The 56,778-nt window shown below is 42.8% G+C and overlaps 2 protein-coding genes across 2 annotated transcripts; one reads left to right on the top strand and one right to left on the bottom strand.

Annotated features, from left to right (window-relative positions):
- The first annotated feature begins 539 nt into the window (after positions 1-539).
- On the top strand, positions 540-35,867 carry ZDHHC15 (zinc finger DHHC-type palmitoyltransferase 15). The gene is made up of 12 exons (XM_035113548.2): positions 540-701; positions 15,852-15,878; positions 16,194-16,288; positions 17,750-17,870; positions 19,243-19,312; positions 20,006-20,038; positions 21,115-21,235; positions 22,045-22,177; positions 23,347-23,473; positions 23,749-23,858; positions 27,737-27,820; positions 30,173-35,867. The coding sequence occupies exons 1-11, from the start codon at positions 584-586 to the stop codon at positions 27,778-27,780; spliced, it is 999 nt and encodes a 332-aa protein (XP_034969439.1). The 5' UTR covers positions 540-583; the 3' UTR covers positions 27,781-27,820; positions 30,173-35,867.
- On the bottom strand, positions 32,611-53,416 carry UPRT (uracil phosphoribosyltransferase homolog). Its single transcript, XM_035113547.2, has 7 exons — positions 52,967-53,416; positions 43,604-43,646; positions 42,379-42,448; positions 41,451-41,513; positions 40,774-40,935; positions 39,716-39,814; positions 32,611-39,081 (listed from the first exon to the last, which is right to left on the bottom strand). The coding sequence occupies exons 1-7, from the start codon at positions 53,326-53,328 to the stop codon at positions 38,975-38,977; spliced, it is 906 nt and encodes a 301-aa protein (XP_034969438.1). The 5' UTR covers positions 53,329-53,416; the 3' UTR covers positions 32,611-38,974.
- Between the last annotated feature and the right edge of the window lie 3,362 nt (positions 53,417-56,778).

The raw sequence follows: 56,778 nt of genomic DNA on the forward strand, positions 1-56,778 counted from the left end.
CTAGACAGCTGCAGTGCAAGCCCAGCCTCGCTCTTCACCCTTACCGCTGTCTCTGCCACCAAAGAGATAGAGAACTTAGAATGCTACAAGCAGCCCTTTGCTTCAGGTTTCCATTTCACCTCCAATTTAGGTGGGGGGGGACTGATCGACTCTATCCCTTATGTTCTTTGCGTTGGTGCCCCCTCTCCACAGGCCTGGCTTCAGGCTGAGGATGCCAAGGGCCCACATGGGCTTATTTGGCTGCAGCGTTTGGCTGCAGCGTCAGCATTAAGTGACAATCCCATTGACCTCTCGGCAGCTTTAATACCGCCGAGGGCCCCAAAGCCTCGCGAGGCCAGCCTACATGCTCGAGGCAGCCCCGCGAATGGCGCCTGGTGAGCAATAGGCGGCTTCGACGGGGAACCCCGAAGTGTGGCTCCGAAGTGTCGCCTCCTTCTTCTCCTGGACCCGCCCCACCCAGGCACTGCAGTCGAGTTCCGAGCGGGCTCCTTGCCCACCCCGCCCACCCCTGCCATCCAGCCTCGCTCAATGGACCGCCGATGTGCCTCCGCCGCCTCGCCAGGCCGGGGCAGGCGGGGAGAAGATGGCGCTGTCCAGGGGGCTGCGGTGCTGCCAGCGGGTCTTCGGCTGGGTTCCTGTCGCCATCATCACCCTGGTGGTGCTCTGGTCCTACTACGCCTACGTCTTCGAGCTCTGCTTGGGTGAGGCCGGGCGAGGAGCACAAGGGGCACGGATTCTCCCTGGGCGTCAAGCCCCTCTGGAAACAGGCGGGCTTCCTCATGAGTTGTAACCGGGAGGGAAAGGCAAGGGGAGATTGCGCAGATCCGGAGCGCACTTTGCCCCCGCCCACAGGGAGGCAGGTGGACTTCCTCATGGGTAAACGCCTTACCTGGGAGTGAGCCCCTCTGAACGCACCGGGGTTTCCCTCTGAGCAAAGGCAGGAAGGGGGCTGCGCGGATCCTGGGCGCACTTTGTCCCCCAGGGAGTAAGCCCCCTGGGGCACAGGTGGGCTTCCTCCCGGGTAAATGCGACCCCGCCGAGCTCTGCATCGCCTTCTGAAGGGGTGGCTGAAAACCTCCCTTCCCCCCACTTCCCATGTTCCTGGTGTGGGTTTTTCCCGATCTCCTTCTTCCCTGATGGGGAAAGGGAAACCACAATTTTTGGGTCCTCAGGTGCCGAAATGTCTTGGGCTGGCCCTGAGTCCTTATACTGCACTGTAAACCCTAACACAGGTTTCGTAGTCCAGCGTTGCCCCCTCAAGACAATGAGAGGGTTGTGAGCTCTCAGCAGGAGAGGTTGGGACAAGGGACTTCCTGGTTCTCAGTCTTCAGTGGGGAGAATTCAAACCTAACGCTTCTGTCTCTCTAGCCTGGCCTCTTGCTGCGATCCTGCCACCCTCTTGAGCCAGCCTTGATTGTGTTGCACAAAAACCTGGGGCAGTTGTAGCAGGGGGGATAGAGCCTGGTGTGAGGCAGGAGAACAAAGCAGCCTAGCTCTGCTAGAGAAGCTGTGGTGTTTCTGTATAAAAATAACAATGGACTTTCTATAGACATGATAATCATGACTTTTTTAAAAAAGAAACATTACCTTGGTTTGAAATGGTTGACATTATAATTATGATAATATGATGGGGATAATAATAAATCAGATTTGGAAATGGTTTGTCATTGGGAATGGGGTTAGCGGGGAGGGGAAACCAGCCTGCTTAGAGAGAGGCTTGTGTTGGAATTGGGTGAAAGCAAAGCTAGTGATTTGGTGCTAAATGGAGGAGAAATAACCGGTAAGCTTCAAGGCCAAGAATTTGACTCCAGGTCTCCCTGGGCAAAGTCCAGCACTGTGGCGCCTGGTGCATGTCTGCCTGCCACACCAGTTTAAAGTACAGAGCTAGTAGTCAGCAAGACTCCGGAGTGAGAGAAGGGAGAAGATATTGATGCTCATTCCCTCTCCTACCAACATGGTCTAATACAGCAGGGTTTTTTTACATTCTTAGGGTGGAAAGGATGATGTTTGGGAGGGTTGGTGCTCTTTTTGTGGTGAGGAGGGAAGGGGAAATTTATATATTTCCTCCCAAGATTATGCATATAGGATAGGAAGTAACATACAGAAATGATAGGAATGCACTGTAACGCAAAGCCTCCACCAGGGCTTTCTTGGTTGTGGGCATTCCCCTGTGGAAGAGCCTTCACAGAGAAGCCCACCAATGCCTCTTACCGTGTTCTTTTGGTTGGGTAAATTGGCACGATTGCTGTACTCTGATTTTACTGAATCTCATTATGATTTTATCACATTTTTGTCAGCCAGACAGGGGAGACATCAGATACATTTCAAAATAAATAAAACACAAGCCTTTTAAAGCAGGAGTAGTTTCACATGACCAGTCAAGGCAGCTTCTTAAGGCCCAAACTACTGCCAGTCACCTGTAGTTCTTTCCTGCACCAGCCCTTTTCCAAAAGCATTCAGACCAAATGCTGTCTTGAGCAAGGAGATGTGGGAGGCGGCTTTCACTTCTGGAGATCATGCTGCTTGGTATTACCCCCCCCCCCAAGCATACATGTTTACTTGTAGAAGAAACTGTTTTTCCCCAGTCTAGTCCTCACAGCTCACACAGCTGCATGTGTTATTTTGTTGTTTATGTTGCTTTTCTAAGGAAGATAAAATTTGAGTAAATATATGTGCAACTGAGCATCAGGTATAGGTTGAGCCTCCCATCTTATTGAATCAGCTCACATTCCCTCCACTTGTGAATTATTGTTTAAGAATAAACAGATCAGCATTTTTTTTAGCACAGATTGTCCTTTAGTCTGTGTCAATTCATAAAATCAGTATATACATCACTGAGGACTTCTCCATGATGAAGCTGGCACATGCAGAGGGGAAATTCACATCTTTTTTCCCCTCTGGAGGCTAATAAAGCAGGCGGAAGTAAAAATTTAAATCATGATACTGTAGCTGATTTATCAAGAACAATACTGCTCTTTGATCTGCCTTGCTGGTAATACTTCCCACTGAAGTGTCTTCTTGGATACTTTTCTGAAGTGGGTGAGAAATAGGTGTGGCACATACCTTTCCAGAGCATTGTTGACTTGGTGAAGGTATGTGGATTTTGCAGGAGGGTGTGTGTGTGTGTGAGAGAGAGAGAGAGAGAGAGAGAGAGAGAGAGAGAGAGAGAGAGAGAGAGAGAAACATCTCAAAGTGAGATGTTCCAGGTGCTTGCTTACCCAGGTTCTGTTTCCTTGGAATGAAGGTCAGCAAAGACTGTGGTGTCTTTCAGATACGTTTATTTACAGATGTATACAACCTGAGTATAGGACAGAGGGCCTCACAGCATCAACACCACAACAGATCTTGCTTCTCCACTAGTCGCAGCTTTGGACCCATGTCTCTGTGTCTCCTTCATAGCTGTCAAGTTCTCTCTTTTTTAAAGGGAAATTCCCTTATGCTGAATAGGCTTCCTCGGGAGAAAAGGGAAAACATGACAGCTATGGTCTCCTTCCAGCTCTGCCCTCAACACAATACTCTGGCTATTGTTCTCCTATCTAACTGTTAGGAGAGGAGGGTGGAGGAAAGGCCCCACCCATTACATTATTGTCTTACAGAGAAAGTTGTCTGGCCAACCTCCTCCATTAGATTCTAACCCTCACTGGATATTGTACCCCACAAATTGGAAGAGACTCGGTGCATCATCCAGACTGAGCTCCCCAAACCCACAACATAATTAAGAAGAGGTAAGCATACCAGTAGGTAATTATGGAAATTTTCTGAGCCTCTAGCAGAGTCTGCTTAGACATTGTCAAGATTTTCTCCACAGCTGTAAGAGCTAGCTAGCAGTCTTCTTTAACAGAGCATAGGGTTTTCTGAACTGGGGTGCATGCACAGATTTGGAACCATTTGGTCTGCTGTGAATCAAGACTTGGGCCAGTTAACCCTTGCGGGAACTAGTGATTACCGAGGATGTATAGCTGCAGCCCAAATCACCTGCCTGGCTTGTGAATAAAAAATGTGTGTGCTGTGATATTGTGCTGCTGTGAGTGTCCCCAACCCACCCCAGCTTCAGTTCTTAGGCTGCCATTTGCAAGGCTTAGAAACTAGAAGCACAGTAATGACTCTTGCCAGGGAGGGGAGGGGAGGGGTGGCAGCTTTTGGCAGCAGGCATACATCCTATTTGTTTACTAGTAATAATTTTCATTTGTGGTGTCGTGGAAATTTAGGGCTGCCTATAGGATAGCCTCCTTCAACCTGGTGCCCTCTAGATGCTTTGGATTACAAAACATAATACATAGCATGGTGTGCTTGCTGACTCTGTTGATGGAATCTTATTTCATGCAGTGCATAGTTAAACTATGGAACTCACTCTAATGTGTGTGTATGTGTGCGGCTACATGTCTGTTACTTTTGAGTGGATTTGATACCATGGATGGTATCGCGTAGAACCTAATGTCACAATTACCATGTGATAGCCTTTAAGTTACCTCAGGGCTCCCTGATTTTTTAAAAACATAAATGATTAAAATTTACAGTGAGACCTGCTTGGCGCTGACATTATTGTTTCTGCTGCTGCGTTAAAATGTTTCTGTGCACTCAGGCATTTTACAGTATGTGATGGGCTGTTTTTACTGATCCTTAGCTCTTGTTGTGTTTGGTTAATAGCATATTCTGCCAGTTTTGATCTTGTAATTTTTGAGGGAAGGGGTTGTTTTTAGTAAAATATGTGTTCATTCTTTGGCTTAAAGCTTTGTATATTGTATATGTTTTGTATTTCTGTGAGTTGCCTTGGGTTTTTTGTTTTTGTTTTTTTGAGAAAGGTAACTAAGAAATTTAAATGATCGTGACAATAAAACATTTGTGGAATTTGTCTCACGGAAGCGGAAGATCAGACGCTTTGCATTTTGGATGTGCCATCTACTTCTGTGCTATAGAGAGGCATTCTTCATTGTGAGATGGGGATATGGAAGTTACAGATAATTCACTCCTAGCAATGCTTTGTGGTTTTGCTTCACAGTTACTTAACACCTCCAGTAGACCTACACCTTCAACAATGTCTGTAGCTCTGATGCCATTGAAATTCCGATCCACATTAGTAAATTGCTGCTTACATTCTGCAGCCACCCCTTCCATCTGGGTGCCTTGCAGTTTGTAACTCTATCAAAGCAGGTCACTTTCAATCCCTGTAGCATGTCATCAGGCAGGGCTCCCATCTCCCATAGTCACACTTGTCTCACTCACTTTGCTTGCAGCTGCTTCATTTCATTAAATCAGTAATTAGAATAATAGATTCATAGAATTGTAGAGTTGGAAGGGACACTGAGGGGCATCTAGTCCAACCCCCTGCAATGCAGGAATCTCAACTAGATCATACATGAGAGATGGCCATCCAACCTCTGCTTAAAAACCTCAAAGGATGGAGAGTCCACCACCACCTCTCCTGGGAACCAATTCCACTGTCAAACAGCTCTTCCTTTCAGAAAGTTCCTTCTGGTGTTTAGTCAGAATCTCCTTTCTTGTCACTTGAAGCCATTGGTTCAGGTCCTACCCTCTGGAGCAAGAAAAAACAAGCTTGTGACAGCCCTTTAAATATTTGAAGATTGCTATTCTATCTTCTTCATTCTCTTTTCCAGGCTAAACATACCCATTTCCCTCAAATGCTCCTCATAAGGCTTCATTTCCAGACCCTTGATCATCCAGGTCACCCTGCTCTGCACACATTTCATCTTGCCAATATCCTTAAATGGTGGTGCCCAGAACTGGACCCAGGACCCCAGGTGTGGTCTGACCAAGACATAATACAGTGGTACCTCGACTTACGAAGGCGATCCGTTCCACGGCGCTCTTCGTAAGTCAAAACCTTCAAATGCCGAAGCGTCCATTTTGCGCATGTGCGAAGCGCGATTTTGCGCTTTGTGCATGCGCAGACCGCGTGCACCGCTTCTGTGCAGGTGCAGAACGCGCGCAGGGCGAAAATACTTCCAGGTTTGCCAACTTCATAAGTCAAAACCTTCGGAAGTCGAGGCATTCGGAGACAGGTACCCCGGATACAGTACCACTGTAGAGTGGTACTATTACTTTTCTTGATCAGGACACTATACTTCTGTTGATGCAGCCTAGAATAGCATTAAGTTTTTTTGCTGCTGCATCACACTGTTGACTCATAGAATCACAGAATCATAGAATTGTAGAGTTGGAAGGGACCCAGAGGATCATCTAGTCCAACCCCCTGCAATGCAGTAATATGCAGCTGTCCCATACATTAAGCTTCGGGTCTACTAAGACCCGAAGACGCTTTCACATATACTACTGGCAAGCCAGGTGTCACACATTTTATATTTGTGTAACTGCTTCTTCCTGCCTATGTGTAGAATCTGACATAAGTTCCTATTTAAATTCATAATGATATTTTGGACCCAGTTCTCCAATCTGTCACAGTCATATGGAATCCCGATTCTGTGTTCTGCATCATTAGCTGCATCTCCCAGTTTGGTGTCATCTGCAGATTTGATTAGCATTCTCTCAATACCTTCATCCAAGTCATTTATAAAGATGTTGACCAACAATGGGCCCAGGACAGAACCCAGCAGCACCCCACTTGTCGCTTTTTCCCAGGATGAGAAGGAACCACTAGTGAGCACTCTTTGGGTTTGGTCAGTTAACCAGCTACAAATCCACCTATGTTATCTCATTCAGTTCACATTTTGCCAGCTTTTCTGGAAGAATATCATGGGGGACTTTTAAAAAGCCTTACAGAAATCAGGATACACTGTGTTCACAGCATTTCCCTGATCCACCAGGCTTGTAACTCTGTCAAAAGAAAAAAGAGATGAGATTGGTCTGCCATGACTTGTTTATAAGAAACCCATTATTGAGCTTAGTAATCACAGCATCCTTTTCTAAATGCTTACAGACCAATTGTTTAATTATCTATACTAGGAGCTTTACTGGTATCAATCTTAAGATGACCAGTTGATAGTCACCTGCGTCTTTTTTCCTTTTTGAAGATGTAGGCAATATTTGCAGGGAGCTCACTTTTTCGCCATGAATTCTCAAAAATTATAGACAGAGGCTCTGAGATTACATCTGCAGACACCTTTAGTACCCTTAGGTGCAGCTCATCAGGTTATGCTGCTCCATCTGTTACTGGCATTGCTACTGGAGTATATTGTCAAAGAGCTGACCTTGCTGCTTCAGTAGCTGCTGCTGCTGCTGGTACTGGAGCATCAACCTGAACTGCTGCAGGAATGTTGCTGTTCCTCCATTTCCACTTAGGCAGACCTTGCTCACAGGACCTCTTCCAGGAAACATGAATCCCACTATTGACAGCAGTGTTGCATGCCACTCCGATCTCTAAGTGGTGCGAGATTTCAGGGGTTCCAAGCACTTACCCAGAATTCATGTTTCCTTTTGGAAATAAGACACAGTGAAGATTATGGTGTCTTTATGATATGTGGTTTATTTACACATACATACAACTTGAGCCTACAATGGAAGAGTTTGCAGCATTAACACCCCAAGAAGATACTGCTTCTCCCATAGCCACAGCCTTGGGATTCCAACAGAAATCAGACTTGGCACTTTTTCTCTGCCTTTCCAGCCTGCAGCTTTTGCATCAAGCTTCTACCTCACATTACTCAACTCTCAACTGTGGCCTATATCTTTCTAACTAACAGGCAGTTGAAGGTGGGAGGCCCACCCAGTGCCATTGGAAGCTGCTCGGGCACCCGGAGTGGCAAACATGACGCGCCCCTGGGGACGGGGCATTGCTATGTAGCGTGCATGCACAGCGTTGCTATGTACAACACATGCGTCACTACGTAGCGACGCTGCGCATGCGCGCTACATAGCAGGGTGCTGGTGCTGCCGCTGGTGCTGTCCCCCAAAACATGGAGCTGGGAGCAGCCTGCTCCCCCTGCTCCCACCTTGCTATGCCCCTGGGCCCACCCATTTGTACTCTGGCACAGAGCCACTCCCTTTGTTCCTTTAATGACCCATGCTTAGTGGGTCTCACATGCAGCCTACTTCCTCCCCTCCAAAAAAACATAAATGAATCTAAGTAGAAGATGAGAACGTGAAATTTCCTGTGGAGAAAAACACACGCAACTGATTAAAACCAGGATTTGGTTATTTTCTACTTGCAGATGGGTGCAGAATACAGCTTCTTCTGTAGTACAGGGTTGATTATTCGGCCAGTGAGGTGAGGTTATTCAGAGAGTTCATTTGTACTGTAAGTAAATAAATAAATCCTGAGTAGCTACACCCAATGTGAAAAGCAAACAAGGTGCATGCAGAGGCCTGACAGGTGTTTAAAGACACATCTTAAAATGTATACATCTGTACAAAGTAAAGTATTTATAGCAATTGATTCCTCTGCCTCCCACATCCCCAGTTTTTGTACAATTTAGTTTGCTCTGAATGTCACACATTTCTCTAGATTAGGGTAAATTATTTTAATTAAATTCCCTGAATTAATGGAACAGACCAGGATGATCTTGGCTCTTCTCCTGCCGCAGCAGTGTGTGATCTGTTTCAGACATGTCAACAGTGTGGGGTCCTCTCTGACTCATCCCCCTTTGTCTTCTGCTCCCTAGTAGACAGACAGGAGCTGGAAATCAATGTGGCGTCAATGTTCTCTATTCCAGGGGAAATATAGTATCACATTAATATTGCAACCCCTGCTGGAGAATTTGGATAAGAATCCAGGCTCCAGAGGGGCTTTGTTCGAGCGGCCAGCTTGCGGATGCTGCCACAGCATGAGAATGAGAGCGGGCGGATGTGTTGCCGGCTGGAGTATTATGCCATGTCAGGAAGGAGGGGAAAGAACAAGCATTCTCACTCAAGCCGACTTTTGGGGTTGATGGCGCCAAGGGACGTCGTGCTGGGAGAGTCAGCATGAGGCTCAGGAAGACTCTAATCAGCCCTCTAGTAAGGCAGGAGCTGCCTCAGCTGCCCAGATTTCTCAAAGGAAGGACAAAGCTTTCCTACGGCACACCCTGAGAGTGACCAAAATTAAAACGGCTTGGAAACATAGTTCTGCATCTGTTCTTGTTTTTGTTTTTTTAAGAAAACGAGGAAACTGTGTGAACTAAAACAGGTTTTTGATCATAGGAACACTGCACTTCCTCCTCACACCCACTTTATGGCAGGGCTCAGGCTTACACAGAAATAATTTAGGTTTGCCTGGAGACAGGAGCACCCATTTAATCTAGCTGCCAGCAATGTTTATACAGAGATAATGTAGAAGAGTGATGTTTTCCATATGGAGCAAGAGACATGTGCTGCAAGTACCTGAGCATAAGGACATCAGAAGAGCCCTCCTGGATCAGACCAAAGGCCCATCTAGTCCAGGATGCTGTTCTTGTGGTGGCCAATCAGGTTACCTGAGAATCTTGTAAGAGGGACCTTAGCACAACTCTCTCCACTTGCAGTTCCCAGGAACTGATATTCAGAGGCATATTACCTCCAATACTAAGGACATTACACGGCCATCACAACTATCAGCCACTGATAGCCTCAATCCCCATTGACCTGTCCAACCCCCTCTTAAAGTCATCTAAGTTGCTGTCCATCACTATGCCCTGTGGCAGTGAGTTCCACAGTTTAAGTATACACTATGTGAAGAAGCCCTTCCTTTTAGTCTCTCTGTAATCTTCTCAAATTCAGCTTTGTTGAATGACCCTTTATTCTAGTGTAATGCAAGAGGGACAAAAGCTTTTTCCTCTCTACTTTCTCCATACCATGCACCATTTTCTGTTCCTCCCCCCCCCAATTAGTTGCCTTTTCTGAACTGAGCCGCCAAATCCCTCTCCTCCAGCAGTTCAACAGGGTGCAAAAAAAGCCCTCTCCGCCAGGAACCCCATTTGACAACATAAGCTTGAAAAGCCATCAGGAATGGCATTTTAAAATGACATATAACCTGCTTGGACTTCCTGCCTGACCCTTGTAGCATCTTTTATTGAATCCTGCCATCTTTCATTAAGAGCTTTTGAGAAGTGCAACTCTGACCAACAGGGCCTAGAATTATTTCAGGGAAAGAATGAGTGTGCTTTAACGGTAAAGTTCATACGCAGTACTGTGTACTGTGCTTCAGTTATGAAAGCAACCCTAGGAGCAAAAGATGTGTGCAGCTATAACCTGAAAAGAAGGATCTGCACACTTCCAGTTGTGATTGCTGCTGTGTAAAGAGTGTGTTAAGAACTCATTCAGACATTTTTATGCATATATTCTAACATGGCATGAGAACATCCTTAAAGCACAGTATAACATCCATGCCAGATTCCGTGTTGGTTCCAAATTCTTTATCTGTGTGTTTGTGTAATCACAGAAAAGTACCTCCCTTGCTGACAGCGAAGTCTTAAGAGTATAAGTTTAAAACTAGAAGTCACAGACATCCAGTGAAGCTGAAGGTTTGGAGATTCAGGACAGATAAAATGAAGAACTTCTTCACACAACACATAGTTAAACTATAGAACTCGCTTCCACAGGAAGCAGTTTCCCACAGGCATTTTGGTTGGTTACTGTGAAACTGGACTAGGCTAGATGGGCTATTGGCTTGATCCAGCAGGCTTTTTTACGCTCTTAAGTTGACTGTGGTGGATGAATATTGCCTCTTTGTTCACAGTTCAGGGCAGTTATGGAAGGAAAACAAAACCAGCAGTTGTGTGTATGGCTCTGAGGGCAAGAATACATGTTGGTCTGGGACTGTATATGGGATCCTCATTCCCTGGTGAGTTGTTATAGTGGTAGCAGGTGTATGTGATTTGAATGGGAGAAGACACACATAAGGACAGGAGGCTCAGCAAAGAATCTTGTGACACCTAAAAGAATTGTGGTGGCATAAGTGTTAGTGAGCTTCAGTCCACCTCATCATATGCATGAAGTATTATCCTGAATTGCAGTTATGTATTTTTGCATGAACCCAGACTTCCAAGTGGTGAGAGACTCATGGGATTCCAGCACTAACCCAGAGATTGGTTTCCTTGGAATGAGTCAATGGAGACGGTGTTGTCTTTAGAATATATGGTTTTATTTACCCATATATGCCACCTGCACATAGGATGGAAGGGCTCACAGCATTAACAGCCCAACAGATCTTGCTTCCCCATTCTGGTCCCAGGGAGATTCTCAAGCTCATAATTTGAATCCAGCACAAAGCAGATATGTCTCTCTGTGTCCAGCTTGTTAGAATCAGCCAGATCTTACCCCCAAAACCTCTTGTTCTTCCACCTTACAAAGTGATGCTGCTTCCAACTAGGTGAGGGGGGTTAGCCTCATTTGTATCTGTGACAATGTGGCAGCCTCTTTCTAATGTAAATGCCAATACATAACTGGCTGAAAGGTTTGGCTGGTTTCCACTCATACAGCAGTACCTCGGTTTTTGAACATCTTGGAAGTCGAACGTTTCAGTTTCCCAACCCCGAAAACCTGGAAGTAAATGCTTCCATTTTCAAATGCGCCTCGGAAGTCAAGCGGCTTCTGCTGAGCTTTTTTCGATTTTCTCCATTGGCTTTGCAGCCAGCCCTTTGCACCTCGGTTTTTGAATGTTTCGGAAGTCAAACGGTCTTCCGGAATGGATTATGTACGAAAACCGAGATACCACTGTAGATTCTGCCATCACCTACACAGAAAACAGTCATCAAAAGCATATATATTCTGACACATATATTCTGGCATTTGTAAGCCAATTTGAGAGCAACCATTTCATCCTCTTTCCCAATTAACATATGTAGCATGATTTTTTTTAAAAAAATGTCCTTTCCAAAATGTATAATTTATTGCTGGAATGGCATACGAAAGATGAACAAGTGAAATCAGTAATGATAGATTGGGCTAAAGATGTAGGGCACAATATGATGGTGGATTGGGAGAGGTTGTAGAAGAAGGGAATTAAGTTTACAGCATGTAATGCATTGAAAGAAAATATGATGAAAATGATGTACAAATGGTATTTAATGCCTGTTAAGTTAGTTAAAATTTATCATACATGATAACATGATAACAAGTGCTCGAAATGTAAAGAGGTGGAAAGAACCTTTAACCGTATGTGTAAAAATCTTCTGGGAAAAGATTTATAATGGATTGAAAAAAGTGTTGAAAAACACATTTATTAAGAAACCAGAAGCCTTTTTACTTGGTATGGTTGGGGAAGAAATTCCCAAAAAGGATGTTACTTTCTTTTTGTATGCCACAACAGCAGTGAGAATATTAATAGCAAAATATTGGAAGAAACAAGAATTACCAACTATAGTAGAATGGCAAATGAAGATGATGGACTTTATGGAACTTGCTGAACTGACTGGGAGACTCTGGGAGGGAGGAAGAGACTGTGGAAGAAGATTGGAAGAAGTTTAAAGTTTATTTAGAAAATTTTTGTAGTTTTAAATATAAGGATCTCTTTGGAAGAAAAATTTAGGCTGTAGGATTAGAAATTGATGTTAGTATAAGAGGTAAGATGAACATATGTAAGTGTTAAGATGTTACAAAGTTATAGTAATGTTTAAGTTTTAGGAAATGTTTAATATTATGATCAATGAAACTGCTAAAGATGAATAGAAATGAAAATCAGATAGGGGGGACTTGGGGAAGCCCACATAACAATGGTTAATGAAATAGATGGAAAGACAGGATGTATTGTTTTTGTTTTGTTGTTGTGTTAGTATCTTCTGTTGTATTGTTTTACTGTTGTTTTTGTTGTTGTTGATATAAAATGAATAAAAATATTTTGGGTAGAATAAACATTGGGGGTGCTGGTACTGTGTACCCTTGAGTACCCACAGAAAAGCCACTGTAAAGGGTTTAATTCACATCCTTATTTGCAACGCTCCAATTCAGAAAGAAGCAAGAACCATCACTAGTTCACCTGTCACAGTAAATCCCCTCTCAGTTCAAGCATTATTTTTGCAAGAATGGAATTATAAAGGCAGGTTTTACTGGAGTGTTTTTTGTGGTGCAGCACCTAAAACTTGATAAACTGGATGGGGTGCAATTTCACCGTTCTACGTAAGGTGCCTTTCCTGACGTACTTACTTGGAAATAAGTACTCTTGAAACAAATCAAATGTGCTTGTCTTAACAGCTGTTGTTGTCTTTGCTTTCACCTCTGTGTGGACCAATATCATCTAGATAAATGTGAGTGTGATTTGGCTGGGTAGTGAATCTTTCCATCACCAGCAAGCTTTTGAGAGCAGTATTGGCAACCATTTGGTCATTTAGTTGTTGTTTTTATTTTGAGTTTGTGTGATATTTGTATGCTGCTTTGCCAACAGCAGTGTTGAGTGCAAAATAATAAAGCGTTAAAATGAGCAAATAACATTTCCATTAGTATAATCAGCAATACACAATAGCATATAAGTAAAGTAAAAGTAAACAATTCACTAAGCAATTAATGCTTGTATTGACTCCAATACAAACTCACAAAATTCAAAAAGAATTAATCGGAAGAGGTTGCTGAGCAGCAGCCCCCTCCCAGTTGGCAGCATCCTCAAGAACATAAAAGAGCCTGCTAGATCCGGCCATTGAACCATCTAGTGTAGCATCTTGTTCTTACAGTGGCCAACCAGATGCCTGTAGGAAAGCAGCAAGCAGAATATGAGTACTGTACAAGAGAACTCTCTCCTCCTGTGGTTTCCAGCAACTGGCATTCAGAAGCATTGCAGACTCCAACTGTGGAGGCAGAGCAGGGCCATCATGACTGGTAGCCATTGATAGCCTAGTCCTCCATGAATTTGTCTAATCTTCTCTTAAATCCATCCAAGTTTATGACCATCACTGACTCCTATGTGCGCAAGTTCCATAGTTTTAACTATGCACCAGGGAGGAACTTCTTCACTCTCAGTCCCAGGCAGAAGGTTTTTTCATAAGTCTAACCACAAGAGTGCCAGGTAGAGTGCCTAGATGGAGCACATACAATCCTTTGCAAACAGAAGCACTACATTAGGCTGTTCCATAATTTAAGCCACAGTGGCAGGAGAGCTGCTCTCACAGCTCTGTCCGGTTCATTTGAACCTTATTGATTGAAATTGGGAGCGTGGGGATCAAGGTTAAGGACTTAGAGGTGAGATCTTTTGACCTTGGTGAATGTGGTCTGGTGTTAAAGTGGAATTGATGTTTAAAAATGAATAGTAGATCATGTTCATCTCCTATCACATACCCTTTCATCCTTCTGTGGATATTTATTAGCTCATCATTCACACAGTCAGGCAGGAATTGACTTATTTCAGAACATAATTTCTATTTAGTGATGAGAAATAGGACTGGACTGTAGTCACTGCATTTGGAAATAGCCAAATATTAATTCCTATTTTGTTCATTTGAGGAAACATGGCATCATGATAAGGTCAACTTTATTACCATTCAGCTAGCAAATGTCAACACTACTTCATGTAAGTTTATCTCGGGGGGAGGCAGTTTTTTGAGAAGTCATGGGGGCTGTAGGGATAATCATAAATGGAGGGTTCAAGCTGGGTAATCCTCAATGAATTACAACCCTTGGATTTAAAAGTATTTTAATTTCCAGAAGGGTAACAGTGTTTGTCTCTTGCAGCAAAAATTAACTAGAATCTTGTGGTGCCTTATAGATTAACAAGTGCATTAGGACATAAATACATTAGGACATCATGGGCATAAGCTTTCAGCCACGTTCAGCCTGAGCCTATTATATGTATGCATGTATGTGTATATTATTTATTAGCAGCCCTTCACCCCAAAGTCCCAGGGCAGGTTACAACATTAAGACACAATATTAAAAACAGTTTAAAACAACTTACAATCACAAAATAAGGTGGGCCCTAAAAAGATGCCTCTTGAGTGTCAAATGCCCAGAATAAAGGGTAAATATAGATGAATATATTCAGAAGCAATTCAGCAAAGGAGATCTGTGCAAACACTGTGAGGCATGCAAAGATTTCTTGATTAGAGATCTACTATTTAAGAGCGGATAGAATAGATATATAAAATAAAGCGTTTAGCATCCTAAGCAGCATAGAACTTCTCATTTATGGAGAATAATTGTATTCCCCATTATGTATGGGATTTCTAAAAGGTGCATGAAATGTTAGGAACTACCTCAGGACATTTTGCATATTGTGTAAAACATGTCTTTCTTTTCTCTTTCTTTTTTTACATTATGTTATGTTAATGTTAATTATTGCGGTACAGGTTTGCATTCATGCCACTATGTACATTCCCTTGTTATAATTGTTTTCTCTGTTTTATATGCATCATAAAATGAAATAATGAAATGTTTACAGAGAATAGAATATTCCCTGCTCTAGGGGTGATATTTATTTATTTATTTATAATTTTCATTTATGACAAATAAACATTTCAAACAGAATCACCTTTACATATCATATTTCAACTTCCTTCCTCTTTCTGTGGTTCCTTATATTTATTTTCCTGTATATCCCAATATAAATTTGTTATATTTTATTTCCATCCATTTCAGATATGTTTTCAATACTGCACATTTTTACATTAATCCTGCTAATGTCTTAATTTGTTAATGATGAGTTTGTAAATATTCAATAAATGATTTCCATTTCCCCTTCAAGACTTTGTTATCTTGATTTCTTATTCTTCCGGTAAGTTTTGCCATCTCTGAATATTCCATTAGTTTCTGTAGCCATTCTTCTTTTGATCTTCCTCCTTCCATCTTTGGGCAAATACCATTCTTTCAGCAGTGGTTGCATAAATAAATAAATAAATAAATAAATAAATAAATAAATAAATAAATATTTATATTGTTTATGTAACTCCAATCCTATAATTCCTAAAAGAAAAGTTTCTGGGGTTTTTTAAAACAAAAGTTACCTTAAACATCTTTTTCACTTCATTATTTATCATTTCCGTCTTTCTCTTCTCTTTCAGTGACTGTGACCAGTTCCATAGAAAAAGGTATGTGGCTGTTTATGCATTTTCAGTTGAGGGGTAAAAGAAGCTTCATGCAGCACTAAGCCATGTTGTTTAACACCATCATGTGTACTTTGACCTTTAGTGTCCTTTGCACAGACCAATTTCTCCACTAGGTATATCTTGCTTTCTTGTAAAACAGATAAATATTTCCCTGTCAATCACCTAAATTGAGGGAGAGTTCATGCTTTTTCATTTGTTCAACTCCCTAAAGTTGTCTTGGAAGCCAACCATTAAAACAAAGAGGGGGGGGAATGAGTGCCCCTCTATGTCTTCCTGATTGCTCTTTTTCTCCTTTAGTGGCCTACCTCACCATATTCCATGTGATCTTCCTGTTATTTATATGGGCATATTGGAAGTCTATATTTACTCCTCCACAGCAACCGGACAAAAAGGTAAAAAAAAAGCAGGGATGCTCTGGAGCAGCAAAGGAAACAGTTGAATCAAGAGTTAGTTCTGCTGCCTCACCCTCTTCAGCCTTAAGAATGTCTAGCCAAACTCAGGCAACACCCCTTGCCAGAGCCACTTGCTGCCCCCACAGTAGCCTGAGAGCAAACAGATCAACAGTGGGTGGGGGTGTGAGAGTGGGGGGAGGGAGGGAGAGAGATGCAGCATGAGATGATTAGGTATGTTACAAGATCCTTAAAAAAACCCCACCAGAACAGAAAGAGACAAAAATCTAACAGGTGCTGGAATCACATGTATTGATACCAATTACAATCTTTTTTTTATAATAATTTTTATTAATTTTATAAAAAGAACACATACAAAGCATACAACATAAACTCTGTCCCTTCATTTTCCCTCCACCCACAGGCCCCCTTCTGCCACCAGTGAGACCCATGGGCATTGGGAAACAAAGGGGTCCATTCCAAGCTGGGTTTGACCTCCCCCCTCCTTTCTCCCCCCTCTACCAATTACAATCATCCCAATGTGATTCAGTCAAATGATTCTTTGTCGGGGGCTGTCTATAGTAGCTTACGTTACTATCACATAACTAATTATATTATAGTAGCATGCCTCTATGAAGTTAGTTATAGTTGTGTTATTATAACAAGTTGGTTGAAGCCTATGTGGACTCCGTGGCAACCATGTAAGTGTGCTAGATACATGGCATATCCTTGGTTTAGTCTTTGTCCTTAGTAGAGAGAAAGGTGGCCATAACCCTGTTGTCACGGTCTGACCACTTCCTGGTAAAGTTTAGACTTCTGACAACAGCCAAACCATTAGTGGTTAGGGACAACTCTGGATGGTCTGTCTCCAAAGACTAATGGAGCCAGATAGGTTCCTGGCTGTTCTGGGAGATTTCCCGGTGGACAGAGCCAGTGACCCTGTCAAGGCCTTGGTCTGTCAATACCATCACTCCAGTGCTGCAGGGCCCGCACTGCACCATGGTTTACTGAGTTGTGGCAGATGGCGGAAAACTTGCTCCAAAGATGACCAAACACTTACTCAGTCATACAACTCTGCCTGAGAAGTGGTGCTGAAGGCAATGGAGAACTACTTTGCTGCCGGCATCACCTTCTCGATGAACTGTCCAGCAGTTATTTCAGGTGGCCCCAGGGCTAACTGTACCAGAAGTGCTGGATGACACCACACACACACACCTCACCACCCTGAGCACCTGGTAGCATGCTGTGAGTGTGTTGCACTGCATTTGAGGGATAAAGTCACTCAGCTCTATAGTGCTTTAGATGTAGCAATTGTGCAAGCCCAGTCAAGGCGTTCAATTCAGCACCTTCCCATATTTTATGCAGTCAGTTTGGGGGCTTTGTCTTTTGCTTACCACTTAGAAATGCAAATGACTAAGTGGTATATAAATGTCTTAAATAAATAAAATCCTCTTCTTCTTCCAGTTCCACATGTCTTATGCTGACAAGGAGCGCTACGAGAATGAAGAGAGACCAGAGGGACAGAGGCAGATCCTTGCCGAAATGGCACGGAAATTGCCAGTGTACACGAGAGCAGGGAATGGAGGTCAGCTGCCTCATGAAACATGTCCTTGCCCTTTTGACCTTAAGAGCCTTAATGAGGAGGGAATCATATTAGTTTAAAAGGATTTCCTTTTAACTTTCTCTGTCAGTCTCCAGCTGCTGTATACATTCAGAGATCTAATTGGATTTCAGACTTGAATTGTGCTCTTAAAAGATCAGAAGTCCAATGGTAGAGTATGCACTTCACTTCCTTCAGGAAGGTCTCATGCAGGGGTAGGCAACCTAAGGCCCGTAGGCCGGATGCTGCCCAATCGCCTTCTCAATCCGGCTCACGGGCGGTCCGGGAATCAGCGTGTTTTTACATGAGCAGAATGTGTCCTTTTATTTAAAATGCATCTCTGGGTTATTTGTGGGGCATAGGAATTCGTTCGTAATTTTTAGTCCGGCCCACCACATGGTCTGAGGGACGGTGGACCGGCCCACAGCTGGAAAACGTTGCTGACACCGGTCGCATGGTTTTCTTTCTTTATATATATATTTATATCCCAACTTTTTCCTTAAAGGAGCACAATGTGGCATACACATTTCTCCCCCTCTCTATTTTATCCTCACATATGAGGTAGGCTGAGAAGTTGTGACTGGCCTAAGGTTCATTCAGTGAGCTTCATGGCCAAGTGGGGATTCGAACCACCACTGATCACAAGTAGACAATGAATCCATATTATGATCAATTAAGAAGCAGCTTGATTCCATAGATAGTCACCCCCAGATGTTTTGGACTACAACTCCCATCAACGCCAGCCAGTATAGCCATGCTGACTGGGGCTGATGTGAGTTGTATTCTAAAACTTCTGGAGGGCACCAGGTTGACAAGTGCTCCTGTTACACTTGAAAAAATTAATTGCATCCAGCACAATGTGGGACATCATGGCCATATACATGGCTAATTTTAGCCTTCTCACAACAGAATTTTATAGTTCTCTGTTCCTAGAAGCTAACAAGAACTGCCAAGCTCAGGACTGGTTGCTTTTAATAGTAGGACTTTGATTTGCAGTAAGCGAAAAGAAGTCTAGTTCAACCAGGTGGTCTAAAGCCAAAGGTGGTTTACATTTGTGAAACATGCAGAGCCCCATCACAAACATATTTTGTATCTAATGTTTGCTCTTTACTGAAGTGTTTAAATCTTTCAAGCTACTGTTAATGCCTTGATTGTCTTCATATCCATGCTTCCGATTTCATAGGACTCTTAATAACAAATAGCATTTATTTTATGCATTTCAAAACATCGATCAAGCTTGTAAAATCAGGCAGTATTATCAGAGGAAATTGTCTTGCTTAAAGCTGCCTATTGAGAGTGAGATTTGCTCACTCCCATTATGGCTAATGAAGGCGTTATGGGGTGTGCTCCTTTGCAGCGATTCGATTCTGTGATAGATGCCAGCTCATCAAACCTGACCGCTGCCATCACTGTTCGGTTTGTGCCATGTAAGTTTACCAGAATGATTTACATCACTATAACTCCACTCATGAAAGAGAAAGCTATCTCTTGATGCTTCAAGGAGAAAGATAGGGCAGTCATGGGTTTGTCTACATTTGGGCATCATTTTACTGTTAATCCGCTTTCCTCCCATTCAACCAGAGTAGTCCACACCCACACATATTTGAATTCGTGTATGAGGAAGAACTTCAGTATTTTCTGTTCATACTTTTCTGTTCTAATTTGTTGAGTCTATTTTGCCAGTTAAGTACTGACAGAGCATGCACATCCCTGCACCAACACCTGCTTGTTTTTGAATGAATGAATGAATCTTTATTTGTATCAGCCAGCAGCCAAAGCAATAAAACAATACGATATACAAAAAATAAAAGTAAAAAGTCAGTTATATAAAATACATATTGATCTTCCAAGAGAAAGGACACTGGCAGTGGCTGGGCGACCCAGAATGGACAATAAAAGAGGGGTGATAACCTCATTCCTCAAGTCTTTATAAAGAGTTGTTTTTTGTTTAAACCCCACCCCCTGGAAGTGCACAAAACCGCACACAGTCAGGCAGTTATAAATTCTCAGTATACAGTTTTTAATTTAAAAAATGTAATTCGAAAAAACCAAAGATAGTATTATTTCTGTTCTTTTGGTGTTTCCTTCATGGTGTCCTGATCTTTTCCCCCCTTTTACAGGTGTGTATTAAAAATGGATCATCATTGCCCATGGTGAGTGGCACCCCTTGAATTCTATCTTTCTCATGTCCTCCAGATGTTTTGGACTACAACTGGCTTCAGCCACAGTCAGCATGGATGCTGGGGCTAATGGGTGTTGTAGTTCTAAACATCTGTGGTGCACCAGGTTACAGGTGGCTACTGTAGAAAAGCCTCTGGTGATAGCTGGGATCCTTTGAGGACAGGTTTTCTAATGACTAGCAAAGACCAAGTATTACCTGTGTGTCTTAGTGCTTCAAATGACCAACTGTTATTATCTGAATACATTAATGCCATTTACTCCTGTACCAAGCATAGTGGGATATGATAGCCAACTGGGAAAAGTATTTGAAATTACTATTTGGTGGAAATACATGTCTCCTGTGCACCTGGATAAAAGATTTCCCAGTGTAACTATGGGAAATTGCTAACCCAGTTGTGTGTTTTTTAAAATAGGAAAGCAGGACCTTTTTGGTTGAACACTCCCCAGTCTGGAGCACATTTTAAACCAAATTTGAATTGAGTGTCTGTGGCACCCTGGGAATGAAAAAATCAAGTTGTGTTGTTTCTTAGGACTTTCAACCTTAATAAATAGATGGCTTGTGTTTTCTATAGAAAAACTGAGGTTGGAATATGAAAGTAAATGAGACTGAGATTATGCCCAAGTGCTGACGTGAAACTCACTCCCCCAAAAGGCAGTGATGACCACCAACTTGGTTGGCTTTTAAAGGGGATGAGACAAATTCATGGAGGAGGCTATCAATGGCTATGCTCTGCCTCCACAGTTGGAGGCTGCAATGTTTCCAAAATACCAGTTGCTGGAAACCACAGGAGGGGAGAGTGCTCTTGTGCTCTGGTCCTGCTTGTGGGTTTCCTTTGGGGCACTTGGTTGTCCTCTATGAGAATGGGATGGGATGTGGAATTAGAAGGGCCATTGGCCTCACCCAGCAGACTCTTCTTATGTTCCTTTCTTCTTATAGTTGGTCATGACGTTGATGGCACTCTGCAGTTATGTTCCTTTTCACTGCTTTCACTTTGCTCCCAGCCCCATTATGCTTAATGTGCCTTTTCCCCCCTCCTTTGCTCTCTAGGGTAAACAACTGCATTGGATTTTCTAACTACAAATTCTTCCTGCTGTTTTTAGCATATTCTCTTTTGTACTGCTTGTACATAGCTGCAACAGTCTTCAAATATTTCATCAAGTATTGGACAGTAAGTTTTTGAACCTGATTGCTTTCTATGTATTGGTTTTTTAAAACACTCTGGGTTCTAATATTAAAGCAGTGACCATAGCTCAGCTGGAAACACACGTTTGTTTCCATGCAAAAGGATCCATGTTCCATCCTTAGCATCTCCAGGTGGCAAAACCACTGTCTGAAAGCCCTGGAGATAGCCTCTTCCTTTAGAGCAAACAACACTGTGCTCAGTGGTCTGACTCCAATATATGAAGCCCAAATCAAGTGGTCTTCTAATTAGGCACAAGATCTGCTATCCCACAAAAGATTTACTGGTCTTTTCACATATAGGGTGGCTTATGGATGTAAGTCATATCCTGGACCTGGTAATTTTGTTTTTCTTTCTTAAATTCTTTTTTACGTTCATTGGGGAATAACTGAGAATATATCTCATTGCAGTAACAGGCTCTCTTCCTTATCTTGAGTCAGACCACTGGTGCATCTAACTCAGCTCTAACTGGCAGCAGCTGATGCGCTGTGTGTGTCTGTGTGTGTCTGTGTGTGTGTGTGTGTGTGTGTGTGTGTGTGTGTGTGTAGCACTTTGTGGCCATTTTTGGGTTGACTATTTTTGTGGTGATCAGGCTGAGCTTGTTGGGGCTGGTAGGGGTTCTAATTGCTTTGAATTTAGTGCCTGGTCAGTTTTAGTCTTGTTCTTTGCTGTTTGTTTAATAAGAAGAATAAGAATAGTATTATCATCATCGCTCCATGGCTCTTCCACAGCCGGAACTGCAAGATCGGTAGGAAAGATGTGCAAATCTGCTCACTTTCCTTTGCTTTCCTTTGCAGGAAGAGCTGACCAATGGACGTGCCAAGTTCCATATCCTTTTCCTCCTTTTTGTGGCAATCATGTTTTTTGTTAGCCTCCTCTTCCTCTTTGGCTACCATTGCTGGCTCGTCAGCCAAAACAGGTCTACGTTAGGTAAGCTATTTATTGTACCTGCTCTGCAGAGTTCTTTGGTTAGGAGCAGAGGGTGTTGGCAGTAACGGGTTTTGAAAGGACTGGTTTTTGCCAGGGAATGTTCTGCGGCTACTTAGGCAGATTTGAGAAATGAAGGGTGTGGAGCAAAACCACACCTTTTCTCTTGACAGATGTGCATCATTCAAATCCCTACTCTGACATCCTCTCATATGAGATCCTCAGCTGAGACTACACTAGGTGCTACGACCACTTGAAGTATATCAGGTGGCCATAAATTAGAGCAAGGGTGAGCTGGCCTCCGATTTGTCAGAACTACTTCATTTTTTACTGGAACTTCAAGATTTACCAAGTGTAAAGGCACACAGTTAGAATTTAAGGAGCAGGGTGTTTCTGAACTCATTCTTAGACCTAGAAACTGAGCTAGGCTCAGAGTCCTTTCAGACGAACATCTGCTCCTGGTTAACACAAGCTTTATTCAAGTAGTTTATAATATACATATGAAAAGCCTTGTTGATAAATCTTTATTGCGGTCACCAACCAGCACAATAATTTACATTACTGTACATCAAAAAGGGGGGGGGAGCCTTGTTGTTGTTGCTATTTTTAAACAATTGCAAGTTGGAAACTGTTGCTGAACTACTGCAGATCACCCAGAGGTCTATCAGTAGATCCCAGTCTATCTTCTGTTCACCTCTTCATTAGTGGACCTTTGTGACAGTGAAACCCAGTCTTTATTTTATTTTATTAAGTGTAATCCTGCTCTTCATGATTTTTTTTTTACCCAAGGCTACTGGAGTGGCTTACAGATCACTACAGATGTGACAGAACCTGCCTCCAGGCTTTACTGTCTAAAAATGCATGACACGAAAGGAAAATGACGTGAGGGGGAAGAGGAAATAAGAAAACTTATGTACAAGTTCTTAGGTACAAGTTATTCTGCTGAGAAACTGTGGTGGCATGGTTCAAGGGGTGGATAGTCCCAAAGTTGCCGGTCTCTATAATCTGTCACTCAAGGGGACACACCTGGTGCCCTCAGGTGCAGGAAGGATGCGTCTGAGTATGCAGAAACCACTACCATTTTTCAGTGGCCACTTTTCACTTCCAGAACTATCAAGTTAAGTATAGGAGAGTATGGTAATAAACAAATCACATTTTATTTTTGTCTGCAGAGGCCTTTTCAGCTCCTGTGTTTCCTACTGGCCCTGATAAAAACGGATTTAATCTTGGCATTAAAAAAAATCTTCAACAAGTGTTTGGAGAGAAAAAAAGACATTGGTTCCTCCCTGTGGTATCCAGGTAAGCAGACAGGAAGCTGCTGTCAGCCTAAGAGTAGAAGAGTGCAAGATCTCTACAGTAAACTACAGAACTAGACAGGAGAGGCTGTCAGACTTTCCTTTGGTGCAGGGGACAGCAGCAGCCTAGATCAAGTCTGTGTTTTGTGAACAGTTTTGTGGTTAAGAGTAGAAACAGAATCTGCTTTCTCCCCCTCCTCCTCCCCTCTCTCTCTTTTCCTTCCTTCTTCTGGATGGAGCCAGGGTGCCTTTGTCAATTTGTTGCCTTTGTCTCCACAGTCAAGGCGATGGACATTTTTTCCCAACAAGAACTCTGAGTGAAGCAAGGAATCCACTGCTAGCAAGTGAAGAGCAATGGGAGGAAGATGGATTGGACGATGATAACCTCGGTAAGGATGGGAAATGCACCTGGAACTTACTGTTTTGGGGAGAGTCACTGTGTTGCAACAGTAAGGTCTTGTGGCACGTTAAAGACTGACACAAATATTGCAGCAGGAGTCCCTATTTCATAAGGTGCAAAAACTGGACCGTGAAAAGGATGGATGTAGATATCCATGGATAAAGTAGGGTAGGATGGGATGGTGGCATCTGATGCAAAGTGGGATTTTGAAAATGAGTAAGATTTGCTTCAAACAGAAACCAAATAACAATCATCATTGTTATTTATCACTATTGCTTTTTCAATGTTTATGCCACTTTTTTTTAACATCAATGAGCCCAAAGTGACCCACAGCACAATAGCAGAAGCACATAGCAAAAGTGCACTCATACAGTACAAAAATTAATACCAGTTCATTTCAAAACATAATATGGCAATACAAATAATTCGTTGAAAATCTGAACATTATACCATTTAATATTAATTATAAAATAGGCAATACAGTTCATTAAAGCATGTATCAATTGATCAGATATGATAAGCTTTCCAATGCAGTCAGGTATCTACAAATAATATAACTAGCAGCTGGTTCCTCAGACCTGCCAAGTGCAGGAAATAGCAATCAGACTTTCCAGAGTCTGCAACAGCAGCAAGTGACCACTCATAATACTATGATGCCGTTCTTAAAGGCTCCATCAGGAACAGAGACATGGGGGTGGAGGGTTGATGTTCAGTGCCTGTCCCTGCACTCTAGGTGTTCCTGCTGCTTCTGAATGAGGTTTGGTTACTATGGCTAACCTCCCATTTATTGCTCTTGGAATCAAGAACAACTATGAGTCACACCCTCTGACCTCATTGGCTGCAACAGCAGCTGAGAGGAACTAGCCAGGCATACGAATTTAGAGCAGCCAAACAACAGGAGCCACTTCCATGAGCTGCAGGGAGTCCCAGCTGACAAAGTATCAGGGAGAGCTATGCAGCTGAGCAAATCTGACAGCAGGGCAAGGAGGCCAAGCACACTCCTTTGCCCCTCCTTTCTATGACCTAAACAAACCCTGCACTTCCAGTAAAACAACTTGGTAAAGTACAAAATTTATGCAGCGCGTAGTTAAACTATGGCACCCACTATAGGTGGAGGGCTTAAAAAAGGATTAGACAAATTTATAGAGATAAAGGCTGTAAGTGGCCACAAGCCATGGTGGCAATGCTCTGCCTCTGTAGTCAGAGGCTGTGTGCTTCTGAGTACCAGTTGCTGGAAACTGCAGGAGGGAACAGAGTGCTTTTGCTCTCCAGTCCTGTGTGAGTGCTTTCCACAGGCATCTGGTCAGCTACTGGACTAGATGGGCCATTGGCCTGATCTGGCAGGCTTTTCTTACTTTATGTTCTCCCCACATCCTTAAAAGCAGCTGTCTGGGAAGATTTGGGTACAATAATCTAATTCTCACCACTGAGGGCCCAGATTTCCTGATTCTCCATTTAAGCAGGAGAAGCAGCTGGAGAGAGCCAGGTGGTTTTTCTCTGTCTCCTGGTAAACCACCTTGCCCACTGTCAGACTTGCAGAGAGAACAGCATTGTGTTGGTCTTTTGAGAAGGAGCCATGCCTTCCACCTTCTTTCTTGGCCCTATTTTACCCTGATCCCTTTTCGTCCACATGCCACCCTCTTAGGAAGCTTCCCCACTTAGAGCTGCTGCAGCTACGCTGAGACTTGCATTGCTTTCAGACAGGCAGGCTAAGGAACAACTCAAAGACAGGCTCACAAGCTGTGGCTCTTGCCCTGTTTGCAGTATCACTAGCCTTCTGTGCAAACTGAGAGGGTGTCCCAGAATCCTTCCATCATTTTGCAGAAAGTCTTGGAGTTCCCTTTGAATTCACAGACAGGATGTTCCCATTCAAGGCAGCAAAGGCCTGCAGCAGACCTTGAGTGTCAAACCTTCAAAACTTTGCCAAATATTTTGCATGTGCCTAACACAGTAAGTAATAAGCTGCTGTCAATTCTTCTGGTACCGGTTTAATTTGTTACTACTGACTTTGTACAAATCTGGTCACATAGCTAGGGAAGGCCTGAGACTTTCTCCTTTGCTGCAGATTTAACCACCAGACTCTCAGAAGAAGTGCACCCAAGAATAGATAAATAGGCTCACCCCATCAAGGCTTCTCCTTTAGGCAAAAACAGTTACGGTAATCTAAAGAGTATCTGAATGCTTCCGCCCTTGTTCCTCTACTAGCATATCCAGCAAAGCCAATCAGTGGAGCTGCAGAACTGGTCAAGTTGTCTTCCCAAATCTCAGTGTCCTGGAAGCACTTGAAAGGGATTGTGGTAAAACTCCCCCCTTCCTTTCTTGCAAGGCACTCCTTCAACTCCACGTTTGTCCGCTTTCACATTGACATTATTCTGTGCTAGAAAATGCTCTGAAGGATGCTTCATTGCAAAATTTAATAATCTCATCTTCTCTGAGACTCGCACTTCGAACTCCAGTGCTGCTAGAGAAATGTACTCTCCTAGGATCTTGGAAGAATTGTTGAAGTGGCTGCGTTCAGCATTGTCTCTGACTAAGATTGTCATTAGTGCACCTGGATTGGGGCAACATCTTCTCCTGATGCTACACCACTTAGATTGCAGGAAAGGGAACTCATTACATGCTGTGCATGTGTATGTGTATGAGAGAGAGTGGGGTGGGTGGGTGAGGATGTCGCTAGATTGCAGTGCAGTGCACACACGCCTATTCAGTAGAAAGTCTCACTCAGTTCCATGGGCCTTCCATGGGTCTCACTCAGTTCCAGGTGAGAGGATGTGAAATTGCAGCTTAAGTAACTTTTTTATTATTTATTTAAAAGTGTTATAGTCCACATTCTGAGTAAAGCTCACTCAAAGCATATTACACAGCGACAGTAACAGGGGGGAAATCTGACAATAATGAAGTAGAACATAATGCAAAACCTCCTATAAACCTCACATCTTTAATAAAACCAGCAATTATAAATACACATCCAGTCCAAAGATAAAATGCTGCCCAAAGATAAAAGTTGCTGCTATGTTGCTGATAAATAATCCATGATTTGGCTTAGCATAATGTCTTAACCTGGATTTGTGGTTTGTTTTCCCCAAACTAACCATGTGCAGTGAGTCAAGAACAAACTTTGGTTTCTCCTCCTTTGCACATCCTTTTGTGCCACAATTTCTTATGTTTGGACAATGACTTCTAGGCAGAAAACCCAATTCACGTTTACTCCTGATTTAGCGGTAAACAGTGGGTTTCCCCAGGGAAAACAAGGGGACAAAAAGAACACCTCTTGGGCCTGTGCCTACAATTCTTGAACCAAGCAGAAGTGTGAATGAGCCCATGGTTTGTTTGGAGAGAAACCAACCAGGAGCCCAGGTTCAGATGTAATGCTAGGCCAAACCATGAGTTTATTCCAGGCAACATACCAGCAGGAGGGAGGGAGGGAGGGAGCAAAGTACCAAGAATTTCAGTATGCTACAGATTCACTTTCAACCAAAGTTTATTTTAAACTATGGTTTAATGTGATGTTTGAACCAGGACAATGTCTGTCTTCTCCCACATTTCATTTTAAGACTCGGCAGCTGAATGCAGGCCCCATCCATGGTTCCAACATCAGCCATTTTCGTACAATATTTTGCCTTATTGTGGATTTTGTAGCTTCCTGACTCTGCTTTCATAATTGTGGTAGTCATGGAAACCCATTATTGGGTAGAGTTGTGCCAATAAACAAAGTGGTGTTAGATTAGAAATCAGGAGGGTAACCCCAGACTTGAATGACAGCATGCAATTACTTTTCACCGTAGTGGTGTTTTGCAACATTCAGATTTCTGATGCTGTGTTTATTAATGTTTTATTTGGTGCAAATGTTTTTGTTTTACCAACTAGATTACAACCAAGGTTCTTCAATTTCTGTGGAAATGGATACGTAGCATTTTTGAAAGGCTGTTGGTACAAAACTCACACTCCCAGGTAATCATGCTATCTTCAGGTTAACCCCCACCCATAGTACCAGCTCCTTTGATCAGTATTTATTTCATGCATGTACATTTGACCTGGGTCTGTTGGGGGTTGGTGGTCTGTTTGCACAGTTTGAGGTACTCAGTCTGCCACTAACAGACCCAGAACCCTCCTCTTAGGATAGGATAGACATGGAAATAAGTTTTGATAAGAGTTTTGGTGGTTCAGATAAAGCTTGGTCAGTCAAAGTGATTTGTTAGCACAGAAGGCCTCATAGACGGAGGTGCCTTCTGCTCTCAGGAAGGCTGTTTTACATCTTTCATTAGAGCAGGGGTGGCTAATTCTCAGTTTTGGGGGCCTGATCTGTCCCTCCCAAGAAATTTTTCCTACCATCCCAAGACCCCACCAAATTTGGCAGTGGCAAAAAGGGGAAGGGGAGAAGTAAAATAGGCAAAGGACTGTGGTGGCATTGCCCAGCACAGTGATGGGGATATAAATCGCCTTCTCCGTGGACATCAGCTTGATCCTGGACTAGTCAAGGAGAAGGGGCTGTGTGTGCACATGAGAGCCTGTGCGTGCAAGAGTGGATTCTTTTGACCGCAACCATTGCTAGCATGTGGCTCTACTAGAGGGTTGGGCAAGGGCCAGAAAAAATGTTACCTGCCCCTGCACTGGAGCATTCTATGAAAAATATGCAGTGACATCCAAAGAGCTTGAGCCACATCTTGTGATGCATGAGAACTGCCACAGAACTTGTTACGGTACTGTGTGAACTCCTGCATAAGTGTATGTGGGACCAGCTAGTGCAGGTGTTCCGGATCCACCCTGAGGAATAATTTCCTATATTTTTTCATCAGTTTATATGCTGGTCTGGAATAATACGAGTTAGGTTACAGAACAGAAGTATGTATGTGAGCTTGAAGGAAGCAAACCATCCAGCCTGACAGCAATGCTTAGTGGCTATTGTTGATTGATTAGCCTGCTCTTGAGCAAGAACAACCCATGCCAACCAAATCATCTTTAAATGCCCCCAAGTTAAAAAGCTTATTTCTAAACTACTTAGTCCTGATTGATCCTTTCAGTAGGAACTGTGCAACTTTCAGTGGCTTTCCAGATAAACCAGTGGATTTCTCAACCCATAACCAGGACAGTTGTGTTCTTGGAAGATATGGGATAATAGTCTATTTTAGGAAACTGTGCCTCCAGCTGAAAGCATGCATTGACTCAACAGACAATTAAGATCTCATTTGGAAAACCTTCCAGCAAACTAAACTAGAATTTTTTTGCTTTAGAACTGGAGAAACTTAACAGTTGGGGATGTGTTACTTGTGAACGTCCTTTGGGTGGTTTTATATAATAACTTCACTGTAATTGTATATAAGAACACAGAGAAATTCTAGTCAATGTTGTGGTTTTTTTGTGTTTGCTTTTGTGGGCAGAGGAAATACAACCTCTGATTTTCGGCATCATTTGCAGGAATAGCCTTTCTATGATTCACTTCAGGAGGAGCCTTTTCCAGGCATGCCACAAGTCTTCAGTGTTCCTGTCACCAGGCTGTGACAACCTAAAAGCAGCACTAGATAATAAAAAGAAAGTGTGGCTTATACCAAAGCCAGTAACCGAATGCCTGCTTGCCCCCTCTCCCCCCAGTATCATAATAATTCTCAATGCATGATGGGATGCAGTTACATCAAGGTCCCCCATCCCTGCCAGCAGAACTCAGTGACATGGGGAAGAGTTAGGGAAACAGATTGTGTCAGATGTTTGCTCAATGCTGTGGGTTGGGTACAGGAAGAAATGTGTCTCTTTTGATAGCAGCCAGATATTCCCTGTCTTGCCTGTCTCTGTCCTAAAAGAAAAGCCATTTCACAAAGTCCTGCATGCTAAGGGGGCACCTTGTTCCTGCCATCTTCCTCTCCCCAACTAATTGTTTGGCTCTGCAGTACCAATCATAGAATTGTAGAGTTGGAAGGGACCACAAGGGTCATCTAGTCCAACCCTCTGCAGTGCAGGAATCTTTTGCCCAATGCGGGTCTCAAACTCATGACCCTGAGAATAAGAGTCTCATGCTGTACTGACTATGTGCAATGAAGCTTTCCTCCCAATGTAGCTTAGCAGCTTTTGAGAAGCAATTTTCATTTGGGTTGTAATGGGGGAAAGGGTTAAACTCCTCTCCCTGTCTGTCATGTTACTGATAATCCGTCCCTCCCTGGCACAGCTACAGTATTTGCATTTTTTTTAATGCAAAGGTGCATCTAATGTTATGCCTAGTTTTGAGGTTAAGAGGAGAGAAAAAAATGATTTCAACCAGACTCATCCTTATGCCTTTCTCTCTCCCCACCCCCCTCCCCCAATGAATTTCAGCTTCCTTCTATGATGGACATTCATGGGGAAGAAAAGGAAAGGAAGCACATGGATTACCTGCGGAAGGGTCATAGTCTGGTGCCAATCCTGGCTGTCTGAAATGGTTCTTCAGGATACTGATCTGGTGTTGGCTCCAGGGGTTCCTACTGATTATTGACTCTTGAGCAAGGGCAGCTTTGGCAGATTAAGGCCATTCAAGACCTTTTACTTTTTTATTTCTTACCCAGAATAAGCGAGAACTCTTTGTGCAAATGCATTTCCAAATGCCTTAATGGCAGTTATCTAAGACCCTGTATTTCACAATATTTTTCATCTTGCCAACTTACAAGAATGGCTCTGTAACAAGGAGTAGATGGCTGGTCAACTGGACTACTTGTACAAGTGCTTTCAAGCAGGAATCATGGTTGCCAAATCAGGTCTTATTGTTAGAAACCCTGGCAAGTATGCACTGCACGTTTAAGGCTTTACGTATCTTCTCCCTGCCCACAATACCCCCTCCTACTTTTTAAAAGCCTTTTCTTTGATTCTGCTAAGAACATTGGTCCTTTTGGTCTAAGAAACACACCCTTTTTGGTGTGGTGTAAACAAAACAAAAAAAACCTTCAAGCACAATCCCTGTTGCAGATGTCTACCATTTTAAAGGGACACTTTCTTTTCTAAAATATTGGGCAGGATCCTGACATGGAACACCTCCCTTTGGCCTGTACAACAGTGGCCCAGTACTCCTTGAAATGGTCAGCCTGTGCCTGAACTGCACCACTTCGGACTGTAGGGGGAACCAACTCTGGTTCCTTCCAGATCTTTTGGACCATGACTCCCATCAGTCGCAGCTAGCATTGGCCAATGAGTGTTGTAGTCCAAAACATCTGGAGGATCCCAGGTTGGCAAAGGCTTCTAAGTCTCTCTCCACATAGAAAAGTGTCATGCTGGGGATCAGTTGTCTAGACTTCTTTATGTAGAGGGAAACATTTTTGCACAGAGAACCCTTCAATCATGTGAGCCTCCAGCAGGCACCACTCAGACACAAACCAACATTGCTGACTTTTCAATACTTAGTAGAAAGAAGGGGGATGGGGAATGATTATTTTGCAGTGAGCAAATGGGACTGAGACTCTTTGTTGAAAAAATAAAACCAAGAATCTTTTTTTCATAACGTTTGACAGATGTGCTATTAGGTGTGGTGGATTGGGCTTGGCTGTCTTTTCCTTTTCTAATTATATCTGATATAAGAACCGTTTTTAGTCTTAAGGTCCAGCCAACACAAGACATTTTCCTGAGACTTCTGTTGCTGCATAAGTGGTGAAACTACAAGCATTGGGGGGATGGGGGACGGGACTGTGTGGTAGACACAGGGCATCCAAAGGATATCATAGTATACACTTTGAACTGGAGTCTTAAGCATGTGTACCACAGAGGAGTTTGCACAGCTCTCTCCCTCAAGAGCAAGGCATTCCTTTTTACACATCCTTGCTAAGAAGCTGGGAAAAGAAATACTTCACCATTCCTAAAGTGTTGTCTCAGTATGTCTTCCATTGTTCCTCCTTTTTCAATGGTCATATTTATGGGATCTCAAATTCCCCACTGCCCCAGGTGGGTAATGTGCAATTCCTCAACCTTGCCCCCAAAAGTGAAGATGACCAACACAGAAGATGAAGTATACCTCAATCCCACTGAAATAATTTAAGCTTGTGTGTGTTTTAACCTTATTGATTTCAACAGCTGTGCTTTTCACGCAGCTCATAGTTACCCTACGCAATTCACCACCGTAAGGCATAGCAACTGTAATTTAGACAAATGCATGGACAATAAGGCAAGCAGTAGCTACTGGTCATGGTGGCAGTGTACCACTTCCAGTATCAACGTAATCATGCCTGTGAATGCCAGTTGCTGGGAATCACAAGTGGGACAAGTACAGTTGTGCTTCTGTCCTGCTTTTAGGTTTTTCATAGGTACCTGATTGGCCATTGTGAGAACAGGATGCTAGACGCGATGGGCCCTTTGGTCTGATCCAGCAGGGCTTTCTTATGGGCTCCATTGGGGATGAAGGGCAGGGTATAAATACACATAATTTCCCTGTGTGTGGTTGGGGATAGATTGAATCACAACCCACACCCTGCATTGTAAGTTCACTGCCAAAAGCCAGGTCTGGATAGGGATAGGTGATGATGTCACTTCCAGCTGGCAAAAGCCTGGGCCCATCTTTCTCTTTTGTGTTCACAGCTATAGAATGCTTTGGTTTCTTGCCAGGGCTGGCAATACAGGGCCAGGAGGACACTAATGCTGCACTTACTACCTTCTCTTGGCAGACACTATCAGACTGTTGTTCTAATTGTCATTTCTATTACTGTGCCAGATCCCTGGGGGCTGTTCAGCTGTTCAGCTTGTAATAGCACAAATGGAATACATGTAAATCATACTTCTAAACATTTTTTCGGGGGGGGGGGGGAGCTGTGCTTAATTTCATAATTTGCCTAAATAAAACTTCCCATTACAAAGTAAACAAAAATAACCTAAGTTTATCTATGAAAACACCTTAGCAACCTGTTTTTATTGCAATCAGGCTTCTTAAATGAACAATTTTTATTCTAAACAATCATCAGTTTAGAAGGGCTCTGGTCCAGAGAACTTTATAGAGGAAAAATATCTGCTAATGCACAATCCAGCAATGCCTGGTGCCCACCAAACATTTTAGACTATAACCCCCATCCACCCCTTTCAGGCACAGCAGTTATTGTCCAAAACATCTGGAAGTTGGGAAAGGCTGCAGCATAAATTTTGTGCGCTCATGAATGCCAGGGATCTGATACCCAATTTACTAACAATGCAATATCTGTGTAATACTGCCAACATTATGCCTACAGATATAAGCCCTAGTTTAGAAAACTATTTTAAAATGTTTATGTAGCTTGTATCCCGTCTTCTTAACCTTTTTTTCAAGGATCTGCGTTGAAGATCATCTATACATGCTGAGTAAACAAAGAAACTTGCAAAATATTCCATTAGTTGCTATCACCTGTTCTAAAGAGGTCATTGATGATTTTCTGGATGGCAGATGACAGGATGTTCTGCATGCCAAAACACCCTCCTAGTACTGTATATTCAAATATGAACATATTATTGCATACTGTTGCTCCTTTAAGCAGGGGAGGTGTGGGCAGGGGGCTCAAGCCCCAGGCGGTAGGCCCCTTGATTGCTGGCGCTTTTTAAACTTAATTTTTACTTTGCTTACAGGGCAGCTGAGCACACTGCAAAGTACACTGCTTTAGCTCTTTTACGGTAGTAACTACACTGCTTTAGTTCTTTTACGGTAGTAACTAGCACCACTCCTGGCTTTCAAGCAGTCATCCATTTCTTGCATTTAGGTTTTCCTACATTTTCACTGCAAATAGATACTATGTTACCCCTAAAGACTAAGCAAATGTCCTGAAATGGAGTGGGGGGGGCAGTATTTCCTTTCTTACTGTAGTTCTGTGCTTTTGTACAAAGCAGGAATGTTGTGCAGGGTGCAGAGGAAAATCCATTCCATTGTTGCTCCTTGAAGGAGGCTGACATTGTGGTTTGTCCCTAGAGTGATGCTGTTTCTTTGTTGGGCTTGACACAGGGGACTTGTGGCTTACAGCTATCCTGTATAAATACTTCCAATCTCTGAGGGAGTAAACATATGCTTTTGGATATTTTATGCATATCTGCAACAAATGCAAAATGTCTCAATGGCTGCTTGAATAATTTGATATCCAATTAAATGATGTGCTGTGCTAATAATAATGTCTAGATAAATGATCAGCTATCAGATAGCTTCTGTAGTAGCAGTCACTCAGGATGCAACAGTAATTTAAGCTACCCTATAGCATTAAGTATTTTCATGGAAACGTTAAAACACTTATGTTTTCACCAATTTAAACGAAACAGCATAATCCAACCTTTCTTTTACCACCACCCCTTAATGTATTAATTCATTATTGTATTATGCCAAAATTATTTTTGGCCTCTGGGTACTGCAAAAAGTTGAGCTAGCATTAGCAGGTTGGAGACGCAAGATCTGTTCTTTGCCCTGTGTACAACTATATATCTGAGTGCAGTGTGGATGCAATGAGTAGGTTGCATATGTGCCATTGTTCCATATCATAACATTCCAGTTTGAAGAACCTTCTATATGACTGCTTGAATTATGAAGGATATGAGATGCAGTGTGCACACAGCCCAGAATTATTTCTGGACATGAAACTTCAATCATGAAAAGGGAAGGTTGAACAGGTGTGCAATGCAACATCCACTCAACTATCTTCCATAAAAAATGTTACACATACTTAACATTCCAGGTATTTCTCTGGTTAGCAAGCTTAAGGCATCACACTGGTGTCTACAAAATTGGGATAGAAAATACTATTTAAAGAATACAGACTTTGCAAAACTTGGGACTTTTTGCAAGAACTGCTATGCTACACTGGTTTATTTTGTAAATTAGGGCACTACTGAGTCCTCACTGTTAAATATTTATGGAGCAAAGAACAGTAACTTTGGGAGAGAACGTGGGCTGATCAATAGTGTACTGCCTGATGATGTAACAGATATTTATTGCCCAGAATCTTAGTTCATTGTCAAATGTGGTATAATCTGAAAGCACAATTTCAGTGCACATTACAATACCAGGAACACTATTATTATTATTATTTTGTATAGAATACAGTCTTTTGAAATTACTTGTCTTGATTTTATTTAGGTACAGTACCTTGTTGGGGAAGACATTTTTAGGAGAAAATGCTGATGTGGGAATGGTGTACTTTGTCAGCAAAATGGTTGTGCTTACCAATAACAAACTTTTACTTACAGAAGAGGATACTGTCAGTCACTATGCTTCCCTTAAGTGACTTGTAATTTTTTTAGAATACACTCTGCATTTAATTTTGTGGATTTCTAAAACACTAGATTTTAGTTTAATCCGAAGAACTGAAGTGGGTGACAACAGGCTTCATATTAAGGGGATGGAAAGTAGTAGGGTCCTACATGCCCATTTAATACTGCATTCATTTATACAGGAAAAAACAAAACAAGAGACTTGCAATGAGTATTCTTCCAACCAAGAGAGATGCTCTGCAGTTTGCATGTACATGTACCTGATGTTAATCAACTGGAGAGCTCAGTATTCCTGCAAAATATCTTGCTGTGCCTGCCACAGTTCAAGTAACCAAGGCATTTGTGCTGCCATGTTTTGTACTGTTTTACCTTGGAAATGGCAGCTTACTGCTTGGTCCTTTTCCTGACCAGGTGTCTTGCCTTTTTCATAGAATTTTTTGGGTACCACTTTTCTGGTAGCCACTGATTCAAGCTTCATATTAACTATCTGTGTTGGTCATACTGCAATTGCTTTTGTGTTCCAGCTTACTATACTTCCATATGTGTAATTAAGGCCTAATTATTTCATTGATTGTATTTTCAAAAAGGTACCATTTCACCATCTGGTTTTACAGTAGGGAGCATAAGAAATGGACTTGTTAGGTTTCACAGAACAGAACTGCTACCCCTCCAAACCTCCATATAATCATCTTTGTACAAATTCCATATTCAGCTTTTTGATTATTGCAGGTTTTATTTTGTTGACCCTTTTGAATGTTTTTGACTTCATTATCTCAGGTTTGTTCATTTAAAAATGTGTATGTTCATGCTTGTTGCAGCCTTAAGCATGGAAATGTTTTACAATAAAAAAATATTTTATAGAATGAAGTTTAAAGACTTTATTTCAAATGTTTTAAAATCCTATTAAGAAGTCTGTATCTACTGCATTCAAACTCCACCAAGAAGAGTTGCAAGAATGGTACCATTTGTGTATCAGTGCTTTTTCGTAGACTTCAGCTTGGTGTTTTTCAGTTATCTCAAGGCACTTTCAACTGCCATAATTTTGTCTAAGGGCACTGACATGGAAGCCCAGCATTCTGAAATAGTTATCCTTTTGAGTACTGAGATAGAAAGAGTATCCAGTCAAAATTTACAAGTGTCATATGAATAATTGGACAGTTTAACATTTACACATGCCAAAAATGTTTTAAATAACCTCCAGCTTGCTTATTCTATTACCAACCATCAAGACACGTTGCCCGTAAATAACACCAAGTGCAAAGACCATTTCACATGGACTGGCTCAGCCAGACTCAACCACGTGTCCTTTTGAAACATAGTGCTTGGCTTTATTAAACTATAGGTTTCCCCCATCTTGGCAATGGAGTAGTTGTGACAGTACTGATTAGTCACCTCTGAGCATCACCATTATCTAGCAACTGAAGACTAATTGTTAAGGATATAAGAGTTGTTGCCAATAGAAATATTCTTAATTCATATACGGATCAATCCTTAGGACCAGCCCTCGGGCAGAAATAGCACAGTAAAAGTATAAAAGGCTTGCAGTCTACACTACTAATGAAAGCAGGAGTGCAGCATTTCAGTTTCCAGTTTCCCTGTGAACTTGAAAATATACAGGAATGATGTATAACAGCTGTGCTCACCAACCTGGTACCCTCTACTAGGGGGCACCACCACAATAATAATAATAATAATAATAATAATAATAATAATAATAATAATAATAATTATACCCCACCCATCTGGCTGGGTTTCCCCAGCCACTATCTTGAGTGAATATATCAATACTACTGGTGTCTTTAAACGAAGAACATTTGCTTTGAGGTAGAAAACCTTGATTGTTGATGTATAAGAAATCCTGGTTCCCCCCAACTCACCAGGGAGTGAAGAGGGACAGTAGCTCCCCCCCCCCCCCGCCCAATGGTGAGGAGCGTTTAGTATGCTGTACTGGTTATGGGCATGGAAAAGGTGGTGTTTTGGCTTCCTGGGGCGGGACCCTGTGAGTGGACCCAAGTGAAGACGTCCCTTTTCAGGTTTGCTCTCAGAGTTTAAAAAGGGAAACCCACAGCACTTTACCCCTCAGGCTGCTCGATCACTGAATCCATGCCCTAGCCTAGGCCTATGACAAACCTATTGGCTGTACTGTAAACCATTATGCTTGTTCTGCATTCCTTTTCTTGTGATACAAAATTGTGGACTTGTGCACTGTTATCACTGGAAAATAGCACTCCCCTTTCTACTCTTTGTATCTTTTCAAAACATAAAGACTACATTGTTCAAGAGGCTGCATTAAAAACATTCTAAAGTATTTTGGTCAATGGAAGACTTTACAGGAACGACATATTTGTTTACAATGCAGGAGTTTAACAGAGCAGTGCAAAGGTTTGGGCTTTGAGGAAGATTTCTTTGGGAGCACAAATTCTGCACAGCCTTGGGAAGGAGCATTATACCTTTGGGTTTTTTTAACAAAGCTAGGAAGTCTTTTCAAAGACTGGCCTTCCAAACACAAAGAAAGGCAAAGGTAGGAAATTCCATACATCCAGGACAGTTTCTCCACTGTCATTTATAGCAGGCCAAAACAATAAAGTATTTAAGGATTAGACATAAAGCCCTAAATCATGTATTTGTTTTGAACGAGTAGATAGAGGTACCACTGCGACAGGAAGGTAAATCGTGTTTCCATGCACTCTGGCACTCGTCACAGTGTTTGGTGCGTCAGAAGCAGTTTAATCATGCTGGCCATATGACGCAGAAAAGCTGTCTGTGGACAAAATGCCAGATCCCCTGGCCTAAAAGCAGAGATGAGCACTATACTCTATATAGTTCAATTCGACAGAACTTAACTGTCCAGAGCTCCTTTACCTTTTGCATAATTTGTTCTATATTATATATTTTTATATAATTTTTATATTATTATTGTTATTGTTGTTGTTGTTATTATTATTATTATTACATTTTGTCTATTCCCCCCCTCCCCGATTTTGCAAGTCATGATGATGGATAATGAACTCAGCTTCCAGCCATTGACAATCTTATTCAATCACCTCTCCAGCTTTAAGGTTTTCAGCTGATTAAAAGCTTCAGTCATGAGGGCTTGAATTTTGTTCTTTTAAAAGCAAAGATCCTCAGGCCCCAATCACATGATTTAGAGATCCTCATTATGAATACAATGACAAAGGTAACAATGTAAAAAGAAGACGCTGCTGATTTTTCTTGAAATCTAAATCTTAACCATTCCCCAACCCCCAACTTTACAGGCTGTAACTGGAAGAACCTGCTTTGGATACAGAGCAGTTATCTTCCTCTTCAAATGTGCTGTTTGCAAGAGAATTCTGTGCAAAGCTACCCACATAAGCTGCTCTGCACATACTACACAATCCTTCCAAGGGCTTGTGCACACCTGAGCTGGCAAATATGAGCAGGGTATTGAATTGCACACATCACCCTCTGGACTGTGACTGGTTTCTGTTAACCACATCTTTGTAACAAGCTCATAAGTGCAATATGGTTTAAGAATATTACTTCGAGCTGTTGTCTGCAAAGCATCATGACTTCTGAAAAAATTCCAACTGTGCTTATAAGCACTGAAAAATTAAATAGGCTATGGTGTCTTCACAGTTAATTTATTTTGCAGTTACAAGCAGCCACTTAAACTGGCTACAAAAAGAATAAATAAAGGAACCATGAGTGCAGCAATCTGGATATGCGCATCATTGGAAGACTGTTGCAGCGCAATGTGCTTCATTGCTGCCCTCAACTCAAGTGGACACAAGATAAAATATTTTCCCTTTTAAATAAAAAACAACAACTGGCCCAGGTTATTTTCACCTTTGGCAAAAGAAAAATAGGCTGTTAAATACACCCAGCAATACCTCTGCTTCAAATTATAAAATGTAGAAAAATGGTATAATATCATACAGTAACAAAACACACACTGGTTAAAGCACTTCAGTCTGTTCCAAAATACTTCTGTCCAAAATGCGTTGGGGCAACAGGATGAACTTCTGTTGTTAGAATTGTGATATCTGGGAATTCCTGGATTATTGATTTGGCACCTTTAAAAGAAGAAAAGAAGAAAAACATTACAGTAAACTACATTTGCAGCTCTGCAACAAGGGCTCCCATCTACTTCCGGAGCTTGATTCTCCTTTTTCTCCTCCTTCTCTGCCTCCCTTTAAAATTAACCCATCTAACATACAGACTTCATCAAATGTCTTATTAACATTACATGCTCACAATGGCAATTGCTCCTGGCATAAACTCCTTTCAATGATGCATTTTCCTCCCCAATGTTTTGTACATAGCTGCATTCTTTGGCCAAGTGTCATTAAGTGCAATGATCCTGAATGCTGACATGAGTTGGTCAATGGCAAATCCCAGTAAAGTGGACTGGGGCCACATGTGTACTGAGAGGAAGGAACCTGTTCCCCAGTCCCCTTGTAACAAAGTATTCCTTGGCCGACAACTGACATGAAAAACATGGGAAACCGGGATCTTATTGGCACATGCGGTGGAGCTGTACCATAAATTCTGGAAACAACTGATTACAGAAATCAGCACACATATAGGTAAACATGTTATCGTCTATTTTTGATAAAAAATAATGTGTATCCTGTATCAGAGAAAGTCAACAGGACTAGCTCATCACATTCAGTTTGGCTGTTTGTCTGCCCTGCTGCTTTAACTTACCATGGGGTGTAGAGAATAGACTCAGCAGGATTATTACATTTGGCTGGACTCCATGTTCTATAAGAACCTTTACAGCCTCAATCACAGTGTTGCCAGTACCTGACAATATTTTTTGGGGGGGGGGAGAAAGAAGAATTACTCTAGTATATTTTCAAGTTATGTTACTATCAAAATAAAACTATTTAGCCATTAATCTGCATGGTCTATAGGTATGAATTCTGACATTCCAAACAAAAACAATAAGCTAAATAAAACAATAAGCTCAGTGCATCCAAAGTTACTTCGCCAATGGCTAGCATTGCTCAATGTACTCTTTCAAGGAATAAATAGAGTCAGTTTCGAAATGGGTGGCAGCCATGGGCTTAAATCTCAATTCTAAAGACTTAACTCTGAACTAAATTATCTTGTTAATTTCTACCAAGTGTACTTGGCATGGGGTTTGAGAATTTTATGGCTTCTATATCTGATTTCAATGCATTTTTATAGAAGTTTGAAATTAAAAAAATGGTTAAACAGAATCAAACTGCTCAGAACTGAGAAATAAATATCTGATCCTATGTAAGTAACATTTAGGAATGAGCAAAAGCTTCCATATCACCCCCTGCTGAACAGTTACGGTCTGCTAGTTGCACCCAGCATCAACATCCTCATTACTTGTTTGTACTTAAGTAACTCAAACAACACGTTGCATCATTAGATGCATATTTTCAACACATGCAGCCTATAGACGAGGCATAGGCAAACTTGGCCCTCCAGATGTTTTGGGACTACAACTCCCATCACCCCTGACCACTGGTCCTGTTAGCTAGAGATGATGGGCGTTGTAGTCCCAAAACATCTGGAGAGCCAAGTTTTCCTGTGCCTGCTATAGACACTGCTGTGCCAGCTAATGAACTGTAGTTCAACTAATGTAAATTCTGGAAAAGCTTGAAAAATCCTGTGTTGCATGGCCCCGACACAAATCCTTAATTCTAACCAATGATGGATCTGCCTTCCAAGAGAGCTCTCTAGTCAAATGGTCAATAATTAGTGGGTGGGGAATACTTTAAGGCACTTACTTAGTATTGGGTACATGAGGAGAACTTTTCTCCTGAAAATATCTGGTGGAAACTTTGCATAGTACACTTTGGCTCTCTGAGTGTCTTCATCGCTCTGGATCAGGATCTTTCCTATTCGGATTGATCTACAACAGTCACGCAAGCCCTGTTCCATAGCCTCTCCTTAACGGGGGGAAGAAAACAAGAAAGAGTTACAAATCAAGCAATGGCCAGCCTGTTTCACTAATCTACCTGACGTTTTGGTTTTGCAATGGCTTCTATATGCAACATACTGTTCTGCAACATACTGTAGCTCCCCATATAACAGAAGACAGCTGATGCCATTCAATAAAAGCTGGTGTGAGAGGCAAGCACTATCAGCAAGGAAAGATGCAACTTACATTCATGTGAAAAATTATGAATATTGTACACACGCCACATAATTTTCCATGAGGATGCAAGCCAAAAGTGGCTATGTCAAAATTTGCTCTTAGAAAGGACATATGGGATTAACCCTTTGCTTGGAAAGCATAAATAGTCATTGTTCCTCTTACAGCCCTCTATGTTGCTTTCCCTAGTATAGTAACTTATGAAGTAGTCATACATCTGTTTCCAATATGGTGCCACTTTTGCTAGAAACAGCAATACTGCACTGATAATAAAAAGACTGAACACACACAAAATGTTAAATGACTTACCACTTCTCATTATGCTGACTCCACAGTTTCCTTTTTCAAATTTCACCCCTTCATATTTGTACCCTGTTGAAAGGTCACACAGAATCTGGATTAAGGATGTTGTTTTCCTTTTACCCACACTGAATATTCTATTTGAAGATGGACAGTGGAAGTTGCATTAGCCACTTACAATTCTAAGGGACATTTTACACACCTTGGTGATTTCAGAAAGATGTCTATCCCTCAAAGTTCCACAGAGAGTACAAGATAAAATAGCAGTTTATTTATTTATCCTACTCTTCATCCCAAAAAAGGCTTACAGAGCATCTTAACCAACACACAGAGCATATTAATACACACACACGCACACACACACGACAGTCCTTGTCTCTAGGCTTACAAACTTAACAGGGTACAAATCTTTCTAATGTCCAGGTGGGATGGACAGGATAAGTCAAAAGTAGCTGGTCTCTGAGATGTGCCAACAAGAATGGCCCTACATCCCTTCTACATCCAGCCAGACACTTATACATTGCATCTAAACCAAGACCTATTCTCAGGCCCATGCAGAGTTTGTCTGAGGCCCGGGGAGGGATTCTTGTTAGAACAAAGTAATAAACTCAAACAGGCCACAGATGCCCCCTCCCCACCCAGTGGGCTTAGCCTGGGGCAGGTATATCCAGATGCCCCCCTCCTCTGCAGGGGCCTTCCTAGTCTAGCAAACACTTTTTAAAATTGTTTTTCTCCTGGTCCTGAAAAGGCCTGGCCCGAGCCAAATTATCTCAAAAAAATAATTTTACAAAGTGATCAAATTTTAAATATCCTCTTATTTGCAGAATTCCCACTCTATTGCTAACTTTATTGGCAGGTCAAACCACACTGCCCATTTTACTTTACACCATATCCTTATTCTCCACACCAGCTAGCCTGGGCATGCTTTCCCCATTACCTGTTGGAGTGGTTACTGTGCATTCTGTGTATGGCAGCTGATTCAACCCCTCTTCAACCACAAGCCTGATCTGTAAAAGGGAAAGAATTCAAATGGGGGAGGGAACAAGACAAAGCGGAATAAAACAGAGAAAACATTGTCACAGCAAGGCTCCAGTTTCAACTAAATACTAGCACACCGTCAGTGCAAGGGCACAGCCCAAGTGCTCCCCTCAACATCTTCAACAGTCCAGAAATAAGCACAATGGACTTTGATCCACCATCTGCACCACCTACAGATCATTTAAACTATTGTTTGTATGGCATAATGTATGTACTGTACAGCATTTACACACTGGAAAGCATGGAACAAAGAGCAGAAGATTTCAAAGTTACTGATTCCTCTACACTCCTGTAAAGACTCCCAGTTTGAACTCCCCTTGCCTAGATATTTTCAAACTGTAATATCATCTTATTCTTTCTTTATCCAATGGTTAAGTAACCTTTTCCAGGTTGAGGGCCACATTACAATGGTCACAAGCTGTTGTGGGCCACATTCCAGTAGTGATCAGGACAAGTCCCCCCACCCCCACATCTCTATGTAGGAAAAATGACACATGTGAAGTGGCCCTAGGTGTAGGTATACAGGATTTTCCTTGGTTATACAGTATATGTATTTAATGTATTCTTCCATAGTTGAGAGGAAACAATTTGTAAGTGGAAGAACTTGTCTGTTATTGTGTAAGTGGGTATTTCCATGAACAAGCCAGCATTAAAGAATGGCAGGAGATTCTCTGTGTAGTAGATACTGCCCATTATTTAAAATGGGATCACGCTAAGTAAACATCCTGAAAATGTCATGTAGCCAGGACACCAGAGTGTTTCTTAACAGCTAAAAACTAAATGGTTTTATCTGTTTGGTGCAAGAAACTCTGCAAAAATAATAATATTGTCACTATAGAAAACAAGCCTGAGTTTTTGTTTCTAGATCACAATTTAGTTCAGCATATTAATAGCCTAATCCTAAACATATTTATTGGAAGTCAGCTCTGTTGGCATAAAAGTAGATATGTTTACGATTAAACATAAATGCTATGAAAACTATTACTGACAGATTATTAATTTTTCAAATAAGCAGCAGGTTCAAAGAAAACTGATCTCTTTTCCAGTAATAGTTACTGTATTCATTCTATCAGAATACTCCTGTTAATACACAAATCTACACAACAGGCCTTCAACTAACTTACCAATCGATCAGCAGAAAATACGAAGTCCCCTCTACTGGATGTCCTAGAGGAAAAGAACAGAATTTTTAGTATGATTATCCAACAAGTATGTGCTGCTATTGTTAAATATCCCAGAAAATATGCACACAATTAGAAATAAGTGCTGAAATGCATCTATCACTTTCCCTCATAATATAAACTAAAGGCTTGACCTTTAGATTAACTTATTTGAAGTGAAGTCATTAAGGTCTTTGAACATTAGTCATTAGAGGTGGATTCGAAGTGTTTTCTAAGAAGGTTTATAAGCAGAGATATTATGCATGAAGGCAAGGAGCTATGCATGTTAATCTCATTTTACTCATTGTCCTATTTAACCTGAAAATCTAAATCTAGAAAGTGAAGTAGCAGTCCATAGGGTCCTAAATGTATGGTCTCCCTACAGTCCACAAAAAAACAGAATTAAAAACACTAGGAAAAAGATTCTGCCATCTCATGCAGTGTTTGAAACTCCCATTGTGTAAACAGTTTCTGAGCTCTGGGTGCAGTATTGCACCTAAGATTTCAGATTAAAACTGTAGAGTGGATGGAAAGAAGAACCTTTTTCTGCCTCCCCACTTCCAGCTACTTTCTGAAGACTGGAGAAGAGACCCCCTTAAGAATATTAGGGGATAGGGAGGGGAAGGACTAGACCAGGGGTCTGAAACGTGCAGCCCATGGGCTGGATGCAGCCCACAAAGACTGTTTTACCGGCCCATGAGCTGCCCCTGAACTGAGCTGCCTGCTCGGCGAGTCCCCCCCACACTGCTCTAAATTGCGGGGTCTCGTCGAGCGGTGCCAGAAATTGCATCGGCAAACGCGCAGATACTGGAAATCGTGTATGTGCATGTCCAGATGCGGAAATCACTTCTGCGCAGGCGTGATTTCCAGCGTCTGGGCATGCACAGAAGCAATTTCCACCACCGCAGACATGCGCAGACACGATTTCCGGCGTCGCGCTGCTCCAGTCTGGCCCACGGATGATCTCCGTTGGAGTGATCTGGCCCATGGCCGGTAAACCTTGCCGACCCCTGGACTAGACCATGTGAAAAATTAACACAACATTTTAGCTGCAATTCGTTCATTTTCAATTTGTATTCTTGTTATTTTAAAAAGCGTCTAGACCAGGCATCCCCAAACTTCGGCCCTCCAGATGTTTTGGGCTACAATTCCCATCTTCCCCAACCACTGGTCCTGTTAGCTAGGGATCATGGGAGCTAGGGATCATGGGAGTTGTAGGCCAAAACATCTGGAGGGCCGCAGTTTGGGGATGCCTGGTCTAGACATTCCGTTGTTGTGCCCATAACCTCCGTTTAAGGTCCCATTTAGCTCCTAGCTTTCATATCTCAGTTTCTAACACTGATCTCATGACAATTCACAGACATTACTTATACACAGTGCTTTTTTTCTTTTAAAAAATGTTTAGGGGTACTCTCATTTTCCTACTCATATTGAAATACTGCCCCTCAATGAGGCCAAACTTAAGATCCACAAAATGTTTAGGGGTATGTGTAGCCCAGCGTCCCCCCAGAAAAAAAGCACTCTCCCACACAGTTAGAAGCTTTCATTTTCTCTTGTCATGTTGTATTCAATAATGGGGATCATAGTTTAATGTTAGGATTAGTCTACTCAAGTCAACTCCATGGTTTGGTTTGGTTTAAAACTAATAGTACCTAGTGTTAACCACTAACCCCAGTTAAAAAACAGCAAGCTATATTTAAGGAAAAGCAACATGAAAGCCTTTCAAACTTATCCCAGCTGTTTGGGAGAAGGAGAGGGAAGGGTGGCAAAAACCTGTAAGGATACTACGTTCATTCATGGTGCACTGCACCAAAATTTAGCACAGAGGATTTAAACATTTTTGGGTCCATAGCTCCTTTGACCAACTACATTCTTTCTGCAGAGTGGACAGCCTGTCACCCTTTTTCAAACACCCTCCCTTGTGGAGTATTCCCTCAGCCTCCTGTCCTCTCTTCTTGGGAGTCCTCTGGACAGCCACTACTGCCACTCTGCCCCAAAGAGAGGTGCCTCTTCACACTGTCCCACAGGGGTCTGGGTCTTCTCTATCCATTCCCAACAGCAAGGGCTGGTGAAATGGGTGGCTGGGCTCCCTCGCCTGCTTGCTTGCTTACTCCGAGGCTGCCTCAGCTTCTCCGCTTCCCCTAAAGACTCCTTGCAAGTATAGTTTGTTATGAGTGAACTAGCTGAACTCAAGCAGCTATACTCTTTGTGGGTGCAGGCTACCACAAGTACATAACTTAATGCTTAAGAGCTTGTACTTCCTACCCATATTCTACCAGGCCAGGATCAAGGTTCTTCATTAATTTACAAGGCTCTTAACTTGGGTGCAGGTTCTCTTAAAAACTGCCTGGCTTTTATATGCTTAATCACTGAGGTTTTCATGGAGTCACTGTTAGTGCCACCTCCCCAATGGCTCAAATGCACAACTTGTATCCACAAGGAGCCTTATGTTCAATATTGTGGGCTGAACTCCATGAAACTCCTTCACAGCTGAGATGAGACAGATCACATCTATTCTGAACTTCTGGCATCTAAGTCTTTATTTCAGCAGGCATTTTAAGCATTCTGATGTTGTGGGTAGTTTTAATTGATTTTTATTATAACTTTTTAATCATATTGTAAACCACTAAAATAAACAATCACAAAAGGAAAATATGGCAACCTAAAATGGTCACATTCTGCATGTTCTGATCAGAATTAAGTATCAGACTGCTGTTAACTGGAACATGCAGATGAAGTCAAAATCCTTCCTAGAAGCTATGAGCTCATGTGTGACAATATTATAGGATCAAGTTAGTTCCATAATAAACTTGATCCCCCATTCAAAAAATGAGTGGCTTTTGTTGCTTATTTAGGATCAGTGTATAAGCAGTTAAAACCATCTGCAGCCATATACAAAATGCCAGCAGTTAAATTTACCTCCCATTAACTGTGGATTTTGTCATAATAGAAACACACTGCTCGGAGCTGCTTCTATGGAAACCTGTTCTCAAGCCCAACTGCCTGCAAATCCTTTTTTCATTGTAAACTGCAGCACTGCCAATTTTAGCCCTGAAATCAGGCAATATAATCTACACTGGGAATGAAAGTTTTATGAGACTAAATCCCACTCCCCATTAAACACAGCATACATATATACATACATACATACATACATATATATAAACACGAGACATCTACAAATATTCAGTGAAACAATCCACTGAAGTATTCAATATTTGTATCCCTTGTCCTACTGTGATCAACAGCGGCGGCCCATCCCATTTCACCACCCGAGACAAAAATGGGAAAGTGTCACCCTCTCCCTACTGCCCATTCAACCAAAGCCTTGCTTTCTAGGGTTGTGAGGCTGTGACAGCAACTTCCAGGTTTCAGTGAGATCTCGCAAGAGGTCCACAAGGTCTTGCCAAAACCTAGAAGTCACTGCCTGAAAGTGCGATAAGAGCGCTTCTGTGCATGTGCAAAGAACGCTTCTGCGCATGCACACACGGCAAAACCTGGAAATAAACACTTCTGGGTCCGCCACGTTCATAACCTGGAAAAACACAACCTGCAGCGGACGCAACATGAGGTATGACTACTTTAAATTGAACCTGAAAACAGACTTGTATAATGTGATCAAACAGCCCATCTCAGTTCTGGACAATCTGAAATTTCAGACAGTTTTTAAAAGTACTCCCATTTGAATAGTCTTAAACAGGAGGTTATTTGAGCATAAGCAGCTGTGGCTAGACTATTTCCATCCAATTAAGCAGACAGCTTGCACGGAGTCCTTTGACTTTCTGTTTCTAAGGGGAAGCATTCCTGTCTCTTTCCTATAATTTACCCAAGTGTCATCACAGACAATCTTCTGCACTACCTCAAACTGAACACATTTCTATGGGGTTGGCTTACACATTCAGCTGCCAACCATCAAGTGTACAGTAGTCTAGTTGAGTTAAATTTAGACACTGGGTTAGCTACACAAGATGGTTGTGTTAGGGTTCATCTATTTTGTGCCTTGTTCCTCCTTGCCATAGCTCTACTTACTGCCCTGCATCTTTAACAGTACCAAAAAAGAAAGAAATCAAGCAGATATGCATGTGTAAACAGCTCTATGTCTTGGCTACCTTTAACAATCACAGGGGATGGTCAATTGCCTTGTATTCCATAATCAAGCAAAAACTGTCTCCCTTCAAAAGTGATGCCTTTATAGGATTAGGCATTCTGTTTCTACAGCATCCAGGCAGAGGCCTCTTTAAAACCATGCCCTAGGAATTGCTCCCAGCAGCTGGTACTCAGGGGGCATACTAGCCCTGGACATGAAGGTCCCACTTTTTATGACAGTCAAAAGCTCTCTTCAGGTGTTCTGTATGTGTATTAAGTAAATATGCAAGAGGGGCTATGGGAATCAGCACATTCCCCTTCCCCTGCATCACCCTCCACAAATTGAATGGCAGTCACCTGAAATAAAACACCTTTCTATATTCAGAAGCTCCCCATATGTTTTAGAAGCCTGGAAAAATAAGGTTCTTAAATGTGCAGAGAGCCACCACAAATTCAGATGATGATCAGGTCAGGAAGTAACCCTTCAATTTGTGGGTTTCCTCTGCACATGGAGCAAAGCTATTGCACTTGTCCCTACAAGTCCCCTTCATGTATTTAGGATACCTGCAGAGAGCCATTTCCTCTAATATTTTGTAAAGTCATCTAGTGATGTGGGGCGTAAAAATTTTTGTTTTGTAGGTTCATTAGTAGCAATGAAATGGTGCCAATTGTAAATACAATATTAAGCAAGATTGACAGTTTCAAAAGTTCTTTGTTTAGTAAATACAAGTAAAATTAATATGCTACATTACTTTATAGGGCCTCTGATTTTTTCTGATGCAAATCAACTTAATTTGTATAAAGCATTTTTTCCTGAGAATTTTCCAAATGAAAATGTTTAGATAACCCACATCGTTGAGGGCATCCAACCTACTATTCATTACAACTCATTATGGTTGTGGATTCCATATGCTAATTATGCTTTTCTTGTCTGTCTTGAACCCACTGCCAGAGTACTTATGGTAAGATGGACAGACATTTCTCTGTTGCATCATTCTATTTTTCCCTTGCTTTTCTCTCAGTTTCATTCCAAAGATGTCTTATACAAGAAGACTAGATTATTGGCTAATCACCCTTTTCTCTTGCCACTTAGTGGCAAGGAATGAAGCCTATTCCTCCAATTACAAATACATTACACTGGACTTGACAAAGTATATGTGCATATCCCAAAAAATGTTGATGCATAAGGAATTTCAATAAAACGAAGAAATGAGGATTTTGACATGGAAAATCTGACACTGCCAAAGGCACAGTGGCAACACTGGGTGCGTCTATAATAAATGTGCGATGTCAGACAATGCAAGCAACATTTCTTCTTGTCCGCTGGAGCACACAGCTAATCATGATGCTATCTACAGCTAGCTGACTTTTTACATTGTGCTGTACATGTTAATACATTCATTCAAAATCAGAAAGTAGCTACTGCATGAGCTTTATAGATAAAATAGCTACAGCTACAACTCAGGAAAGCATATACTGTAATATACTATAAAGCTAGTAGCTTTGAGAAAAGCATCATTGTTTATTTTAAGATAACTGTAGTATGATTCTTGCCCAAATCAGCCTAACACTTACCTGGTCAGCAAGACCATTTTTTTTTGAGGAAGAGAAAGCAGCTCACCAAGCTGGTTAAATAGAAAAGCATCCATATGCAGTTTGAAAGAAAAAAAAACTTTTTCATTGTTGTCTCTTAACTCCGTCTGTGCACAACCACAGGGCCCCTCCAAACTGGTGTTACTTTGTGTTCTTTGTGTACTTTGTGCAGTGTGTTCAAAATTAGCCATGCACGAGACACATTTTGCACCTGGCTATTGGCGACTTGCAACCAAGTGAAGATGCCTGGGTGCCAGGATGGAGGTGCATGCCTGGGGATAATTGGATCTTGACTGTTTTCACACATTAATACCACATCCTGTAGGAATAGGCCAATATATATGTGAACTGTCCCTGGATAAAGTGATTTATCTCAAAGTTCTTAACCTAGCACAAGGTTGTCATCTGAACTAGCCAAATATTTAAGTGATAATCACAGTCAGTCCATCACTTGAAAAATAAGCCTTCAGAGCTGTCTTGCCCCAAACTGGCAACTAGACATTCCGTTTTGGTGACTGCAACCTTGGTTAAAGGAGCCATTTGGCACCTAACTTATATATCTTAGTTTCTAACACTGATTGCAGGTGTACTTTGCAACATGTTCTTGAGTTTCTTCCTTAATAGTTGTTCTGTGATGATTCCTCAGTATTGCATTATTGCTCTCCAGAGCAACTGTAGTACAACAAAAATAGCATTCATGGTATAAAAAGTTACAGGATTTCATCAGGACATTACAGCTATGCACTAGTTGGAAATGAAAGGGTATCACTACCACAAAACTTTTGCAGGAATAAATATTTTTTGCCTGTGTGGGTCATACACTGGTAGCATCAAAAGAACAAATCATCACAATTACACCGTCTAGAGGGGTCCATACTCATCAACTGTAAAATGTGAAACAAAATGCTCACACCTAAGCTGAACACTAAAGACTAAATATATCAATACCAAACATGCATTCAAATAACCAATAGTCAGCTATCATTTTCCTAGCCTCGCTGTATGTTTGAGAAGTTTAACTACACAATCCAAGAAGGACATTTCAGGCAATTTTTCTAGTCATACAGCTTTCATCTGAATTCTGGATTCAGCTGATTTACTCCACACTTAGCACGTAAAGGCAGCCCATGGATGGCACCAATTTCCCTAAATAAACTTTCTTAAGATCAGGCTTGCTGCAAGGGTACAATCCTAGATTCACCTTGGAATTAGACCATGGGTAGGCAAACTAAGGCCCAGGGGCCAAATGCGGCCCAATCCTCTTCAAAATCTGGCCAGCGGACAGTCCAGGAATCAGCGTGTTTTTACATGAGTAGAATGTGTCCTTAAATTTAAAATGCATCTATGGGTTATTTGTGGGGCATAGGAATTCGCTCATTATTTTTTTCTTCAAAATATAGTCTGGGCCCCCACAAGGTCTGAGGGACAGTGGACCAGCCCACTGCTGAAAAAGTTTGCTGAGCCCTGAATTAGATCCACTGAACTTGGTGAAATTTACTCCTGAGTGAACAAGTATAGATTCAAAACACATGCATATCATCGCTATATAACACTAATGTACAGTTAATAAAATTAATATTTATTGTCTGATTATGCTGTTTCATGTTGTTTTCATAGGATATATATTAATGTGTTGGGTTTTATATATTGGAAGCACCTAGTAAGGACAAAGCTGGCCTAGAAACCTCACATTACTGAGATAACTAGATGTGGGACCACTGTCCAACCAAATCTTCATGTCATACTTTTTGAAGAAACTGCAATGTGTGCAGCTGCAAGATGCAACTGTGACTTCTCTATGACCAGTGAAGTGATTAGCTATACAGTAGTGCTGATTAGCATTGGGCCCCAACCACCATCCTACTCACTAAAATCTTTCACCTACCAGCCAGCAGTGCAGGATCTGAAAGGCAAAACTTGCCCCTAAGAGTTTAGCAGAGTTCATAGTACATGCTGGGCCTATTTTCACTTAATGTTAGTCCCAGTGGTTGGCTAACTAGACAAGATACATTAACACTGCACCTCTTTGCTTATTCCTATAAGCCCCCTCCCCAAAAGTTTCTAATACTAGGTAGTCAACCAAAGTAATCAAGTACAAGCAGAGCAAACTGTTATCATGTCAATTTGCATGACAAAACCAGATCTGGCAGCAAGCTAAGAACAGTGAAGCAGCAGGCATGGACATCCAGCTCCCCATTAATTGAAGGTGGCTGCAGCTTTAATTATAAGCAAAACTCCAGTGCTATGACTTGCTCTTTTGCAATGTCCTCCAAAAAGTAAGGGAAAATATTGCTTTGCATTTACCCAACCCTGAGGTTATGTTATCTCAAAACTATCACCTGTCATACACTCATGCCTCAGTCGTAAAGGACACACCATGGCAGCTACCTGGTAACCTATCCTTTGTAAAGATTCCTCCCAGCAAATTTGGATGGCCAATTCAAGCATATTTAATAGGTCATACCTGTATTTACATAGCAAGTAGCATGTTTCTAGTACAGTAATCCCAAAACTTACACACATTTAGTTTGAGTGCAATGCTTGGCAAATTATTTAATTAAAAAGTGGGTGGAAAGTGAATGGGTGTATTGGGGGGAAAGACTTTGGCAAACCCATCTGCCCTTCAACTCAGTGTGTATTGACTATATGCAGTTTTGGCTTTAGGGGTAATCCCCAGAAAAATAACCCTTGTGTAAATTGCAGTCTTATTGTATTCAAAGCACACCACATGCATTATTCCAACCATCTTTTTTTAAAGGGCTGTGTAAGGTATGACTATTCCCATGATGATGGGTGGGGCTGAGGTCAAGAGAACAGTGCTTTATAATGCCTCACCTAGTACTGGTAAGTTAATGATGGAAACACTCTTTTTATTCACTGAGCTTTGCCCTAAGCTATCTCAGACACGGAAAACCAACCTGGGAAAAGTCCCTTCTGCTTTGTTTGTTCCTCACCACCATCTACGCCCCCTCCTTCCTGCAAAGCATAACGCGGGACGCATCATTTCTTATTTAAAGAGAACTCACCCACAGCTTCGCTCAGCACCATCACATTCATTGTGCCCAAATCCAGCGAGAAGAGACCGCCCCCCGAACATCACTGCATAATCTACATTTATATACGTTTTAAACAGGAGTACAGAAAGGCTGGCTCCCCTGCTCATGAGGCTGAACTCCCAACAACAAATGAACACGCACCGTTAACTCCTCGTGCAGCTAATGCGGTGGACCGCAAAAGCTTATAGTACCGCAATGAATTCAATGGAGTTTCCAGCTTCCCTAGACGACAGATCCTTTGCTCTGACCTGAACCCTAAACCTAGATAGTCACAACATACATTACTGCGTATATTTGGGTGGGAAAAGGGAGGACCCTCCCCTCAAAAAACACACAAGTGAGCCACTTGAGCACATCCTGGCCCTGCGGGTGCCACAAAAGGCAGGCTGGGCAGACTCCACGCCTCAGCTCTTGTCTGGAGGCTACAAGGCGACGGAGCTCCGTCTGGCCAGGGAACGAAAGGGGCTCTCGCGTTGACAGATGTCCACCTCGCCGCCCCCAACCACGCGCGCACAGGCAACATTCTGTATATGCTCAGAGGGAGGTGAGCCTGGCGCCAAGAAGAGAAGCTGCCGACGCGTGCCCGCCTTACCTGTCCCGGATGATGGTCTGTAGCTCCCGGATCTGGTCGTTCATGGGCAGGAGCTTGAGCCGAGAGGCGGCGGCGGCCGGCAGGTCGAGGGTCGGCGACGGGGCCGTGTCAGGGCCGCCCCCGTTGCTGCCAGAGCAGCTGCAGCCGCCACCGCCGCTCCCACTGCAGCAGCTGCTGCTATCCGGGCTAGGGCTATCGCCGCCCGGGCCGGGCTCGGAGAAGCGGAGCTGCCGGGAAACGACGCCGCTCCCCGTTACCGACTGCTCAGAGCAGTCCTGGTCGCGGTCTGTCGCCCCAGCCTGCTGCTGCCGGGACGCATCTGCCGAGCTTACCCTCTGGTTGTGGCAAGGCATTGTCTCCATGCGCGGCCGGAAAAGCGCCCAGTAGTGCCCCGATGGTGCCCCACCGGTACGCCACGCGCTCGCCCCGCGCTTGGGGCTTTACCGCAGCGCCCGCCCAGCCGGTCAAGCTCCGCCTCCTCGAAGGTCCTGAGCGCGGCAAGCGGCCCAGCCGGGCGCGGCTATTGGCTACTGACCTTGCCACTCGTAGCTTAGGGACAATGGGAGGGCACCTTCGGTCGAGGTGGCCCCGCCCCCCGCTCCTGACTGGGGAAAAAGCTCTTCTTTTACCTCAGAGAGAAGAGGCCGCATTCACGCCATACGTTCAAAGAGGCGTCATGCCACTTTAAACGGCTTCCCTCAAGGAATTCTGGGAGGTGTAGTTCGTTCAGAGTGCAGAAAGGTTTAGTGACACATTCTGAAACGGCATAACAGTCCCCTCCCAAGAATCCTGGGAGGTGTAGTTTGTTAAACCTGCTGAGAGTTCTTAGAAGATCTCCCCACACACACAGTTCCCCATTTCCCTCGCAAAACGACAGTTCCCAGAAGGATTTAACAATCTCTCTTGAGTGTCTTCTCACAGGGAATTGCAACTCCAATATGAGTGGTGTTCCTAACAGCACCCCCTACAGCTCCCAGAATTCTTTGGGGGAAGCCGTGACTGTTTCAAGTGGTATTAGTGCACTGTGAATGTATGGTGTGCATGTGACCGGAGAGAGATCCTCTTGTCTTTCATCATGGGCCTTTCTTATTTGGGCCACGCACCTGCTCCACAGACATCAACTGGTTTAGTGACAGGAGTGGGAGTCAGGAGCAGGTCAGCAATAACCCACATGGCTTCAGTGAACATAACTCTTCATTCAAAGACTCAAGACAGCACAGGAGGCCAAGCCTAGTGAACACAGCAACTCTGCCCCATTGAACTTGCCCCTAAGCAGCAGTTGCTAGCAGCGGCACCACCTTGTGCCAAAGACTAAGGGGGACCAATGTTGCACTGTGCAGTCAGGAGAAGGTTGGGTGCTGCACCAAGACCCATTTTGCTGTGTGCTGGAGCACCCTGTGGTCGGTAGAAAGCAGGGCACCATGCAGTGCCCCCCAGCAGAGTGTCCCATGCTCAGGAAAAGGCCAGGCGCCATACTGTGCCCCTTGCTGGAGCACCCCATTCCATTTCCACACACCCCCCAGAGAACCCCATGGTTGGGAGGTCAAGCACTGCATCCCGCTCCAGAACGCACTGTGCCACTCCCCCTCCCCAAAAATATTGAGATGGCCCAAAACAGCTCAGCCCCCATTAGCCAGCGCTCCTGGTTGCTAAGACTAAAGGTCCCCGCATTCCTACAGCTCTCTAAGTCTCCTCTCCCCCAGTTCCTACCCAAGTACTCTGAGGCTCCTTCGTGTTGCATGTCTTTGCTCTGCCTGTTTGTAGTGTAGTGGGTCTTCAGTGATTTCAGCTCAGTGCAAATAAGAAACAGGAGGCGAGGATCTGATACAACATCTATTTACTTCAAAGAACAGGTAAGAGCCAGAACGCAGGGAATGGGGAAAACTGGGGCTTATATAGTAACAGAGAACTAGCAGGGGAAAGATACATTTTGGCGGGAACCAATGGCAAGGGTTCCCTCCAGTGGAAACCAATCCGGCAGTGTATCCAAATCCTGCACTCAGAATCAGCAAATGATAGACGTTCCCGCTGGAACTTGTACATTCAAATAAACTCTGTAATACACTACAATAAACTCTATTACAGTACATACTTGGCTGTGCTATTACTTTAATACACAACACACACACACACACCCCACACACACTTAGTGAGAATTACACATGAAGTCTTTCAGGGACTGTGGGCTTCCTGTGACTTCTACTAGATTGTCTCACTTCAGGTGTTGTGACACTAGGGGTTTGAGGCTGAGGGATCTCCTCAGGAGTATCGGCTACAGCTGTAGCTCCTAAAGGCCCCCCCCCCAACTCATTATCTTCTGCCAGCTCCGTATTCCCAGTGGGGGAGTTCACCTTCTGACTGCCCTGGTGGATCATTAATCAGTGAAGGCATCTCCACCTGACTCGGGGGCAGCAACTCTTCATTTAATGTGGGGGTGTTTGGTCCCTCATCAACACTCCTGCTGGGTATAATGCGCCTCAGCTGATCCACATGCCTACGCCAGACCTGACCCTGTAACAACGTGACATAATATGACACGGGACCGCTGGCCCGCGAAATGACCCCCGAAACCCAAGTTGGACCTCTGGCATAATTCCTCACCCAAACGAGATCCTCTGGATTAAGGTATCTCATTCTGTCTCCTTCGGGTTGTGGTGGCTCCCGTGCCGAACAGGAGGGCATCCTATCTGGATGCACAAAGTCCAGGACTGTTACAAGCCTGTGACCTAACAGTAGCTCGGCTGGTGACTTTCCCATGGCTGTGCATGGTGTGGCATGCTGTAAGAACAGCATACGAGCTATTCAGGCTGCCCAGTCACCTTCCAAAAGACGGGAAATAGCACCCTTTGCAGTTCGCACCATTTGTTCTGCTTGACCGTTACACGAGGGGTGAAAAGGGGCAGAGGTCACTCCTCGTTTGAAATTGTCAGCGAGGAAACCTCTGAACTCACTTGACACAATGCTGCGCCATTGTCTGACACCAATGTTCCTGGCAGACCATGCGTGGCAAACAGCTGCCTTAATACCTTGATAACGGCTGTTGATGTGGGACTGGGGACTAATGCTACTTCAAACCATTTCGAGTATGCATCAACCACAACCAAAAACGTTTTCCCTTGGTAGGGCCCCGCAAAGTCTATGTGAAGGCGGTTCCATGGTGCTCTGGACTGTTCCCACCAATGAATGGGTGCCCTGGGAACCTCAGGTCGAACCTCTTGGCATGCCTTGCACGTGCATACCCACATTTCCATCGCCTTATCCATCCCTGGCCACCACACATAACAGCGGGCCAGGGATTTTATTCTGACCATCCCTGGGTGCCCCATATGCAAGGTTTTTAGATAGAATGCGGTTCCTAAGTGGGTTAGGGATGACTACCCTTTCCCCCCAGAGTACGCACCCCTTATGAAGGGATAGTTCATGCTGCCGCATTAAAAATGGGCAGAATTTCTCTTCTTGGCCCCCACTGGGCCACCCCCTCCCTACCCAGGCAAGGACACGGGAGAGTGTGGGGTCCTTTCGAGTCCTGGCCACAACTTCTTCCGCAGTCACAGGAGCGCCTGGCAATGTCTCTAACATCATGACCTGTTCAGCTGGTGCCAGATCACAATCACTAGCCCCCTGGAGTGGAAGCTGGCTGAGGGCGTCTGCGTGACAAAGCAATTTCCCTTTCACATGGCATATCTTATATTGGAACCCATTTTAAAAAATCGACCACCTGAGCATTCTAGGGGACAGGATTTGGGGGGTTTGTTTGTGGGGGTTGAACAGGCCCAGCAATGGCTTGTGGTCCGTTTCAATTAAGAACGATC

This window comes from Zootoca vivipara, chromosome Z (assembly GCF_963506605.1).
Source record: "Zootoca vivipara chromosome Z, rZooViv1.1, whole genome shotgun sequence".
Lineage (NCBI taxonomy): Eukaryota > Metazoa > Chordata > Lepidosauria > Squamata > Lacertidae > Zootoca > Zootoca vivipara.

What these genes read in the sequence shown, in the direction of transcription:
- ZDHHC15 (XM_035113548.2), top strand. Translation starts at nt 584, where the DNA reads ATGGCGCTGTCCAGGGGGCTGCGGTGCTGCCAGCGGGTCTTCGGCTGG. An exon ending in ATTTCATCAAGTATTGGACA is followed by an intron (nt 21,236 to 22,044) that starts GTAAGTTTTTGA and finishes TTTCCTTTGCAG; the next exon opens with GAAGAGCTGACCAATGGACG. An exon ending in ATTGGACGATGATAACCTCG is followed by an intron (nt 23,859 to 27,736) that starts GTAAGGATGGGA and finishes TTTACCAACTAG; the next exon opens with ATTACAACCAAGGTTCTTCA.
- UPRT (XM_035113547.2), bottom strand. Translation starts at nt 53,328, where the DNA reads ATGGAGACAATGCCTTGCCACAACCAGAGGGTAAGCTCGGCAGATGCG. An exon ending in TATTTTCTGCTGATCGATTG is followed by an intron (nt 42,449 to 43,603) that starts GTAAGTTAGTTG and finishes TCCCTTTTACAG; the next exon opens with ATCAGGCTTGTGGTTGAAGA. An exon ending in TCTATTCTCTACACCCCATG is followed by an intron (nt 39,082 to 39,715) that starts GTAAGTTAAAGC and finishes CTTCTTTTAAAG; the next exon opens with GTGCCAAATCAATAATCCAG.